The sequence below is a fragment of the Onychomys torridus genome, chromosome 6, assembly GCF_903995425.1.
Source record: "Onychomys torridus chromosome 6, mOncTor1.1, whole genome shotgun sequence".
In the NCBI taxonomy this organism is placed as follows: domain Eukaryota; kingdom Metazoa; phylum Chordata; class Mammalia; order Rodentia; family Cricetidae; genus Onychomys; species Onychomys torridus.
The window spans coordinates 84,366,739-84,429,867 of NC_050448.1; the positions used below are offsets into that span (position 1 = coordinate 84,366,739).

At 43.4% G+C, this 63,129-nt stretch overlaps 2 protein-coding genes across 3 annotated transcripts; both read right to left on the reverse strand.

Annotated features, from left to right (window-relative positions):
* Positions 1-3,543: 3,543 nt before the first annotated feature.
* Positions 3,544-43,004, reverse strand: Gnai3 (G protein subunit alpha i3). Its single transcript, XM_036190085.1, has 9 exons — positions 42,737-43,004; positions 21,735-21,777; positions 21,485-21,626; positions 16,414-16,571; positions 14,147-14,275; positions 10,643-10,772; positions 10,100-10,253; positions 5,679-5,889; positions 3,544-5,587 (listed from the first exon to the last, which is right to left on the reverse strand). The coding sequence occupies exons 1-8, from the start codon at positions 42,852-42,854 to the stop codon at positions 5,699-5,701; spliced, it is 1,065 nt and encodes a 354-aa protein (XP_036045978.1). The 5' UTR covers positions 42,855-43,004; the 3' UTR covers positions 3,544-5,587; positions 5,679-5,698.
* Positions 43,005-46,000: 2,996 nt separating this feature from the next.
* Positions 46,001-48,815, reverse strand: Gpr61 (G protein-coupled receptor 61). Of its 2 annotated transcripts, XR_004945205.1 has the most exons (2): positions 46,684-48,815; positions 46,001-46,062 (listed from the first exon to the last, which is right to left on the reverse strand). XR_004945205.1 is itself a non-coding variant. In XM_036190084.1 (1 exon), the coding sequence occupies exon 1, from the start codon at positions 48,272-48,274 to the stop codon at positions 46,925-46,927; it is 1,350 nt and encodes a 449-aa protein (XP_036045977.1). In that variant the 5' UTR covers positions 48,275-48,815; the 3' UTR covers positions 46,461-46,924. The 2 variants fall into 2 exon arrangements, 1 of the variants encoding a protein (XP_036045977.1); XM_036190084.1 differs by lacking the exon at positions 46,001-46,062 and having other exon boundaries at positions 46,461-48,815.
* Positions 48,816-63,129: the final 14,314 nt, after the last annotated feature.

A 63,129-nucleotide genomic window follows, 5' to 3' on the forward strand; every position in this document is an offset into this window, starting at 1 on the left:
TGCTCTCCTCAAGGTGCCACATGGCATTTCAACCCCACTCTCTACTTGGAGACCACCGCAGACCAAACTGTGCTGGTAACGCTGGGAGAAGTTGAAGGGTGAAGAGCGCTTACCCCGCACTGCCCTTTCTACCCAGCACAGCACCCCCCCCCGCCCCCCCCTCCAGGACTTCACTGTTGGCCAGCGACTGAGTGCTAGAGCCCCTGGGGGTGCTGCCTGCTAACAACATGAAGTTTCTGGGAGGTCAGACAGGCATACTGAGACAGCGACACACCAGTGTGAACAGCAAATAAAGATGGTTGAAATGAAAACAAAGGCCTTTACCCTGTTTCACACACACACAAAAAAACAACCAGAAATTCAGGATCAACAAAATGGAAGCAATGCTGTGCACCAGCTACTATAAACACGTGTTGTAGGACATCTTTTTTTTTTTTTTTTTTTGCAGTGTAGTATAATCCTGATTATCATAAAGCACATTACAATACATCTTCAAATGTTATTTCTAGCTGGTCAAAATGATACATTATCGCACAAGAGAAATGTTGGACTGAAAATGATCTGTTAAGAACAGAACCCAGTACTCAAGTAATTCCCAGTCTCTAAGAGGTCTCAGGACTTTTGTCCTACATGAGCAGAGATAAAAAGTACTTTGCATTCTATCTTTGGGGAATCTCATAGGTAAACAAACTTTTCAGTTAAAATGTCTGAGTAGCCCAACAAATATTGAGGTGGGCCTGGAGATAGGTAGAAGATATGATGACACAAAATCAATTTAGCTAATGTTAATACACTGCTAATCACTGATTACTTCTGCCGCCTTGTGATCCCCCAAGTGCTGCATATTCATCTGTTACTACATATAGTTACTTGTCATGGACTTTTAAACCTGTCACTGCATAAATATACTATAAACAAATGAAGTAGAAATAAATAAATGTTCGGATGTCCCAACTCTTTTGAAAATTTGTATAAAAATTAAATAATCTGCACCTAAGATGTAGGAATGTTGACACCAATTGTCTGTATGAAAGGCACTTTAAAGGCGTGTTTGAAAATAAGCTTACAAAAAATTTTAAGACACTTTTATTTCCTGTGTATAAGTGTTTTGCCTCTCTCTATATACATATGTACGTGTGTACACTTGCACCTGGTGCCAACAAAAGAGGGTCTTACAACCCCAGGAACTGGAGTTACAGATGCAATGAGCTGCCATGTGGGTGCTGGGAACTGAAACAAGTCCTCTGGAAGAACAGTCAGTGCTCTTAACTACTGAGTCATTCCCTAACACCCAGAAGTATTTCTAAGTTACTGATAAGATAAAAACCCTGTCATTCACTAGTGACTTTAAGATTATGCATGTTCTGTAATGAATACATGTGTTTTGGGGAATATTAGTCAGTTTTGTTCTTTTGGTGCAAGTTGCTCAAGGAATTTAGTATTTAAAAACAAAAACAACCCCACATTTTCCCAGGATGTCTTTTTGAGTTTTAATTTAGTTCAGTTTAGTCAGGGAATCTGCATAAATTAACCATGTACCCCAGGTGTCACCTCTTATTTCTGAGATTTGAGCTATGTCGGGCATGGTATTAGGTGGGGGGGGAAAACAACAACCACCCTATAACTGTACTCCCCTGACTCATTCTTTTTTTGTTTGTTTGTTTTTCGAGACAGGGTTTCTCTGCATAGCTTTGGAGCCTATCCTGGAACTCACTTTGTAGACCAGGCTGGCTTCGAACTCAGAGATCCACCTGCCTCTGCCTCCTGAGTGCTGGGATTAAAGGCATGTGCCACCACCACACCCAGCCTGACTCATTCTAAAGTATGTTGTCCTCCACAGAAGTAGGTCAAAAACAGTAACCGTGTTTGGTGTGCGCATTTGTGTGTGTGTGTGTGTGTGTGTGTGTGTGTGTATAAAACACAATGAAGGAACAGAGACCTTGACCATTCTGGAAATCAGTTTCCTAGCTTCTAATAATTCATATCAAAACCAAGTTTTCATATCGAAACCAAGTTTCCATGGCAAGCCTCCAGATGTCCTGTATTTTCTCTTGTGCTTATTAGAAACAATAATGTACAGTGGTCACAGAGTGACATGGAGAGCTGTGTCTGATCCAAGTCAGGTCTCTGGTTTGTACTATGGAGCCTGAGGAAGAACACAATAATTACCTGGCAGTAGAGGCAAAGAAACTAAGATAATATTTTCCTTACAGTTTAGTAGCTAGCATACAAGAAATGCACGATATCCAAGCACTAACATTAACCAACCTGAGTGCTATTTAGCTTCGACCAGAGGACTGTGATAAACATCCTCAACATCTGGAAGAGGGAAGGGTCAAAGGAAGGTCTTCAACCAGAACAAGACTGACTTTACTTTCTTTGTGACTTCAATACACCAAGGAGTCTGTAACAGTGCTACCCGCAGGGACAGAGACATGACTGTGACGAGTCAGCGCAAAGCAGTACTGTCTAAAGCCACAACCACAGCCAGGGACAGCAGCCAGGAAAGGGCACGTGCCAAATGAATGAGAAAAGCCAGCAGTGCCAGGTGGTGGGGCACATGTCTCTAACCCAGACCTCAGGAGGAAAGGGCTGGTGAAGATCTGTGAGTTCAAGGCCAGACTGGTCTACAAACCGCCAGGACTGTTACACAGAGAAACCCTATCTTGAAAAAGCAAAAAGAAGCCAGCAGTTATTTCTGGCTAAAAAGTCTATGTGTATATATAATACTATATTTGAGAATTTTAAAAAGAAACTTTTTTTAATTGGTCCACTTATTCTATGATTTCAGCACCATATAAATAGTAACAACCCATCAGTTAAATGATACTGTGAGTCAGAGCTGTACAATTTAGAATTCAAACTATCCAAGATGAAAATATTATGTCAAGATCCACTGATAAACATCCATAATAGTTTTGGGAATTTCATGGCAGAAGGTGTAGTATTACAAGCCAGAACTGATTAGGCAAGGAAAGACAGCCCATTGGGGAATGCCTCCTACCTGCCCACGCCTTCACTCAGGAGAAAATATGGCTGTCAACAACAAAGGCTATGGCTGCCATCCTCCCAACTGAGGTCCACTTAGTGCTTTTTATTAATTAGACATTAATCTTCTGGTTGACTTCTTAGATAGTCCAAAGGTCTGGCCACCTTAAAATAAACATTATCCATCACAAAACTCCAGCATTTTCCAGATGAAACCTTTGACTTCTTTCATTATAAATATCAATCTTTGTTCTTCCAGGCTCAAAGGATATTTAATTTCTACATTCTGACTCCACCTAAGAAATGTTCTTCAAAATACAAATTAGTGATTGAAAGTGTGGCTGGACAGCAACACTTTAAAATTTATAGACTGACAGCCCACAGCCAAGAAGTCAGTCTCTTCAGACTGTTTTTAGGTGATTTCCACATCCCTCCCTCCCTCCCCTGCCCAGGTCATCTCTGAAAACTCAAACTGCCTCCCTTCTGTTCTAAAGGAAGGTACCTGGATAGTAAGAATGATTTTGTGTAAACAGAAAGCAAATAAAAGTGAAATATAGAGGCAAAGAAGTGGAGAATTTCTATTTTTAATTAACAGAAAGGTTTAAAAAATAGATTAAAATGAAAATACAAAATGCATTCTATAGTAAAATTAAATTTGGATTATCTATTATTTTAATTATCAACACCATTTCATTAAACCCAAAGTATAGAAAAGTTATGAAAACATCATTTCACTAGTTCTCATTCCTGGATGTTTTTATATTACAGAATACAATAAAGGAAAGACAAATTCAGAGTAAGACTTATGAACCCCTTACACTGTGGAATTAAGTCAACTGCTGATTGAAATCAAGACTTCTCTTTCTTACAGATGATATTTTCCTAGCCCGACAGAAATGCTTGTCATGTAATAGTTGTATTGTCTGCATAATAATGATTTCCCACGATAATTAAAACATTTTAAAGCTGCCAGCAAGCGCACTGGTCATTGTGGCTTGCTCTCTGAAGCAGTTCTGACCACCAACCTTTTAAATGAGGAGGTAACATCAAAAGATGAAATGGATCCAACCTAAAAAGACTGGACCTCAAAAGGCACTGCTCAAACTACTGATCTGAAATGCTCAAAACGCATTTTCTCTGTCTGCCATGCTCAGTGGTCCACTCAGTGTTTAATGACATTTGCTATCTGCTGTACAAAAGGACTGTAGCTCTCAGCACAGGCATGATAAATCGGGTAGCTAGATTATGACTCACATCCCTTGTACACAGACTGGACATAAATAAAGCCCTCAGTCCTAGATTTTATAATACTATTACATTGAGGAACAGGGCTTTCAGAGACCTCCTTCTATTTAAACCCACTCTCAGACAAAGGCCAAAGCATCATATGCAGCAGGGGAAAGGAAACTGAAGACAGGATTTCCAGAAAGGACTAGCTACAAGGAGGAGCAATCCTGGACTCTTTACTCACCATTTTAATACTGCTGTCAACTGTATCAGATTAAAATCTGTGCACGTGACAAAGTGGAAAAAAGTCCCCAAATGCAAGTTTTAGAAAGAGAACATACTGACTAAGGATTATTACTACAACACGGTTACAGTAAAAAACGATGGCAAACAGGGATTTGGCACCACATTTACAAAGGAAAAGCATGCGCTGTTAATACATTTTAGATGTCTCCCAACAAAAAAGGCCACGAAGATGGAAAACAAGGGGCACCTTATACAAAATTCTCCAAGACTGAGACAAACAGGCAAAAATCAAAGTGGTCAGCTTAGTAGATCTGTAGCAGCAAGTCATTGGTTCTCAATTTAGCAGTTTGCATCTCTAATTGACAGTCATTCTGGGTGTGTCTGTCAAGAAGCGGAGTTTGCCATATTACGTCAGTACTCATCTAGTAATTTGGTAATCAGCATAACAAGATTAACCTTCCACCATAAGCTTAAAGAAACAAGAGCTAGAAGCAGACTGAAGAGCTCTCCAAAGTAACTGCTGTTTAGAAGCCATCATGGCACTGTAAACATGACAGTAACATAGATTTCATTCAGAAAAGCTGTATTAATGTAGTCCCAATAACCAGGAAGAATTTTAATTAGGGAAATATTACACTTGACTGTACCAAGAGTTAAAAACAAACAGTTCCTACTAAGAGGAATATTTTCAAGATGTCTGGTCACATCATGTGCATAGTTAAGACTGAGTTCTCAGAAGATTCTTTTGCAAACAAGGTTTTTTTAGTTTTTCTTCTCTTAATGAGAAAAATTTTAGAAATTAACTACTAGTGATTTGTTAAAAACAAGAAAAAAGTAAGCTACATATTTAAGTTCTGGAATGCAGCACCTCAACTTCAATATGCCCTAAACATTTGAGATTATAAAATCCAAGTGATGCCTTGATGAGTCACCCACACGTTACAGTTGTTCCAATTCCCATGTCTGACTTGAACATCTCATGCCAACTAAACATTCCTAATACAGAAACTGTGCTAAAGAGTGCTAAGAATCTGCATGCTGCTGCCATTCCCTGGTCCCGCCATGCTTGTAGCTGACTCAAGACACAGCAGATGATGTCTGGTCTCAACACTCCTCACTGTAGTAGCTAAAAAAGAAGAACATTGTTAATTAGAAAAACATTTACAAAGCCAAAACCCACCACTCTAGCACTGTAACTAAACTGTCCAACATTTTACCTTTTACTAATGCCATCTTCTCAATAAAGTCCACATTCCTTTAAGTTGTTTTTAATGATGACATCTGTAACAGCATCAAAAACAAACTGCACATTTTTGGTGTCTGTGGCACAGGTGAAATGAGTGTAGATCTCCTTGGTATCTTTTCTTCGGTTCAGATCTTCAAACTGGCACTGAATGTAAGCCGCTGCCTCTTCGTACGTATTGGAACCTGAAATAGACAAGCAACACTGTCACTCAAGTCCTAAAGCTGCCTGCACCCATGAGTGAGGCCATCGGTATCTACTTAAGAAAAGCAGCATAGCACAATCCAGTACAAACAGAGTTCTTCCTCTTTCTACTGTCATTAGGACTTTCTATAATCATTAGGTTCTTCATGAAAACAGACTACCACTGTACTAAAATGAAATCATCATACACAAGGATGAGGAAAATAACCAGTTTCACTTCCTCTTCATTTATATTTCAGCTGAAAAAGAAATATAGACAGTACACAAAGGAGGTAGAAGAGTAAGTAGATCGATTTCTATAGAAAACAGCTGTTGAAAACAGCACATTTTGCCCCTTAGAGTGATCCTGAAATAAGAATTCCAAAAAGGTAAAGCATTCATTTCAAAATCATTTCAAAGAGGCATATCCAAAGACAAACTAGCAGATGGGAAAGAAGTGGGACCCTAGTTACATACTTTGACACAGGGTCTCACTCTCACCCCCGACTGGCTTCAAACTCCTGACTTTCCTACCTCGTGCATTCTCTCAAGTGCTAAGAGTCAGGCATGACCACCATGCACAGCTAGCTAGTAACACACTTTAAAGAGTTCTATCTCGATGGAGCGGTTGCTGTTTAAGGAGTAGGGCAAGAGAAGGTCAACAGTAAGCCTTATTTTCAGTATTTATAACTAGCACTCGTCATGTACCTTCTATACCATCTTTTGGCCTTGGGAAGCCTTTCGTAGACAGACTTAGAAACTGCCTGTTAATGCCAGGTAAACTCTAAGGACGACGTGCAGCTGTTTCCATAGACCAGAGGCTATTTTCAGTGAGATGTAGCATGAGGACTGCGAAAGACAGAGGAGCTCATCAAAGAATACCAAAGAATACCACATATAGTAACGAACTAAAGGAAGAATACTTTGTAGGTGCCTAAAGCATGCTTCCTGAAATCAGAAAGCAAGCCTCTAAATTAGAAAGGGCAGGTAAGAACATAGACTGATGCCTGGTAAACCAGGACTGTAGGAATCCTCAAGTCTCAGAACAAAGTCAGTGGGAAACAGTCTTGAAGTTCACAACAAAATGGTGTGATATCGAAGGATCTTCCCTGTGTACAACATCAATGTCAACCTTTCTAATCAAGATTTCTTTCCCCATCCTCAACTTGTTCACTTTCTATAAACACATCTAATTCTCACCTCTCATTCCTTACTCTGAAAAGATGACATTCTTTTTTTAAAAAAGATTTATTTATTTATTATGTATACAGAAGAGGGCGCCAGATCTCATTACAGATGGTTGTGAGCCACCATGTGGTTGCTGGGAATTGAACTCAGGACCTCTGTAAGAGCAGTTGGTGCCCTTAACCTCTGAGCCACCTCTCCAACCCCAGATGCCATTCTTAACATTCCTAAAGCCAAACTTGAGTACCTCTCCTCTGGTCTAAGAGGGATCTTCTAAGCGGTTAAGGAAACCAAAGGCTCTGTGGTGAGGCCAGTGCTGAATCCTCAGAAATGGGGTTGGAGTGGGGGAAATAAAAGCCCTATATAAACATTTTTAAAATTGTAAAAGCTTTTTAAAATGCTAAAGTTTTGTTTGTAATTTTATGTGTAGGTATATGCACATGTACAGGTACCCATGGAATCCAGAGGAGGGCACTGGATCCCCTGGAACTGGAGTTATAGCCCACCATATGGGTTCTGGGAACCAAATATGAATCCCCTGTAAAAGCTGCACATAGTCTTTACCATTGAGCAAATCCAAACTATGTCCCCCATAATTATAAGGGAATTTCACCAAATAGATATTTAACCATTTTTAAGTATGTTACTCGAGAACACTTAGCATATTCATGACACTATACAACCACTACCACCCTGGTTCCAGTTATCATTCGAGAAAAATACTCTTTTTATCATTAAGTAACATGCCCACACCCCAAAAACATGCTTCCTTTTTCTAAGGATTTGCCTATTTTAGATACATTATATAAAAGGAGTCACACACTATGTGACTTTTGTGTTTGGATTCTTTTACTTAGCATAGTGTCTTTGAGGTTTATCCAATATATAGCACCTACCAGTATAGAACTACTAGTTCTTTTTATGACTAAGTTAATACTCTACACATATGCCACAATTTGCTTATTCCTTTATGCTAACTTGAATCTTAATTCTTTCTTTACCCACCTACTTGTAAATAGTTTCAATTACCTCTGCTTCTCTTTTGTATAAGATTTTACCATTTAACCTATGACGTTTTCTCTCTTTCCCTTTAGCCCTCTCTGGTCACAGGAGCCTAGGCTTTTCTTTAGTTCTCTTAGTTACCTGCCGTACTTAGCACTTCTCTCTCAATTCTACTTGCATACTCTTTAAGAACAGTCAGCTCACCGGGTAGTGGCGGCGCACGCCTGTAATCCCAGCACTCGGGAGGCAGAGGCAGGCGGATCTCTGAGAGTTCAAGACCAGTGTGGTCTACAGAGCAAGTTCCAGGACAGTTATCTGCACATGATACTGCTGACTACTCACTACTCCTCACTTTGAAAACATGTCCCCTGGGTTAGGGATTTAGCTCAGTGGTAGAGCGCTTGCTTAGCAAGCGCAAGGTCCTGGGTTCGATCCTCAGCTCAAAAAAAAAAAAAAAAAAGGAAAACATGTCCCTTGCTTTCTAAAAAAAAAAATTATTACACTTACTTATTTATGAGCAGTTATGGGTGTATGTATATGAGCTCATGCATGCCACAGTGTGCATGTGGTGGTCAGAGATCATTTTACAGGAGTGAGTTCTTTTCTTCTGTAATCTAAGTCCCAGGGTCTGAACGCGGGTCATCAAGCTTTGCAGCAAGCACCTTTACCTGCTGAGCCGCCTCACTGGCCCACTGCCTTACTTTTTAAGATTCTCTGATTCTTTTCTTTTCCATCCTTTACAGACCTTTATTTCTCTCCTGTCGGTAGCATTTTTCTCTCTCCTCATTTTATACTCCTCCCTCTGGTCACTTCCTCCCTCTCCACTATGCCAATTACTGATGTTCTCGTGTGTGTGTGTGTGTGTGTGTGTGTGTGTGTGTGTGTGTGTGTGTGTAATTCACCTCTCCCTATGTTCCTCACAACATATCACCACCTAAAAGCCATCTCCATCTCCCTGTGGTTCCTCCACAGATCCTGCTAAACCAGCACTCCTGGATATGAATACAGACCATCGCAAAAGCGTTCCCCGGAGACTTCCTCACGTGTCTCAGACAGTGAGAGCCTTCCATGGAAATAGCTAACTCGGACCCTTCACAGCTTTCATAGTGTAGAGTCTGCCATCCTTGTTTGTGATCCCTAATCTCAACTGACAGGCCTACAGCTTTTCCCCTTCTTTATCCATAACCGGAATCCTGCAACCCCAGTGCAGCCTCACTGTTTGCACGGAGGAGACACAGAAATGGTGGCAATGCCATCTTTCATCTTAGAACTGAACAGCCAAGAAGGTTGGTGAGTGGACAGAAAAGAGAGAATACACATGGACGGAGGAAAGAGGTAAAGACGAAGGGCACTCCCACTAGAGAGGCGCCTAGCAAGGATTTCAGCCTGAACTTCATCCTTAGAACCACCTGCATCCTCGCCCTTGGCTTCTAAGATGCAGATCCTGGTTCTTGCCAAACGTTGTATTTGTGTGCTGAGACGGCCCTTACTAAGCACCGTCCCTACAGTAGGCACCCACTGAGACTCTTCACTGGCTCCTCACTGACACAGGAAGAGACGGAAGGCTGGCCTCGTCCCTCTACCACTATTGCCATATTCCATTTGTTAGCCTCCATACTGTCTTACATGCAATTCCCCTCCTCGAAAGCTTTTATTCCACCTAGTGACTTCTTTTTAATAACTCACATAACTGTTATTGCCCCTAGAGAAAGAATACACTGGCTCCATCTACTACCTCTACTTCTGATAATATATATTTTACATTATAAAGCTATTTGTGGATTTCCTTCTGGAACTAATGTTAGTTTCTAAAGAAATTTTGTTTTTATATCTCTTTGAACATAACGCTAAAATTTAATCTTTATACTTTACTTTCCTCAAAAAATCGGGACACTGACCTCTGAAGTAATACTCTAAAGTTAAGGGAGCTTACTCAGATGCTTACTGATGAGCCCACTGTCAGTGAGTGTGTAAGTCATCAGTGCTGACCTAAGACACACCGGCAACAGACCCCTTGACCTTTACCTGTGTATTCTGGGTAACAGATCGTTAATGGGCTCCTCTTTATTTTCTCCTCAAAAAGGTCTTTCTTATTAAGAAAGAGGATGATTGACGTGTCTGTAAACCACTTGTTGTTACAGATGCTGTCAAACAATTTCATGCTTTCATGCATCCGGTTCTGAAAACAAACAGGGTTATGACGACAGGTCAGCAGCAAATGAGAAGCAGATTAATTTACATATACCAAGAGGTTTAAGACAGCAAAATGAATTCATGGAAGTTAGGCATTAACATAACCTGAAGCTGAGTCAATGCTGATTTATGTAATTCTTGGGAGTTAGGGGATGAAAAGGGGTGGCTAACAAGATGCAATCTATCCACATAATGTGGTTACCAAGAGCAAACAGGGAATGGAACAATTGGTTTTGGAAATCTAACCTCACTGACAAGAAAAAAAAGGGCATTAAGTTTTGGTTTCAGTGAGTAAATGGCGGCAACCCATCTTCCTAGGAGTTATGTTCATTTCCTAGATGTATCAGATGGATTTTATCCAAAGCTTCAACATACCATTTCTTCATCCTCGGCCAGAACAAGGTCATAGTCACTGAGGGCCACACAGAAGATAATTGCCGTCACTCCTTCAAAACAGTGAATCCATTTTTTCCGTTCTGATCTCTGGCCACCTACATCAAACATTCTGAGTAAAGAAAGACAGCACAGATTCAGCAAAGTCACATTTATATTTCTCTCTAGACTGTCACGGTTAAGAACTTCCCCATTATCACACATTCAAACCCCATTTATAACAGAAAAGACAAGGGTCAAATCAAATGTGTCTAAATAATTGTCAGTGGCTAAAAGTAGAGCCCACAGCTGAGCCTCCTCCCTTTCAAAACATGTACTGGATGTGCCAAATGTCAGCAGAGTTAAGAACTAAAAATGGATTAAAGGAAGGAAGGAAAGGAAAGGATAAAGAAGAGCTGACCAGTGCAGCTTAAGACAACTGCAACCATAACAACCAGTATTTGTTGGGTGTTTACCATGGTGCCAGGCACTACCGTAGACCACCTGGCACACTAACTCTAGTTTCCATAGACTCGCCTCAGCCCCGCTGTACTGCCTTCTCAAACAGGCTTGTCTCTGCACACCCAACTTGCATTCTGAGTCTCAAGTTTATTGCCTTGTGCTAATGAAAAGCATGTAAGGAAAATTATGGAAAAAATTAAATTTTATATTAGGATTCTAAGAATTTGATCAATAATTTTCTTAAAATCCTTGTGCCAAGTTTAGGGGCAATGACTATAATCTCAGCATTTTGGAGACTGAGGAAGAATAGCAAGTTCAAGGCCAGCCTGTGGTACACAGCAAGACTATCTCAAAAATAAATAAACTGAACCACTATTTCTCAACACCGTATCTTATTTGAACCTAATCAGCAGCAGCAAAGCCTCAACTGCTCACACACTATGTTCTAGTCCAGATTTGTTTTAGACTTCTAAGTGCTAAGTTTGTGTCAGCAGTGTCCGTTTTTAACTTCCTACAATGACGGGAACAGCTGCCCTACTTTGTCTTTTAGTCAATACCCAAGTCTGATGGGGTCAGCATCCAATTGCTCACACACTCTAAAATCTGTATGTGAAAGCAACGGAAGTTTTTAAAGGCTAGTGTCTGCTACACTGGTATAGGGAGTGAAAAGTTCAGTAACTCAGAGCCTAAATTTCCAGGGATTTTTCACCCCTACAGATTAAGAGAAGTAAGATACATGTCATTTCTCTAATTAGATTGATGTGAATGTTCATCCTATCACTTCCTGACCCAACTCTTCCTTTTGGAGGGCCTTGCAGTTCTTTGCAACCTTTGGTCTTGCATGACAGCTAAATGATTAATCACAAATTGGCCTTAATCCAGAGTCTTCTTGAAGGTTTTAGAAAGGCTAACATTTCATCATACAAATCTTTCTAAGAGAGGCATATTAGTACACCAATAATTCCAGTTTACATTTCATTTTCTATAAACTCCATAAAACAAGCAGAATGCTATAAATGCCCAATTCTGGCTTTTAGTACATAGTAACACGGTATTATTCACTAACAGATCAACATTTTATAAACATTACCTCATCACTGAGAGGCAAGTAAGCAATTACACAATGCCTTGCATATGGTAGATGCTCAATAAATGTTTGAGTAAATGGATAGTGGTTTTGCCTAGAGAGAAGAGGAAAAGGAAGAGGTGATAGATAGTATTCCATAATCAGATATCTACACGCCAATGATAATAAAGTGGATGCGGCACTTTACTCTGACTTGGCTACTGATCCCAAATAGAAAGAGAGTAATTTGACTTGGTACTGGTCCTTGCATAAGAAAGACAAGGTTACCTAACTAAAGATCAATCTATGACATCAACCAAAAATGTTTCCCACACTAAATATTGGTCTTGGTATTTAATTAGAACTGAATTATTCATTCTATAGTACACAAACATCTCATTCCTATGACTTCACAGGGCAATCCACATAGTTTCTTCTGATCTTGTTAATTAAGTTCATTAGAACTTAAGTAGCCAGTTCACCCTAAAACCATTCACCAGGTTTCAAATCCAGTTCAGTGTGTTAAGATTCCAATACCTTACCAGGCACTGGTGGCGCACATCTGTAATCCCAGCAGTCACGAGGCAGAGGCAAGTGGATCTCTGAGTTCAAGGCCAGTCTGGTCTACAGAGTGAGTGAGTTACAGGACAGCCAAGGTTACACAGAGAAACCCTGTCTCAAAAAAACCAACCAAACAAAAAGATTCCAATACCTTGCTGGATGATAGTGGTGCACACCTTTAATCTTTGATCCCAGCACTCAGGAGGCAAAGGTCAGTGAGTGTCTGAGTTCCAGGCCAGCCTGGACTACAGAGTGAGTTACAGGACAGCCAAGGATACACAGAGAAACCCTGTCTTAACAACGCCCCCCGCCCCTCCACACACACACAAAGATTCCAATACCTCAATTGGTACTAGTGTTTAAGTCCTGTGTGGACTTCTCAAATCCTGACTCTTCATTTGAGAATCTGAGGTAGGTTCCCTATGTATGCGATAATGCTGACCCTCATACATCACACATAATCATAACCAAGTAACTTCTTAAAAACTTATCATGCATTGAAGGAGAACAGGTTACTTCTAACCTCAAAGGTCACAAACACAGAAAAAAGGAACCAAAGACAGTTTTAGTATTTTTAAAAGACCATTAACAAAAGAGAACTGGAGACTTTTTCCTAGAATGACTGGTGCTATGAGAAAATTCTTTTAAAACACTAGAATGTCCTCTAAAACAATTACTGTTTATGTCCTCATTCCACCGTAAAGCACCCATTCCCAGGTCTATTTTGCACTGTACTGCGACTGAATCGAGCACTGTGCTATGCACAGCACCACAAAAGCCAAGTTTAGCTCCACCCCATTAAACCTAACAAGGAGGGACCCGTGGGAGGAGTGAAGCTGCTAGGCAAACAGTTCTATTTTAATGTCGCCATGTCAGGACAAAGCCATTTGTGGACGATATTTTCTACCTATTTAGTACTTCTGACAGCAGCCAATACCTATTTGGCAACTAAGAAAAACGTCTTGAAAATAAATGTGAACACAAATTGGCAATTACGTGATTGAATCTAACCACAGGTAAATTGTTACTTAATTTTACATTCAATTTCCTCTAAATAGATATAAATACTAAGGCTACCTGGAGGGAAAAAAACTGTGTGGGCTTCAATCAGATGCAACATTAAACTAATGGTCGATAAATATATTAAGTTTCTAAACCAAGGAACACTGCTTACAAAAACCTTACACCCCTATAGAGAAGCTAACTAAGACAGGTTAATAAGCCAGGTGTGGTGGTGTATGCCTGTAATCCCAGCACTCAGCAGGCAGAAGCAGAGGATGCAAGTTTGAGGCCAACTTGGTCTACACAGCAAGTACCAGGTCATCCAGGTCTATATCATGAGACTTTGTCTCAAAAACAAAAACAAATAAATGAGGCTCTTTGTGCCAGGTACAGGCAGGAAAAGGCGTGTTACTTACTTGAAGTATAACTCCTTGAAGGTGAAGTGTGTCTCCACAATGCCTGTAGTCTTCACTCTTGTCCGAAGAACATCTTGTTGAGTTGGAATGTAGTTGGTCTGGGATATTCTATCCAAATCATTTAGGTAACTAGATGAAATATACATTGGTTTTTAGTTGGTAAAGCCAATCACGGACATAACAGGTCAACAGACTAAACTATCTACTTAACAAAAAGCAGACCCTGGGACTAGCTAGGTACTAGTATATTTAAGGCCTAAGGTTCAATCCCAAGCACCAACAAACCACAAAAAAAGTAGACCCTGAAACTCACTGAAGGGGCAGAAAAATAGTAAATCTTCAGTATCATAGAATGAAGGGGAAAAGTAAATCTAGCACAGGGAAATGAATAGGTTCTACACAGAGTAACAAAAATGGTTTTAAATATACTGTGAAGGCAAATTTTAAAACATTTTTATGTTTTATTTTTTATGACAATTTTATTCCTGCTAAAGAAAAATTCCTGAAATCTAATATGAAATGAGTTATGTACTTATACAGAAAAAAACAAACTTATAGATGTCACAGACCTGTAACTCTGGACTCTAGAGTTCCAGGAAAGCCTGCACTACATAGTAAGACCATCTATGAAAATAAAAAGACAAAAGTCCTCAGATATTTAAACTTATGTCGGCTGCATACCTAACTATTTGACAGCTCACTAGAGAATGGCATTGGAATTATGAAAATCAGAAGAACTCCACTCAGTGAGGCTACAGGTGGACATGCTCATGTGGGCCTGTAAACCCAGCACTTGGCAGAGGCAAGAGGCCACAAGTCTGAGACCAATCGGGAGGATAAACACAGGAGTGTCAGGCCAGCCTGGGCTATATAACAAGATTCTGTTTCCAAAAAAGGGGAACAGAATAGAGAAAGAGACAAAAAGCTAAATCTTCACTGAGGAGCAGGTGGCACTACTTCAGGTACAAACCAAATACAAGAGGCAAGGTCAGATGAACAATTATGGAGGGTCACAACTCTGTAAACAACACATGACAGAAGAAGCAACAGAAATCTACCTTTGGTGACCACTGAATTACCTAAACTATCAGTGTGCACATAAAAACAATCTTATTTTTAAAAAGTGGACAAGAATCCTTTTACTGTTTGCCAAACCATTTCCACCAAAGTCAATAAGCGTTATAAATACCATTTAATTTCTTGTAACAATCTGTGATAGAATGAGGATGGGAGAATAATATACTAGAGAAAATCCTTAACACTCAAAAGTGCTTTACCTAGTTCGTAGAGGGTACAGATGACAAGGTCCCCCCAAAACTACATTTTTAAAACACACCGTGAATATAGGCCTTAAAAATAAAGGTGTAGGGGCCCAAACGGGTTCACATGCAATAATAAAAGTACTAGTTACCAATTCTCTAAAACTAATACTCACAAGACCTTCCTTGACAAGGAACTGATTCAACCCCATTCTATGGCACATGTTCTCATTCTATAGACGTCTACTTCCAGAGTCTGGCTCAAGACGTAAATGGTGCCGGGTTTGTGGTGCAGGCTTGTAATCTCAACTATTTAGAAGGCTGAAGCACAGTGATCACAAGTTCAGGCCTGCCTGGGCTATTGAATGAGTTCAATGCCAACAAGAGTGAGATTGTGTCTCAAAACAAAACTAAAAGGAGGGCTGAGGATGTGTAGCTCAGTGGTAGAGCATGTGCTTAACAAACACAAGACTTAGGTTCAATGCTTAGTACCCCCACCACACATGAAATTACGTGGTAATGACTACTACCAGAAAAACTCATAGTACAGCCAATAGAGAATGTATAAAAAGGGCTGTCATGCCAGATGTGGTGCTGCAAACCTTAATCCTAGCATGGTAGGCAGAGGCAGGTGGATCTCTGGGTGTTCAAAGCCAGCCAGGACTACACAGTGAGATCCTGTCTCAAATACAACAATAACAAACCAGGGGGGGGGGAGGTGTGTGTTATCGTGAGAGAAGAGAGACGTCCAATTTTAACTTCCCTCCAGCTAGCTATCAGTGCCTTGTCTTATACACAGGGACCTACCTCTACTAGATGTCTCACCTCCACCTGCTTACTATAAATGTTCCACAGAGATAGCCTTAAAGTAAGACAGCTGTAATACAGGATCCTATAGACTTCTGGACATTTCTAATACTTAAACATTTCCTTAAGGATAGGCACTGAACGTCTCTAGAGTCACCAAGTCATTTTCTATTACAGTTTCAAGGAAGAAAAATTTCTTACTATGAAGCAGAATCATTGAGCTGATATTCCCTGGACCTGCTGAAACACGCCTGCACCCCACCATCTCGCCACAGCCGTTTAATCACGCCTGCAAGTTCTGAAGTCATGACTCCTTCTTCAGCACTGCCAGCTAGAACAAACAACTGCCGGGCATCATCCTGAGGAAGACAGTTAAGAGAGGGACAGATGAGTCCCCACTTCTTTAAGACTAGATGGGTCTCATTTTACACACACTCATGCACTCATGCACATATACACATACTTTAGATGTCATACCACCATCCTTCTGATGGACTCACAATCCTCTATCCCGATGACTTATGATTAATGACAAGATGGGGTGGGGGATACTGGTCTCTGAGACAAGCATATGTAATAGATTTCCATTAGTGCTACAGTAAGCCCTTACTGAGGACTGGGAGCATGGCTCAGTGATAAAGTACATGCTGTGCAAGCAGAAGGACCTGAGTTCAGATCCATGTAAAAGATGGATACAACAGCAAGAGCCTGTGAACTCACTGCTGGGGGAGCAGAGAAAGAAGGTCACTGGCCTACCAGTCTGGCCCAAATGGCATGCACCACATTTGGAGAGACACTGTCTCCAAACCTAAGGTGGAAAATGGTAGAGAAAAATAACTGCAGTTAACCTCTAGCCTCCACACACTCTATGCCCACATACATGCATCCATGTATGTATGTCCCTGGACCTGCTGGGGGTGTAGCTCATTCAGTGGTAGAGCACTTGTCTACTACCACATAGGAAAGAAAAGATTTGCACATAAGAAGTAAAGTCTAAGCATGCACAGGGACTAAGACATTAATTAAGCTTAAGGCAAAAGTTGCTTGCTCCTTTCCCTTCACTGCAGACAGCAGACAGGAAGGATATAAAGCATGTAAGATGCTTAAAGCCCAGTAATGGGAATCAAGCCCTCGGGGAAAATGTTTAGCCTCTAGATTCTCCTAAGGAACACCATCAATTTTGATTGTTTTAATTTATCTTATCCATTCCTATGTGAAAATGTAGAACTGAACACGGCAGGGCAGTAGTGGTGTGTACCTTTAATCCCAGCACGCAGGGAGGCAGAGATAGACAGATCTCTAAATGTATTGTCTATAGATTAAGAGAGGACAGCCAGGGATACACAGAGAATCCCTGTCTCAAAACAACAAAACTGAACCCAGATCTCAAAGATTTATCTATATAAATCCAGTATTTAACCTTAAAATTTCCAAATAACTATAAAAATAAGCATTTTTTCCTAAATCACTAATACATAAATAAAAAGGGAGAAGAGAAGCAATCATTTTTGTCTTTTGTTTGTTTTGCTTTGTTTTTTTGAGACAGTTTATCTGTGTAACAGCTCTCTCATGGAACTCACTTTATAGACCAGGCTGGCCTAGGACTCGGAGATCTGCCTGCCTCCTGAGTGCTGGTATTAAAGGTGTGCTCCACCACCATGCAGCCATTTATATGGTAAGTAGTCATTAAGACAACAGAAACTAGCAAGCACAAAGCCCCGTGGACCACAGATGCAGTAACCTGCAATAAAACTACCTAATCATCCACAAAATCACCACATTGCACTTAAAACAACCTTGCCAAACTCTGCCATCAAGATCCTGTCCGATATTCACTCTGGTAATACTTGCTATGTGTACATCCTCTCTATAACAATTTCATGCACAATCTGCATTTCCTCTCTCGCTCTCATTTCTTTTTTCTTAAAATATATTTCATAGAAATTATCTTGAATTTTATTTTATTTACCTTTTTTTTCCAGTGCTGGAACGAACCCAGGGCCTTGTGGATGCCAGGCAAGCATTCTACCTCTGAGCTACATCTCCAGCCCTTCATTTCTTTATTCATGTGGTGTGGGAGTTGTATATATGCATACCCATGTCCATGTATGTGCATACAGGAGAGCCAGGGAAAGATGTCAGATGTCTCTATCACTCTTGGCCTTATTCCCTTGAGACACGGTCTCTCACCAAACCTCAAGCTTGCCATTTAGTTAGACTGGCTAGCCAACAAGCTTCCAGGATCTGTCTGTCTCTGCTCCCTAGTACAGGGGCTACACATATGTAGGACCATGCATGATTCCCTTTTAATGATGGGACTTAGGATTTGATTTCAGGCCCTCATTCTTACACAACAAGCACTCTTGGCCACTGAATTAAATCATCTCCCTAGCCTCCTTCTTTCTTTTAAAATAATAATAACAACAATAAATAAAAGAGCAAATGATTAAGAAATGTTTAAGCATTATACGAATTGCCAAACACACTAAATAACAAGTAAAATTTTTCCATATATGGTACACTGCTTTATATAACATCTGAAAATAGACAAGTCCTGAAAACTGACCTATACTCAAGCAGGTATACAAATAAGTTCCTGTATTTTTTTTTAATACCATGTTGTTCAAATTTTAGAAACTTCAAAATACTACACAGTGGTGCTGCCCTGACTCTGGGAACATTTTCCCTTTCTACTTAATTGCCCACCAGTCTACTCTAGCTCCCTCTCTAAAATGAAGCCCTCTCGGCAGGCTTACAGAGCCCCCTCTTTACAACAAACTCTTTACTTCTATCCTTAGACAGACAGGAGAGAAAACCATCTCATACTCGGCTCCATTCTTTTCTCTGCACTCTCTTAGCAAGCACTAAAAACTAGAGGCTAAAAGAGACAAATGCAAGTGTGACCCCAGCTAGGAGACCAGGAGAAACTATAGAAGATCCAAAGTTTACTTTGGAAGAACTTTTGATCAGGCTACACGGGTGCTGCAAACACAGGGCTCCTGAGTCCTAGAGAATGTCAGGTCCATCCAGTGACACAAGAGTATTACTGACCCCGCGGTGTCCGCGTGAGCACGAGCATGTGTGTGGAGCAAAGGACAATCTCAGGTACTGCTGCTAAGGAGCAGCTGCCTTGTGTGTGTTTGAGGCAGGGTCTCTTTTGGCCTGAGGCTCACTGACTCAGTAGGCTGGCTGGCCAGAGCCCCCAGGGTCCTTCCATCTGTGGCCCCAGCAAAGGGTTAAGTGCACACTGTTAACACCTGGCTTTTTTGTGAGTTCTGGGGATCAAACCCAGGTTGTCACAGAGAGCAAGGACTTTACTGACTGCGCTCTCTCCCCAGGCCCTGATGACAGCTGATAAAGGAAGTAAACGCGAGAGGGGAATAGAGGTGGACAGATGATGGGAAAGAAGGAAGGAGAGCAAAAGAAGACATCCGAGAATCTAAGAGGAGTAAATAAGAGGAGAAAAGGCCAACACAGAGAAGAATCGGTACTACTGACCAACTATCACATACAACCAATATTAGAGAGAACTCGTTAGATAACATGAAGGAGAGAGAAGAAGAACACAGGAGAATTCTAGTCCCAGGAAGAAAAGTCAATGAGAGACAAAGACTAGAAAGGGGCAGAGACAGAATAAAAACCTGACTTTATTGAACTCTCAAATTTCCCTGAGAAGAGAAAACTAGCCTGTGCAGGAAGACTACTGTGAGTTCAAATCCAGCCCAGACTATAGTGTAAGACACTGTCTCTAAAAACCAAACATGGGGGTCTGAAGAAAAGCTTAGTAGTCAAGAACATGTACTGCTCTTGCAGAGAACCAACCCCCACATAAAGCAGCTTCCAAGTGCCTATAATTCCAGCTCCAGAAAATCCAACCCCTCTGGCTTCCAAGGGGATCCACACAGATATGGACATATCCACATCTAGACACATACATACACATAATTTAAATAAAACTCGAAGAGAAAAAGAATAAAAGGCCAGAAAACAGCCTCTGGGCTAAATGCTGTTCACTTACTCATTCACTTAGCCTGGATGAGCTCTTAGTACAATGCCCGGGGGAAGAAGCCCTGAACTATATGTCACATGACAATGAAAGTCACTCACATTTTCCTTCCTCCTTTTTTTTTTCCACCATTCTTTTTTCCATATCCCTTAATCTACATCCTGTTCCCTTATTTCACCTCAAAGATATACTACTCAAGAACAAATCGAAGTCACAATGGCCCTTTTTAGTATTTTCCCCTTCAACTTCCCACTTATCAACTTGCACTCGATAAACTGAGTAGCTGATACGAGTCCCTAAGCTACTCACAAGCACAGTTTGGTCTCTCCAGGCAAAGCCCCCAAGTCCCTTTCATTTCTTTTCCCATGGCACTTAAGTATCGTGTCACTGACCACAGCTGGCATCCTTTGATGGGCTCTGTACCTCTCTAGCACTTTCCTGAAATTGAGTTGGTGATAATATAAAGGTCTCCTGTCTTCATTCTGGTCCTTTCTCCACTGGCATTAAATATCCTACTTCACAAAGTACCCTCAAAGTCTACTAAATATTATTATTAACTGACTTTTAAATTCTGATGTGTGTAAAGCATTAAAGAGTTATATTTAAAGCCGGGCGGTGGTGGCGCACGCCTTTAATCCCAGCACTCGGGAGGCAGAGCCAGGCGGATCTCTGTGAGTTCGAAGACAGCCTGGTCTACAGAGTGAGTTCCAGGAAAGGCGCAAAGCTACACTGAGAAACTCTGTCTCAAAAAAACCGAAGTGGGGGGGGGGGGGTTATAGTTAAGTAAGTAATAACCCAATTCTGTAACCCAGAGTTCAATGTAAGATAGTGATAAGATATTTTTGAATACCTAAAATCACTTCTAAATTGGGGAGTTTGTGTTATGTCCTTACAGAATTTATTTTGGGAAACTGTTTTTTCCCTTGACCTCTAGAGCTCTGAAAGCAGAGCTAGATATGCAATATGTCTTTTAGAGTATATATTTACTCTCATCAACTATCATAAAATATAAGTCAATGGTACTGTGAAGTAAGCCACTGAATAGAGCCATCACCAAAACCTACAGTCTATCTGCAGAATCCCATTTCCAGGGCTCTGCTTGCAGCGCTAACTTGCTAACTACTGAGTCAGATAGCCAGCACTTCAAAAACAAGCATACAGTATTTTGCACCATCTTATCTTCTTGTTCCCTAAAACATGACGCAAATTTGGCTTAACTGAATCTACAGAGGAGCAGCAAGTGAAGAGGAAATGAGAAATACTTACTGCTCTGGCAGCTTCCCCAAAATCAATCTTTAACCGTCCCATGGCTCTTATGATTGCAATGATGGACTGAATAGTATTGCTGTAGACAACTACTTTATACTGTTTACATTCATCCTCTGAATAGCCATCCTCATGAATGATTCTTTAAAAGACAAAAGCCACAAGTCAATACCATGAACGGAAAATAAAAACATTATGAACTTTTTATGAAGAGGGGGAAATTCAGCCTTGTAGGCCTATGTGAACTTACTTCATCTGTTTCACAATGGTACTTTTACCAGATTCTCCAGCACCTGAAAAAAAAATAGATTTTGAATTTCTTTGTAGTCAAACAAAAGTACAGAGTAATATGAGTGGTTAAGTCTAGGTTAATGGAAAACAAGGTCCTATGAAATTTTGGTGAGCTTTCATGTTTATCAGGACAACTGTGAGTTTCTCAATTAGAGCAGTCTGCCTTCTTTGTATTAGTATCATTTGTGCAAAATAGACATTACTCAAAGATAGCAACACAAATAGTTCTGGTAACAACATAAAACATAATATATGTACACTCAATGAGCACAGGCAAAAGAACACTTGTGAATTTGTGGCCTATGGCCTATTCATAGTTATTAATTCTGTGACCTGAAAATGGAACTGAGGAATGTTCCAGAAGCAATAATTTCAGTCACAGGGCTAGAAAGGTTCCAAACAGCAGAACCCACACCACCTCTACCTTTCATGATACAGTTCTTCTGGGAGGATTGTGCAGATTGCACAGCCCTCCTGGACAACTGGAATCACTTAGTCTAAAAACCAAGGTCAAGTAAACTGAGTCTGCCTGCTAGAGCTTCCCTGGTCAGTAATTCTCCAAAATGCCTCCTGAAATGCTATCACCTCTCTCCAACATCGATGCTACATCTCACTCATAAATGACAACCCTGCCCCCTCCTTTTTAGAAAAAGGCAACCAGAGAACATTACTCATTTTCCCACAACCAAATCTACTAATCTACTTGTTTCTCCACTAATATTCTCTAGCTCCATCAATGGATGAGCTGTCTCTCCAATGTCCTTACTGCTCTGCTTATTACATACTTATCTCCTTCATTTCACTATCACTGGAATATCACCATTTTCACTTCTTACTACGTCAGTCTTAGCACACAAACTGTTGTACTGCAGCTTTTATACACACCCACCCCTACTTTTCTGACACGCCCCCCACACTCATTTTCCTGAGCTACTACTCCATTTTCCCTGTGCCTCTTTTTAAAAGATCTATTACATTTACTCATTTATGGGCTGGGGAGAGAGGGCGACAACCCACAGGAGTTAGTTCTCTCCTTCCACGTGAGGGTCCCGGGGATCAGCTCAGGTTTTCAGACTTAAAGGCAGGCAACTCTACCCACTAAGCAGCTATCGTGGCTGCCCTCTCTGTGTCTCTTTAGAGCCAAGTTTCCCTAGTGTGTCATCTACACAAAATCTCCAATTAAGTTCTTCCCATTCACCCCACCACTCTACTGAAACCATTTCTCCAGGTCTCCAAGCCACTTGCACTTTTGACAAGCTGAGTGGTCATTTCGAGGACTTACTCTGCCTTTCCAACCTGCTTTTTCCAAGTTGATCCTTGTCTTTTTCTCTATTTATATTAATTTTCTGACACACCTGATTTGACTGTTTAAAGCACTGTTCATGAATAAAAGTTAACCTCCACCCAGGATGTTCTATGTACTTTGCTAATATTAACTCATCCAACGTTCACATCTCTGTAAGGCAGATACTATCCTTATTTTCTAATGGGATAAATGAAGTAGAAAGGTCAGGGAAATTGCCCACAGTTATATAGCAGATGGCAAAATAGACATTTCCACTCCGTTTCTCTTCAAAGCTGGAATGTGCTAGATTCCCAAAGACCTCCAATATTACTCTCCAAACTTGGCTTTAAATTCATTACCTTATAGATCATAGCAGATGTCCTGTAAGCATCACAAACTCAATGCCCAATACTGACCGAGTTACTCATTTCCACATCCATCTCAAACAAAGCCGCTCTTCCTTTAGCCTTTTCATCCAGTAAATGGCACTGACATTTAACTAGCCTGCTCAAAACTGGCAGGTGCATAGAAGGAACACAGAGGTGGAAAGGGGTTCCAATGTTAATACATTAGTAAACGCTAAATTCCAGTGTTAAGTATTAGTAAGATTTGCTGTGTTGTTCTTGGTTTGGGTTTTTTTGTGTGGTCTTTCAAGATAGGGTTTCTCTGTGTAACAGTCCTGTCTGGAACTCTCTCTATAGCCCAGGCTGTCTCTAAACTCACAGAGATCTACCTGCCTCTGCCTCCGGAGTGAGTAAAGGTGTGCGCCACCAACAATGTAAAAAAAAATAGTTTTAAAAATACAAATATAAGACAAGTGTGGTGGTGTATGTCTTTAATCCCAGCACTCAGGAGGCAGAGGCATATGGATCTCTGTGAGTTTGAGATCAGCCTGGTCTACAGAGTGAGTTCCACAACAGCCAGGGATGTTCCACTGAGAAATATTGTCTCAAAAGACAAAACAACAATTTTAAAAAACCCCAAACCAGATATAATTTTAACAGTTTGGTCCTTGTACACTCGAAACCACAGCCTACCTAATTCATAGCAAAGCTTCCATATTTTTTTTTCCCATTTTTAAGCTAGGGTCTAGCATCTGGGCAGTGGTGGTGCACGCCTTTAATCCCAGCATTTGGGAGACAGAGGTAGGTCGATCTGTGAGGCCAGCCTGGTTTACAAATACAGAGTGAGTTTCAGGACTGTTACACAGAGAAACTCTGTCTCAAAAAAAAAAAAAAAATGAAAACAAACAAATAACAACAAAAAAGATAGGGTCTAGCTATGTAGCCTTGAAGTCTGAGAATTCTATGTATACCAGGCTGGCCTTGTACTTCTAAGGATCCTCTTTCTGCTACCTAGCAGCCCAGTGGCTGGGATCCCAAGTGTATAAACGGCTGTCTGGATCATGTCACAACACTGGCTAGAGTTGCCTCATGGCCTCTATTTACACCCAAATTATAATGTGTGGGCACTAAGGTCCAACAGACTCTGACCGCTGCCTACCTCCTCACCCTCACTGCTTGTCCGTCTCCACTCTATCCTCAACGCTCTTGTCAGGCCAGCTCCTGCGTGTTGCCTCTAACATGCCAAACTGGTTCTTACCAGGCTAGATTGTGACTCACGGTTTTTCACATTTGCTCTTCCATCTGACTGAAGTAATTTTTGTAACATTTTCTTCTTCACTCACATTTCTGCGGCCCTCAGAACATTCCTGATGAAATTACCTTTGACCCCCACGCTGTGTCATTTCTTCACAGCATATATCTTCATAACAGTCTTACTTTTCCTATCTCTCCACTAAAACAAAAGCTCTGTATTCCCAGGAGCCCCAACTGGGCCTGCTAGCAATTAGTCAAATAATTAATCAAATAAACATTGAACAAATGTGCCTTTGTTGTTGTTATTTTTCGAGACAGGGTTTCTCCCTGTAACAACTCTGGATGTCCAGGAACTCGCTTTGTAGACCAGGCTGGATTTGAACTCACAGAGATTTGCCTGCCTCTGCCTCCTGAGTGCTGGGATTAAAGGCATGTGTCACCATGCCCAGCACAAATGTGCACTTAATATGCATGATAATGCACTAAGTATTTCTTCACTTTACCAACAAAAAATTTAAGTTAAAATAGCATCTGAATACAAAAACCCAAAATAACTACAGTCTTACAGAATCAAGAAGTTTTTGTATAAGGCAGAGAAATGGTTCAGAGCACTAGCCCCTCTTCCAAATGACACAGGTTCAATCCCCAGCACCCACATGGCAGCTCACAACTATCTATAACTATAGTTCCAAGGGATCTGGCATTCCCACACAGACATACATGCAAACAAAACCCCAATGTACATAAAAAGATGAATAAATCTTCAAAGAAAGGGATGGTTTTTTGTTGTTGTTGTTTTTGGTTTTTCAAGACAGGGTTTCTGTGTGTAGTTTGGGTACCTGTCCTGGATCTCGCTCTGTAGACCAGGCTGGCCTCGAACTCACAGAGATCCATCTGGCTCTGCCTCCCAAGTGCTGGGATTAAAGGCATGCGTGTGTTACCACTGCCCAGCCAGAGGAAGTGTTTGTATATATGACTTTATCTGCTATTACTACAATATTCAAGTAGCACAGTGTCTTTCTTATGATAATGTTAAAAATATGAACTTCACTATTCATACATAGAAAACCTTTTCAGTTTTGGGGAAAAAAACAGAAATGCATGCTAAATGTTTTTTAAATTGTTAAATTCAGAATTCCAGACCATCCCATGTGAGCATTGTGTAACGAGGCACTGACTGCTCTCCTTCCAATCCTGAAAACAGTGTTCCTACTGCTCATGTCAGATTATTCTGAAAGGCATTATAAATAAATCTCGTAATATCACCACTAATTTCTACCCACCTCACTAAATTCTGCTCTATTAAAGTGTTATATTACACACACACACACACACATTTGGGGAGCTGGAAACACAACTCAGTGTCAGAACACTTGCCCGACATGTGCAAGGCTCTGGGCTCCCACCCCTGGATTGCGAAAAGAAAAAAGAAATGTCTGCTTGCCCTTCCTTTTATTGTTACTCTGCATATTTCTCTCTCAGCCTTTATTAGGCGCTCAGTCCATCTCATGAATGAAGACAACTCTTATGCCTACCAGGTTGTTTTCAGTGTGTGTTACAGGCATCTGCTATACACAAAGAGTGAGTCAAAAGGCCCTAGCCCATTCAACTTATAGACTCTCATGAAAAGTGCTACCATTCTGTCCATCTTCCAAGTACATTCTGAAATGTGAGTCATTTGGAATCCACTCATTATTCTAGATGTCTTAGTTAGGGGTTCCTATTGCTGTGATAAAACATCATGACCCAAAGCAAATTGGGAAGGAAAGGGTCACACGCCATCACTGAGCGAATCAAACAGGGCAGGAACCTGGAGGCAGGAGCTGACAGACATGGAGGGGTACTACTTACTGGCCTGTTCTTCCTGGCTTGCTCAGTCTGCTTTTTTTAATAGAACCCAGGACCACCAGCCCAGGGGTGGTACCACCCACAATGGACTGGGCCCTTCCCCATGATCATTAATTAAGAAAATGTCCTGCTGGGCAGTGGTGGTGCACACCTTTAATCCCAGCACTCGGGAGGCAAAGGCAGATGGATCTCTGTGAGTTCAAGGCCAACCTGGTCTACAGAATGAGTTCCAGGAGAGCCAGAACTGTTATAGAGAGAAACCCTGTCTCAGAAAACCAAAAAAGTTGTCTGACATGTCAATTCCCATAGCCATATTGAAGGTGCCCCATCTAGCAGTGCATTCAAGTTTATACTGCCGTTAGGACAGAATGGGTGGGGGCTGGAGTAGGGCAGCACAGAGCAGAGAGGGAGGGAAGGAGGGAGGTGGATTAGGAATCCCCACTACTGTAGATCAAAAGAGCACAAACCATGCTACTTCCAACAGGGACAGCTAACTATTGCGTCCACTGGTTCTCTCCTTCTACCATGTGGGTCCTGGGAAATAACACAGGTCCTTAGGCTGGCAACAAGCACCATCTTGTTGGCTCCATGACTCATTTGTTTAAGATGTATGCGTGAGTCTCTCTTTCTCTCTCTCTCTCTCTCTCTCTCTCTCTCTCTCTCTCTCTCTGTGTGTGTGTGTGTGTGTGTGTGTGTGTGTGTGTGTGTGTGTGTGTCTGTGGGGATGTTATATGTACATGCACGCAGGTGCCCTGAGAGCAGAATAGGACTTGAGGCCCCTTAGAGCCATGGTTCCAGGTGGATGAACCACCTGACATGGACACTAAGAACCAAACTGTGGTCCTCTATAAGAAGCAGTAAACACTCTTACAGGGTGAGTAATCTCTCAGGCCACCCTCCACTCCCCGCCCTCATCTCATTATTTCTTTTTTAATAACATAGTACAAATTTAGATCAATGTTAAGAATATTTCAAATAAAATGCTTTTCAATACATTATACTTATTACAAAATCCAGTTACTCTTTTTGGTTTTGTTTTGGTTTTTTGTTTTTTGTTTTTTTTTCTCGAGAAAGGGTCTTACCATATAGCTCAGTCCTCAATTTATGATCCTCCTACCTCAGGGTCTCAAGTACTGGAACTGCTTAACTAATCGGAAGGTTAGAAGACAGGGCTGGAGAGACTGCTCAGTGGTTAGGAGTGAGCACTTGCTGCCCTTGTAAAGGGGTGGTTCCCAACACCTATATTGGGTGGATCATAACCATCTGTAACTCCAGTGCCAAGGGATCCAATGTCCTCTTCTGATTTCCACAGGTACCTACACATATGTGGTAGACAAACATATACCCAAAGACATACAGATACACAAAAAAATAACCTTTTTCAGTAGAGGGTCAGAAAGGTGGATCAGTGAGCAGAGGCAATGACCTCCAAGCTGAACACAGTTCAATCTCCACGACCTATCTGATGGAAGGAGACAATCTCAATTTGTCCTCTAACTTCCACATGAGCACTGTCAAACACTCAAACAAATAAATTAAGGACACAAGTGAATGAATGAATGAATAGGACACAATAAAAACTGGCTGGACAAATGACTCAATGGTTAAGAGCACAGACTGCTCTTCCAGAGAACCCAGGTTCGATTAGCAGCACCCACATGACAGCTCACAACTGTCTGCATCTCCAGTCCCAAAGGACCTGACACCCTCTTTTGGCCTTCAGGCACTGTATGAATGTGGTACACCTATATACATTCAGGTAAAACATCCATACATATAAAATAAAGATAAATCTTTTTTAATGTCATAAAAGTGAAAAATAAATAAACAAAAGGTCAGAAGAATTACAAAGGAAAAATGTCTCTGCACACACACAAAATAGTTCTTCCTTTCTCTTCAACAGATGCCTCCTGCATGCCTGGAACTGATGGACACTCAAGTTTCTCATGCAATCCAGTTCAGGAATATGGTCTGGTGGAGACATCAGAGGGTCGAGTTTCCTTGTGAAACTAGAAAGTTTCCTGGTCTAAAGCACGGACATAATTTTCACCCAGTCTACTAGACCTCTAAGCACGCCAAGCCTCTGCATCACCTATCAAAGGCAATCTTCAGTCCTCGCCAAGGCCTTCCTGGATTTCTGCCAGGCACAGCAATGACTTCCGTGGTGGCTGGCAAAGGTTCCTCCCTGCCAGCATCAATCCGCGGGCTGATGTCTGAAATTAACTCAGGCTGGTTCCTCGAACCACTCACATCATTCACCTCTGGCTGCTGCACTGCTCTCAAGTACGTATGTGACTATTGTCCTTTCTCCTAATCTGGCTCGTCATAATCTGTTCACTGGTTTTCTTGATTTTGAATGATATAGTTATAAAACCCTTTTCAGCACAATCTGAAAACTCTTCCATGCTTGTGTACCTAACCAGGCTTAACCTGGCCCTACAGAACACTGTCCCACAAGTACTTGATCAAATTTTTTCAAGGATCTGAGTCTGTGCCTGTTTAGAACTCTACCAGCCCTAAACTTAAAAGTAAAATCCTTGAAAGTACAAGCAGTGCCTTCTTTCTGTGGCCCACTCCTCCAAACCCAGAGCACCAGCTAGGACAGAGGAGGCACTAAGCAATTAGCTGTGGGGTCAACGACTTAAGCTTCTATGATACCCAGTGGTTGCCCAATCACATTTCGTAAATGCTACCTGCAACGGCTGGAATTCTCAATGTGGGCAGTTAACAGAGATTTCCACTCCCCTGCTCTCTTTACTTGGCCCCACACCCACTCCTGATTACGCTTTCAACTCTTATCCTATGACCAAAACGACCATAAATTTGGACTCAGCCCTTGCCTCATGTCCCTCTAACATTCTCTCCCGGTTCCTTCCGCACTCACTCGTGTTCCAATGGAATAGACGGCTGTGAATCTGTCCGTCTACTGCAGTCCTAACTGTGAAGCAGTCAACACTCACAAGCACCTGTCCGGTGGACGAGTGAGTGTGCTACGGTAGAATAGGGCAGCAAGCTGCAATTGAGGCAGAGGTCACGGGTCTCTTTTTGAAAAAGTTATCCATCACAAAAGACTTACAGGGTATTACGAGAAAAAATTTATAACACATTAATGGACGTCTAATTTTTGACCAGTTTCACAAATATACATTGGAAAAGAAAGCCTTTCCAACAAATGGTGCTTAGAAAACTGGATAGTCACATGTAAAAAACTGCAACTTTTTTTCCCCACCCTGAATAAAAACCAGTCAAAAATAGATCAAAGCCTTAACGTAAGATCTGAAACTCCAAAACTGCTATATGAAAGTGTAAGGATGTCACTTGAACACCCAGGCTTAAAGAACTTGGAAGGACACCAATCACTCAGGACTGTAAAAATGACAAATGGGAGGGTGTCTGCCACCTGTATACCTAACAGGATATTAGTATGTACAATCTATAAAGAACTCAGAAAATTAGATGCCCCAAAGCTGATCTATGAATATGCAAATGAATTGAACAAACAGTTCTCAAAAGAAGAAATACAAATAGCCAGTAAGTATATGAAAAATGTCTCCTTAGCCATTAGGAACATGCAAATTGATACTACATTGAGATTCACATCTCGCTCCATAGTCAGAATGGCTATGATGAAGAAAACACAACAAAAAAAAATACTAGGAAGAATGTGGGGGAAGAGGAAGCCTTCTATAATGCTGGTGGGAATATAAAGTAGTGTAACTACTATGGAAATCAGTGGGGCAGTTTCTCAAACAACTGAAAATAGAACTATCATGATCCAGCTTTACCACTCCTGTGTATATAAGCAAGGAATCTAAATCAGCATGCCACAGAGATACTTGCACATCAATGTTTACTGCTGTATTATCCACAAGAACCAAGGTATGGAAGTACCCTCAATGCCCATCAAAAAATGAATGGATAAAGAAAATTGTATAAATGCACAATGATGTTTTATTCTCAGCCATAAGGAGTGTGAAATTACATCATCAGCTAGAAAATGAATGGAATTAGAGATCAACATGTTGAATGCAATAAGCCAGACTTGGAAGGACTAATATGTGTGTATACATATATACAGATGTAGGCCACTGCCAATTTTGGGGTAGGTAGGTATTTCAAGTACATGGATATGATCCTACAAAAACCATAAAACAGAATACTACTCAAAGCTCAGCTGGTAAAGCACTTGCCTAGCACATGCAAGGTCTTAGGTTTGATCACCAGCACTGTAAATAAAATAAAACAAATAAATAAGTAAATAAAAATAAAGGGGATTGGAGATGCAGCTCAGCTGGTATCGTACTTGCCTAGCAGGCCAAGCCCTGCATTTGATCCCTGGTTTTGTATAAACTGGGTATGGCAGCACCCACTTAAAATCCCAGTGCAAAAAACAAAAACAAAAACAAAAACAAAAAAAGGGTGGTGGTGGCGCATGCCTTTAATCCCAGCACTTGGGAGGCAGAGCCAGGCGGATCTCTGTGATTTCGAGGCCAGCCTGGGCTACCAAGTGAGTTCCAGGAAAGGCGCAAAGCTACACAGAGAAACCTTGTGTCAAAAAACCAAAAACAAAAAACAAACAAACAAACAAACAAAAATCCCAGTGCTTGGGAGGTCAAGGATCAGAAGTTCAAGGTCATCTTTAGCTACACAGGAAAGTCAAGGCCAGCCTAGGATAGATATAGATATAGAGAGAGAGAGAGAGACAGAGACAGACAGACAATAGGGTAGATTTTTAAAAACTAGGAAGATCCGGGCTGGAGAGATGGCTCAGAAGTTAAGAGCACTGGCTGTTCTTCCAAAAGGTCCTGAGTTCAATTCCCAGCAACCACATGGTGGCTCACAACCATCTGTAATGAGATCTGGTGCCCTCTTCTGGCCTGCAGGCATACATAAAAATAAATAAATAAATCTTTAAAAAAAATTAGGAAGATCAATTAACTTACACTCATAAATCACTGAAGGAAGACACTAGTGATTCGTTTTGTTTGTTTGTTTGTTTTTAAAAGGGAAGCTCACTCAGCTCCCCAAATGTCATCACTTAAGACCATGTGCAATACAGCCAGAGTGCTGGTGACTGCTGGTGAAGTGCGGACTGGTCTGCTCCCCCTCGCAGAACGTAAGACTGTTTGGGAAGGAGTCCCTGTGAGCAGGGAGTCAATTATGCCGACTGCCTCCTCCGAGTTCTAATTTTGGCCTATGGTGAGTAAGTTTCCTTTTTCTTCTTTGAAAGCAAGGCAACAAAAAGCCATTTTGGTGCTAAATTATATGGCAATTATGTATGCCATGACTTAAAACTATTTTTTATTTGGAATTAAAGGAAATAGAAATGCCACAAACAACTGTAATGCATCAGTAGTCCAAATACCTCATTTTAATTCATAAAAATAATTCATTACAGTGGGAAATGTTCTCTGAAGCTAATAGCAATGCTAAATTCATTCATTAAACCCATATATTTTAAAATGTTAGAATCATATCCTAACTCAGACCCTCAAATAATGATGGCAACATAGAGTACTTCTACATTCTTATTTAATCAAATGTAAATAGCATAAAGAGTCACTAACATGAAAACATTACCAAAGAGTCTTCAATTTCAATTTCCTTTACTATATAAACACTTGGCAAAGCTCAATGAAGTCTGGGTTTCATAGATGCATGTACTACCTCTGTTTTATCTTTGTGACAGTATTAACTGCGGTGGCACCTCAAGAAAAAAGTTGGTAATAAGAACAATGCAAAGTCTCTAGACTCTGAGAAACATGCACTTGTGTGTGTAATAAAATAGAGCTTAAAAGAGCTACTAAAAATTTCAATGAAAGACCAGGAAGATGGCTCAGCAGGTCAAAGCACTTCCTGTGCTGGGGACTGAGCTGGATCCCTGGAACCCAGGTAGCAGGAGAACCAGTCCTGTAAGCTGTAAGCTGTCCTCCGACTTCCACAAGCGCAATGAAAGCCCTGCACTCAAATTCTCCCTGGGACTCACCCGTACAATTACAAATTTTAAATGTTTTTAATATTTCAAGTATGGGCGGGAGAGAAGGTCCAGAGTTAAAAAGCACTTGATGCTCTTGCAGGTCAGAGTTTGGTTCTCATTACCCATGTCGGGCAGCTCACAACTGCCTTTAACAACTGCAACACACACACACACACACACACACACACACACACACACTCGTAATTTAAAAAATAATCTTAAAATGTTTCAAATAAAGTGAGATGTGGTGGTCCACAGCTATGATCCCAACCCCCAGATGGCATCATCTCCTGCATCCTGGTCTACACCAATCACTGAGTCAAATCTACCTGCTCACTCATGTTAGGAGCCTTTGTGCACACTTCTTAGAGCTGGCAGGCAGTTCGGTGGTAGAATATTCCCTAGTGTGGGTTCCATTTCCAGCACCATAAACCACATCAAAAGGAGTTCCTTGATCTCTTTCAAGGACCATCTCAAATGTCATGTCTTCTAGGACTTCCTTTCAAAACCAACTCCGGTAATCAAATGCATTCCAAACCTATCACCACTGAGAAGCTGAGACAGGAGGATTACAAGTTCATAGTCACCCTGGCTACATAAACTGTCTCAAAAAAATTTTTAAGGAGAACGACAGAAGAAAGGAGAGGATCTTCGTCTATGAAAGATAATCAGAAATGCATAATCATAAATAATACATGAGTTTTCTGCTAGGTGGTACAGTATTGGAAACCACAAAGCTCAATAAAACCTTAATTAAATACAACGTAGCAGACTAGACTGACCGTAGGCCAGAAAAAGAACATTAGTGGAAAAGCTGTTAAAATTTAAATACTGTACTACAGTCAACATTTATATAACAAAATTAATTTCTTGGCAATGATAAATGTACCATGGTTATTATTTAGGAAGTCAGCACTAAAGAAAACTAGTAGAAGAGTACACAGGAACTCCTTGTAATTTTTCTGTAAAATTTACTTTTATTCCAAAATAAAAAGCTTATTAAAATGTTTTATTCTAAAATGTTTCTTCATTTACTTATTCTATGTGTATGACTGTTTTGTCTGAATGTATGTCTGTGTACCACCTGTTTGTCTAGTACCAGAGATCAGAAGAGGGCATCAGATGCCCTGGAACTAGAGTTACATCTGTTAGTTATTAGCTGCCATGTGGGTGCTAGGACTCAAACCTGGATCCTCAGGAAGAACAGCCAGTGTTCTTAACCACTGAGCCATCTCTCCAGCCCCACATTATAAACACTTTAAACAGAAGTATTTTGCTCTGTGTGTGTGTGTGTGTGTGTGTGTGTGTGTGTGTTTTGTTTTGTTTTGTTTTGTTTTGAAGATTTATTTATTATGTATCTGCTCTGCCTTCATGTATGCCTGCAGGTCAGAAGAGGGCACCAGATCTCATTACAGATGGTTGTGAGCCACCATGTGGTTGCTGGGAATTGAACTTAACAGCTATCTCTCAACCTCATCATTTTGCTGTTTCTTAATGATTTTTTGGGGGGATGGGGGTGGGGGAAGACAGGGTCTCTATTATGTAGCTCTGGCTGTCCTGGAACTTACTATGCATAGACCAGGCTGGCCTAGAACTTCCAGAGATCTGCCTGCCTCTGTCTCCAGAGTGCTGGGATTGCATGTGTGACCACCCGCGCCTGCCTTTTCTCAGCGATTTTAAAATACTTTTAATCTAATAATTCTAAAGCCAAGGTCATATCATAGTATACTTAGTTTCTTTTTTAAAATAAATATACTAGGGAAGCTGAGGCTTAGTGAGTAAACACCTTTGCCATACAATTCTGATGACCTTAGTTCAGATCCCAGAATCCACATAGAAGCTGGATATGGAAATACACACAACTTACTCCTGGCACTCCTATGGGGAAATGGAAGGTAGAGACAGGAGAATCATGGAAGTCTGCAGGCAAACTAGCCTGGAGTATGTAGCACAATGGCAGAAACAAAAGAGATTGTTTCAAGCATGACAGAAAGCAAAAATTGGCTCCTGAAGCAGTCCTCCACGTGTGTGCCTTAGCACATGTAACCCCACCCCCACGCATCAATATATCACAAAAACAAATCAAATACAGCCCCGTGTAGCACCATCACCGCTCTTGGGATTTAGTGTGATACTAGTTAAGTTTTAAAATCAAATTTGAAAAGGGTAGTTTTTGTTATTTGACCCACTATAAACAGGCTACGCAATCACTAGAGGATGATTAGTTACAAGATGACAGAAATCAAGCAACCTTGCTAAGTTTAAATAGTCCTGATTTAAATGGTCTCTATAATGACCAGTGTCATGTTAACAACAAACTAGATGAACCAAAGATGTGAGCACAGCTTAAACATGCAAATAGACTCACGGCGAGACATTAGGGTCAACAGCAAGAAATGTACATGAGCAAACAGGAAAAATCTCATGGGCCGGAGAGAAGGCTCAGTGGGTAAAGGCACTTGCTGCCAAGCCTGATGACTCAAGTTTCATCTCTAGCCCCCACAGGGTAGAAGGAGAAAACCAACTCCCGCCAAGTTATCTTCAGATTCCCACACGTGTACTGTGGTGTATACACCTATCCACATTCACACTCTTACCCCTCCAAAAAACAATAAACAAATAAATAAATAAGTAAATAAATGGAAAGGGGGGTCAAGAAACTACTTTTCTTTTTCTTTTTGAGACAGGGCTTCTCTATGCAATCCTGGATGGCCAGGAATTCACTATGAAGTAACAAGCTGGCCTTGAACTCAGAGCTCTGCCTGCCTTTGCCTCCCAAGTGTTAGGATGGAACTAAAGCATGCACCACCACTTCTGGCAGAAAATTACTTTTAAGTTAACAAGAATTTTCTGAGATGTAAAATACCAGCATCATTCAAAAAACTTAGGCCAGGTGGTAGTGGTGCACGCCTTTAATCCCAGCACTTGGGAGGCAGAGCCAGGCGGATTTCTGTGAGTTTGAGGACAGCCTGGTCTCCAAAGTGAGTTCCAGGAAAGGTGCAAAGCTACTCAGAGAAACCCTGTCTCGAAAAAAAAAAAAAACAAAAAAACTAACCAAAAAAAAAAAAAAAAACTTATATATGAATATTAAAACTGTCCACTTGAAAATAAGACTTAGTAATAAAAAGAAAATGCCCATAGTGTACAATAGTGATGTATCAATAACATAAGCATAATACTATTTCAGCTAATTCTTAATAATCTTTCTTTCTTAAGATTTTTATTTTATGCTCCTCCTCAAATGTATTTCTACACTCTGAACAATTATTCAGGTATAATCAAATGAGGATTTTCAAGCATCCTCCTCCTTTACTTCGTTCACATCAAATATACTAATTTCTATTACAGCCAAAGAACAGAAGAAAATTCACTTACACAGAGTAATATGTCCAACTAGAACAACTGAACCGTGTCCCTAACAGTGTTATTCAGTTCAAACAGTTTGAATTACAGCAATGATACAGCTGATCACTAATCAGGTAACAGGATAACCTAGATAGATTAAAAAAATAAATAAATAAAGCTTAAAGATAAACACCAACTTGCTAGAGCCTACATAAGAGCTATATTAAAATGAAGACAACACAGAAAAATCAAATACTGAAATAACTTATTTTCCCTGTGTTCTGCTGAACATTTACACCGTGGGAAATTTATGATGCATGTCTTTAGTTTTTCACTGTCTTCCTAAGCAGGTCTGGGATGTTAAACTAATTTCAACCACTGAATAAGAAAAATGACACAAAAACAGTCCTCTTTGTAACTTGTTAAATTATATGATTTTCACAATCAAGGGACTCCCTAAGACCCAACTCAAATGCCTCACTGGTTCAGAGAAGGGAAAAAAAGCCTAGAGATTAGACTCACCCTCGAAATGTTCAGGCTCTATGCCCATATTATATGGTGTCTCCACTGCTGAATTGAGTTACCAGTTCTAAGAGGTTCACAAACACTGGTGTACTAAATTCTGCTGGCTAGAAAACACATTTTAAAACGAATAATCGGGACAAATAGTGTCCATGGCTCTGCATCCTTCATAGTACAGACCCCATGTTAAGTTGGTCTTTACTATGCTAACTCCTGAGAATTTAAAGCATCTCTCTCCTCACTTCCCCTGAAGCTTCACCTGAGGAAAAAAACTAAGCCCAACCTAACACCTTAAGAAAAGGACAGTTTGGATCCTCCACCCCCACCCCCACCCCAGTACTCTTTCTTAAAAGCAGTAGACAGAAACATTAGCTAGAGAGAAACCAGAAGTAATGAAGCACGGTCCCTGAAAAAAACAAGAAACAAAACCAAAACAAAACACACTGCTTGTCTGTGTGTTTAACTGTTGAATTTAAATTAAAGATAATTAAATCCAGGTGACACTAACTATTCTGAGTTAGATGTGTCACTAACAGGACATCCTACCTCGTGGTGAATAAACCCATCTGCCAGCTACACGAAAGGATAACTTAACACTGAGAGTGCTCAAGAGAAGAGAGAGGAAGCGACGTGCTCCTGGGTTCTGCAGTGTTTCCACCTCATTCTACTCTGTCCAAATCAGATTTAATGAACATCTACTAGACACAGGCACTGTCACTCATTAGTCACTACTTCTCTAGCCATAGCTTTTCACTAGAGAACTTGACCTACTTTGACACTTGAAAAGATCAGCCTTGTAAACTCGAGATACTCCATCAACTCTATCACACACCCACCACCAACTCTGGTGGGTACCTGCACGGTTGGACCAATCTGATACTTTCCCAGGAATCTGGGTTAGGGATCCTGGAAGTCTGTGCTAGATACCAAGACTTAACCAGAAAAGGTGCAGGTAAGTCAAAGTTGTAGGCTGGTGTGTGGTGGAGGACGAGGAGTGTTAGAGGAAGCAGAGAAAGATGACAGGAAGAAGTGACTTAGCTAGAAAGCAGTGAGAGCGGGCATTCTGCTCTAGAAGTGAGGAGGGTACTGCAATTCTTGAGCATGCAACCTGCTTGTATTTCATCTCCCACCTATCCTTGAATGCTGTCTATGAAGCTGCCTAGTTACTTATGTCTTTTCTATAAACCCCTCCTTTACTTGTACTAGGGTGACTGTTTCCTGTTCCTCACAGACCTGTAGATTGTATTAGGTCCTGCAACAAAAGATATAGAGAAATTCCTAGTCCTCCTGCCTCAAGGACCAATAGAAGCAAGCTCTGTGTGTGTGTGTGTGTGTGTGTGTGTGTGTGTGTGTGTGTGTGTTCATTAAGGATGACATCAAAACAGCACAAGGTTTCCAAAAGACAGGGACAGAGCATGTCGACTTCACAATGTCAGTGAGAGCAGAGCTGCTTTCACTAATCTCTGAAACAGATCTCTCCATCAAGAACCATTCTCAGCAGAAACAACAGCCCCCAAACTAAAAGACTGTTTTATAAGTGTAATCGACTGAAATTGTTTTGAAAAGCATAGTCACAGCCTCAATTCAGAAGTCACATGCCCTGTAAATCTCCTAAGTACTGAACACCTACTCCACATTTATCACTGTCTGCAACAGTGCAGCCAGAGAAAATCGTGACAGGATACAGAAAGGTGCTGTATTTCCATGCTGCCAAAGTGATGAGACGCCCACACAAAGACACCAACAGGGGCTGGAGAGACAGCTCAGTGGTTAAGAGCACCTGCTGCTCTTGCAGAGGACTCAGCACCCACACAGTGGCCACAGCCATCCTTAACTCCAATTCCAGGGAATATAAAACCCTCTTCTGACTTCTGTGGGCATGAGGCTCACATGCGGAGCACCTACCTACATGCATGCAAAACACTCAAACACAGAAAAAGTTAATCTAAACATTTTTGTTGTTTTGTTTTTTCCAGATAGGGTTTCTCTTTGTAGCCCTGGCTATCCTGAAACTAGCTCTGTAGGTCAGACTAACCTCGAACTCACAGAGGTCCACCAGCCTCTGCCTCCTGAGTGCTGGGATTAAAGGTATGTGCCACCACTGCCCGGCTTCTAAAAAATTTTTTTTAAAGACACAAAGATAAGATTATTAAAAAGAATCTTTTTTTTCAATGCTTATCCCTACTTTTTATTCATTTCTTTTTGTTTTCCTCCAGGTGTGATAAATCCTCACTAGAAATTTAGCTTCTACAAACCTTACCATAAATGGGTTGCAAAAATCATGACTACCACCCTACAGAGGAATCAAAGGAGAATCTTATTTTCAATAACCACATTCCATCAGTAATTTGCAAACTAAATATGAATAACCAATTGTGTAATATAAAATTTAAATACAGTATTCCAATTCTCTGAATGCAACTTAGGTTTGCCATAAATTATTATCAGCACAAGATTAGGAATTGAAGATCTTTGCATACTAACATGAGGACTGTCAGTGTCTGTCTGAAACACCCCTCAAAAATAGAAACTAAAATGATAGCTCTCACAAGCACTATAACAGAGGTTGCTATTTACTGATTCTTATCTTCTGACACTAAGTATTCTACGTACATTATGTCATTTCATATTATGAAACAGGAAGAATCAGCCCTACTTACATATGGGAACATAATTCACATGGTTAAGTGATTTGTTCTGAGTTTCAAAACCAGCAGATGGAGGTGAGAACTTAATTTGGTTTTGCTGGAATCCAAAAGCAGTGTCTTTACTCATTACACTAGCACCTCCCAACACTTGAGACATCATGACATATACTGGAGGCTTTGGTAGAAGAGATCTTCCTTTACATTACAAGATTATGCCATGAAAATGAAATGTAAAGTATTACAGGTTATTAAATAATGAACTAGTATAAACTTTGCAAATAATTTTTCTCTTCAAATTATCAAACTGAAGAAGTTTACAGAAAGAGTCACACCAAAATCAGTCTAAACACTATTTCAGCTGCTGTCAATTTAGAAGCTGTAAAATGCTTTCAGAGCTAGGTGTGGTGTGACATACTTACAATCCTGTACGGAGAATCACGGGCTAATCTGGGCTACACACACAATATAAGCACCGTCTCAAAACAAGACTTAAAATCTGAACATACAATTCCAAGTAGCACACCTACACACCACCCTATACACACTGGTTGGGGATATCTATACAACTCAGTAGCAAACTCTGGTTAAACAGCAGTGTGGCATAACAAGATCTTCCCAATAGCATCCACAGGAAATTCAAGCCAAAGGAGGAACTGCAATACTGAAGTCTTCCTTAGTTAGTAATGAAGCCTATACTAACTTATTAATTCAAACTTCTATAGTACTTTTAATCTATAACACTGACTTTTAACATTATAAACAGTTAATATTCTCTGGATATGTTTGGATTTATATTACCATATTTAATCCTGCCAGCAATTCTCTCCAGTAGGATCTCTACTTTCCATACTTTAAAAGTAAAGAGATTGAGGCAAATGGAAATTACTTTCCTAAGGTTACAGCTTGTAACATGAATTAGAATTTGAAGCATTCTGACTTCAAATTCCATGCTGCAAACACTACACATAATTATGGTCACATAAGAAAGAAAATATTCAAACCAGGAAAGACAAGAGAAGTAGATTTCAATTTAAACTGAACTGAATAGTCTCACAGTGTTGAAGTAAAAATGGCTTACATATACCAAAGGAAAACTTTCTGTAGCCCAAAAAATGGGGGGTGGGGGAGAGAGATAACTGGAATACCATATAGGTGATTTTTATACACAATACAGGCAAATTTTACTTAGAGAAATATCATGAAAGATCTTTTTTTAGGTTTTTAGATTTGTCAATTTTATGTCTAAGTATTTAATCTGCATGTATGTAATTTGTACCATGTACATGCCTATAGACAGTTGTGAGCTGCCATGTGGGTACTGAGACCTAATCCGGGTCCTCGGTAAGAACAGCAAGTGTTCTTAACTGTTGAGCCATCTCTCCAGCCCCATGAAAGATCATTTTAACCTCACATATGCATTATGACACAAGTCAGGTTAAGACCAGATGCTTCTCAGCCTACTTCAACTTACTGGTTTAATTTGCTCAAGATACTGCTGTTAAAAAAAAAAAAAAAAAAAAAAAAAAAAAATCCTGAAAGAAAAATAAATTTCATGATGTGGTACACGTCTTAGCTACAGGATCTCATGAATGTCGAGACCAAGATTCTGTCTCAAAATAAAACATGCTAAATAAATAAATAAAAAGCTGACTGTTACTTAAACTTTTCAAATCCTCTAAGCTATGGTGTGTTTAATAATTTTAATTAAAGGCCCTGAATAAAGATTTTTACAGATGCTTGGATAGTTCTGCTTGCCCAAGTTTTTCAATGGTCAATAGAAACCAAATCACAGGATTAGGGATTTGGCTCAGTGGTAGAGCAAGGCAAGCGCAAGGCTTTGGGTTCGTTCTTCAGCGCCCCCCACCTCCAAAGAAACAAAGTCACAGAAGATCTTTAAGATCAATACAGAAAATGCTAACATCGAGGGCTGAAGAGATGGTTGAGTGGTTAAGACCGTTGACTGTTCTTCCAAAGAACCGGAGTTCAAGTCCAAGCACCCACATGGCAGCTGACAACTGTCTGTAACTCCAGTTCCGGAGGATGACACCCTCATACTGACATACACGCAGGCCAAACATCAATGCATATGAGATAAAAATAAGTAAATCATTTTTTAAAAAGGGAAAAATGCTAATGTCACTGGTACAGTGATACAAGCTGTAATCCCAGCACTGGGGAAGTTGATGCAGGAGGATGGAGAACTGGAGACCCACCAAGGCTACGTAGTAATATTGTCACAAAACACAAAAATTAAGGCAAGGGAGAAAGCTAGCAAGGGTGGTGTTTTATATCACACTTCTGAAAGGTCCCCGTGAACCAACGTTCACCATGAGCTTGAGGGAGCTGGCCGGTTAACAGTAAATACTTAGGTATCTGTTACATAGACACTGGCCGTCTAGAGCTATGATTTGACTTCCTATCTTCTGAAGCTCAAGTTCCATTGCTTACCCTTTTCTTTATAGCCGGGCTGTCACTTAGAGCTTCCACAACATAGAAACAAGCACCCAGCACATCTTAAAGCACCAAGGAAGTCTGAGATTATGGTGGTTGTGTCTGTCCTCTGGCGCTTCACAAAGTGAAATCAGTACTCTACTGTGACTCCTCAGAACTCAATTTATCTAAAAGTTCTGCTGCTGACTGAACCTGTGACTTGTACACAGTCTCATCTAACAGATTCCTCAAAAATATGAATAATGAATGTGGCTGGATTTATTGGTAAGCTAATACCAGAGAATTTTATGTGATTTATTGGGCCTATCAAAGTTTACAACTAAATTATCCTAACTAAAACATGTCTGGTTATATATAAAAACCACTTGAGTATAAAGCAGCATGCTGTAGTCTGGAATCTAATATTTTTATTTTTAAAAACCCCAATAAAAAACAACTCCCCTCAATTTACCACAATTTTTATAGTAAATATGCCCCCATCCCATACATTATCCTATTCTAATTCCCAACGCACATCATTCCTAGAACGTCCCCACTGTAATCTACTGCCCATTAGTCCTCTTATCACAAACCTCAAGACTGCATCCTTTCAATTTTTTCAGCTTACACCATTCCTATCCCTTTAATAAAAACAGGAGTTACAAAACCTCATGAGGAAAAAAAAAAAAAAAAAAGATAGGAAAAGTTGAAAAAGTACAGCCGGCCTCTGCACCCAAGTTCTTTTCGTTTATACCTAAGAACTTCTCACTTACTTCACCCGCCTCCCCCTTGACGTGCCCGGACCATCCACCTAACAGGACAAAAAAATACGTGCGCTCTTTTACAAACAGCAGGTTCTTTATGTGACCCCTCTGTCCCAGCTTCTCCAATCACACAATCCTTCCGGCTTTATCCTGCCATCAAGTACCAAACTCACACAAACCCCGGACAGGCCCACCTGACACCATACACTATCCTCCTCAACTCGTTCCAACCCGATGTGAAATCTTCCCTAATATCGGTCCCTCCCTTTACGGGCCTTTCCCGGATTCTCAACACAGCCTCCAACTCCCAAACTCTGCTAAGCACCATCCCAGTCCGGTTACACCCTCTCCAACCTGAAATCCCCACGCCTTCCGGGGCCTCAATCACCGAGCCCAGACCCCGCCCCGCGCCGGGCATCCCCCTTCCCGGTCCCTCTGGGGTCCTTGCCGCCGGCCTAGCCAGACCCCCACCGGCTCAGCCTGCTCCCGGGGCCCGGCTCTCGCTCGGGAATCTAGCACTCCAGCTCCGCCCCCAGCCCCTCACCGAGAAGCAGCAGCTTCACTTCTTTGGCCGCTTTCTCCCCGTCCTCCCGCAAGTTGCGGTCAATCATCTTGCTCCGTTCCACCGCCGCCTTGTCCTCGGCGCTCAACGTGCAGCCCATGGCGGCGGCGGGAGAGGGGGACCGGGCCCGGGCTCACTCACACACCGCGGGAACCACGACTACGCCGGCTGAGACGCGTCTTCGGCTGGGCGGTGGCCTTCTCCGTCAGCTCCCCGAGCGCCCGGAAGAACCGGATATCTGCTGTTTACGACACTTCCGGCGACGCCCAGCGGCCGTTACCACTTAGAGCGCTGTGGCGGTGGGAAGCGAAAGGGGTGCGGACAGCGGAAGTCTCCGAGACTGGCTGTTCCCGTGGAGTGGTGGAGATCCGTCGCTCCGCACCTCCCAGCCTTAATAGTCGTTTACTTCTTGGGCTCTTGGGCTTAGATAAGTGTAGAAAAGAGGGACTTCCAGCTCGCGGTGTCCTCTTGAGGTCGCCCAGAAGGTTTGGTGGTGAGGACCGGATTCCTAAATAAGAGCGTACAGCCCTCTGGAAATGTAACCTGGGAAAAGTCTCCCTGGCCAGAAAAACCCTTTCGATCTGTGATTGCAGAGCCCGAATTTCTGCCCAAAGCCGAGTGGTGGATACTTTAGCCAAAGTTGTCCCGGTCTGATCTTTGAAATGGGACACACTGCCCAGCCTGGGTTCCATCAGTGCCTGAACCTACACCCATGATGCCTAGGAGTAGGCTTCCTCCTGCTCTTAAGTAGATCTTAGTCCTTCTGCTACAACGCATGAATTTCTGTGAGCTGTACATTTGCCTGGCACTCCTATGTTGGCAAAGGATCACTCGACTTCTGGCAAATAATAGAACATGGAAAACATGTAATTCACTCAACATTTCCAGGCTTCCCTTTCTCCAATATAAACCAAGGGCTCTACTTAGTCCCATGCCCAGAAGCAAACCAGTGCATCCTTCTTTAACGAGAGTTCCTATATGATGACCACAGAAAAAGGGAAGTTTAGTAAAAGTTGTCTCTCTAGTATAGCCTGAAGATTTGTAAATAAATCATAACCTTGTAAAGGTAATCCTAAAATATCTTTGCTGCCAAATAGTCCCACAGTGACTCTCACCACTTTTAGGAAAGGACACATTTTTTGCAGCCATTGAAGCCTTTCCCTGGAATTTAAAATGTATTTCTCTAGTAGAAGCTAAACTTTAAGTACAAATCCCCAACAGAAAGGTCTATACAGTGAAAATTAATTAGAACCATTTAATTAGGAGATTAACCTCATCCACTTCACCATAATGCTTATCAATCCAAGTCTGGAAACTCTCCCAATCATTTCCAAATGACCATCAGAAAGAAAGAGGCTGCTTTTCCCCTATGCCCACTTGGGGCGGAGGGCAGAAGGAAAGGGGAAACACAGCAGTTATTGAATACCGATTTGCCAGGTATGACTAGGCGCTGCCATGTCTCATCGCTTAATCCTCACAACAACCCTGTGAGGTAGGTAATATTGATCCCCATTGTCACAGATGAGGAAATAGGCTCAGAGAAATTAAGCAGCTTTCCCGCATCCACACAGTAAGTACATTTACCTGATTTTAACTTTATCTACCAGGCCTCTAGAAGGTATTGCTTGGGGACACCTGACAACAGAAAGTCTAAGGTTTTGGGTTTTGTTTTTGTTTTAATCTAGGATGGCCATCACCTCAATACCAACCAGGATGTAGGCAACAGTAACTGACAGGATGATGGTCTCATCCTGTTGCTCCAGGAACACCTTTCAAGAGCTAAGGATTGTATATTGGACTTTACCAATACATCTTGGTGACTGGAAAATTCCTGGAAAGTAGTTATAGCAAAAGTTGTGGAGAAAGTTATCTGCATAATAAAAAGGAAAGTTTTATTTCCTTTATTATCTGTTCCATACAGCCAGTGGGGGGGAAAGGCAAGCAAATAATTATATGCCTAACTTACTAGTTAATGGCAGCAAGATCTCAGTGTCAGGTTATTTCAGTATGAATTAGAACTATCATTGCACTTAAATCTTCCTTTTATGTGAAGGATTGGAAAGCAAAGTAAAAAAAAAAAAAAAAAAAAAAAAGTTAACAAAATGGCTGCCAAGCAATGTTCAACACACACACACACACACACACACACACACACACACACACACCACACACACATACACACGCCCATTCAGGCCTTTCCTATTTCTACTGGGCTCACACTGCCATCTTCTGGCAGTTTCTGGGTCTACTAGCTGATTGGTGGATTAATAGTATATGAAAATTTTCCCTTAGGATACAATAGGAAGGAGATTTCTCAGCATAAGTTTATTTCAGGAAAGAGGGGGAAATGGTTTTCAGGATGAAAGGACTCTCCTTGCTGTGTATACCTTCTAAGGGGTTTCCTCAGTGTAATAGGCACTAGACTAGAAGAATACACAAAAGATAGGAAGACAGAAACCTGGAAATTTACCTAATCCAAAAGGGGAAAAAGCTGTTGGCCATGTTTTATTTAGCAGGTTATTTTCTTCACTAGAGAGTTTTGTTTACACCCCCACACTTGTCACAATCCGCAAGGAGGCTTTATGCATCACTTCAGTGAACTCTCAGGAGATAGAACCATGGATCTAGTCTCCATACTGTATTACTTAATCAGCCCTACATGCTCTACAAAAATACAAATATCTGATCAAGTTAGACTATGAGCTCCTTGAAGGCAGAGACCACACATCATCTGTATGTGTCCCAGAAAGTGTTGGCATTCAACTATTTATGCATTGAATAGAACTGAAGGAATCAGTGTTAATATCAATATAACTTTTATCATAAAATGTATTAGTTGTCCAAAGGGGAAACTACTCCACCCCAATACACTTCCCCCCTGTGTTGTTCAATGAACCAGAAATTTGTTCAGGTATAGATCACATCACCCCCGGTTCTGCCTTGACGCTTTGGTAGTCAACTCAGTGGAATGGACAGGAGGTCCCAGATAGGTAACCTGTCCAGCTTGTAATGAATCCCTCTCCATTGAAAATACCATTGCTGATACTAACCAATATGGTTGCAATAGTCTTAATCAATAAACACCAAAGCCCAACTCTCTGCCCTCTCTCCAACCTAGAGCTACAGGTATTAAGTCTTTATCACAGAAGCTGATTTTGAGAGCAATGAACGAGAACAGGGAGGCATTTCACGGACTATGGAAGCCCCACCCTTCCCCTTGCCCGACCTTAGTCTCCTTCCTGTACCCGATTGTCCAGGGGGCTGGAAGTGGGTCACTGCCATGAGGAGAGAGATCGGGGAGGCCAGTCCTGGAAAGAAAAGATTGGCAGTATTATTGATCAGAGTAACTTACCTGGCCTTTCTGTATCCAGCCATGTTACCAATTCAAAGGCTAACCCCCACCCTCAGCTCTCTGACCCCCACTTATTCTGTTAGTTACTCAAGAGACAGGGAGGAAAGGGGCAGCCTGTCTCATGTTTGTCTCTGCTGAGATCTCCGCACTTGACCTCCTACATGCAGAGGAGAGAGAGCTGCAGAGTGTTCCTGTCTTCTCCTCCACTACCCTTCCTGCAGTTTTTCCTTGCTGCTGGCCCAATCCCAGGAAGACTTCACCCCACTGGTCTACTCACTTTAAGAGAAATCGTAGACATTAACTTTTAAAAAGGAATCTATGAACTCATGGTAACACTTGGCTACAGTTTTGTCCTTTTTTTTTTTTTTTAACCTAGTAAGCAAATGAGAAGATGTGGGCTATTTCCTTACCTTGTTTCAATGTAAATGTTACCCTGGACTATTACACCAGAAAGAAGTAAACCTCAGTGGTCCCCAGAATAGCCCTGCTCCTGGCCTGCTGCCCCATGCCTACCCTGAGGGAGTTTCCCTGTTTCCTGAGGCATGAAAAGTTCACTGGTAGAAAGGCTCCGCCTCACCTTTGTGACCCTTTTCTCTCATCGTGGCCTCACCATACCCAGGTTCCCTCCCCCAATAGTCAAAGATCATAGCCAAGTCCAAGGCTTTTGCCACATGTCCATCCTGTTGACTCCGGTCCTGACCCAGGAAACACCAAGCAAAAGCTAAGTCCAGAGACCCCAGCCCAAACCCCAGCAGCTGGAAAAGACAGTCTTTAAGATCATAAACCAGCCCCAAGCTTTATCTCCCTCCAAGTGTCCATCATGACTCCCCCTTCTGTGAGGCGGCAGGACGGAGGTAGCTGTCGGACATGATGATGTCGCTGGTGAGTTGCTGCTCCAGGAACTCCGAGGTCTCCTCAGCAATCTGGCCTGGGATTCGAAAGTCAACAGCAGGTGGTGGCTCCTGCTTGGGGCTGGGTAGGGGCCTGGACACCCAGTTCTCAGAAGTCCCCTGGAGGAACTGCAGGAAATTCTCCTCAATGGAGCCCTCCCGGCTAGGCAGCCTCAGCTCCTCCTCTGGAGCTGCCTTGAAGAAGCAGACGAACTGTTTGCTCAGCTCGCCCCGGATCTGCCGGTTGAGACATCCATAGAAAAAAGGATTGGACGTGAAGCAGAAGTAACCAATCCAGGTCACCACGTTCTCCACCTGTCCCGTGGAAATGGGCTGAGCGCTCAGGGCAACGTAGAGATGGAAAGAGAAGTAGGGTAACCAACAGAGCAGGAACTGTCCCCCTACAGCCAGGAGGACCACTGCTGCCTTCCCACCCCCAAACGTCCGATGTGGAGTAGTCTGGTGAGCCCCGGAGCTGGTGACCATAGTGGACCGGCTGCTGAGAGACTCGGAGCGCTGCCGGGGGGTCTCCATCCACGTGGGCAGTGGCCCGTGTTGCATGGCAGCCACACGAGCCACTCGGAACATGCTGCAATAGACCACGAAGATCAGGATCAAGGGCAGCAAGAAGTAAAGGACGGCAAAGACCACCACGAAAAGCTGGCAGTAGGCACTATGGCTCCATTGGAGAGAACAGCCTGGGTTGACACTGGGAGCTCCTTCCTCCCAGGAGACCCTCCCCAGCACCGGCACAGAAGCCATGGCCAGGGCCTTTATCCACACGCCCACCAGCACGGAGGCCACCAGGCCCAGGGTCATGCGTACCTCGTAGCGCATGGGGTGGACCACATAATAGTAGCGTTCCACGTTAATGGCAGACACCGAAAGGATGGCCAGGCTAACAAAGCAAACGCTCAGGAACAAGTAGAGGCGGCAGGCCACCTCCCCAAAGAGCGCGTGGTCAAAGAGGGCGGAGCTGGACAGCATGGCCAAGGGCATGAGGGTCAGAGCAGCCAGCAGGTCCACCAGACAGAGATGGAAGACAAAAACAAATTTTCGGAGGGCAGGTGTTTTGGCAATCACAGCCATCACCGCAGCATTGCCGGCCACAGCAGTAAGGTCCAACAGGAGCATGAAGAAGAGGGCCACAGATTCTGAAGCCACGTCCTGAAGTCCCAACTCTGGGACCCCGCTGGCAGTAGAGGGACCTGGGGTTTGAAGGGCTCTTCCCAAAGTAGACAAGTTTCCTGATGACTGGGGAACGGGTGAGGACTCCATGGGGCCGAAAGAGGACACCCAGGGCACTTCCTGTTACAGGCCCATCCCCCATCCTACTCCACAGCCCTGGGATGTAAAGCCCAGGCCTAGGCTTCCCGATTTCGTTGGGGGCCTTCCACAGGAGCCTGTAGGCAGGCCCTTATCACCAGCCTTCCAAGCTGGGCTCCTCTGTGGTAGTGCCGGGCCAGGCAGCTCTGAACTCAGGAGCTCATGTCCAGTTTCTGTCGGGAGGTAGCCCCAGAGTCAGCCCTGGTGATGCCGACAGGCAAGGGACTGATCCTCACATACTTGCTGTATGCCACCTTCCAAGTGGTCTCTGGCACCTCTGTTCCCACTCCTTTTCTAGTTCTCCATGCTTTTCTTCCCTTTTGAGGGCAATTCTAAATCCTTTGTCTCCCTTCTCCAGGGTCCTGCTGAGCTCTAGGACAGTGCCCTGGCTTTAGGGTAGCTTGTGTGAATTTTCTGATTTTTCATCAGAATGGGGAGTAGGAGAATAAGATTCAGCTTCTAGTTCCAGGTCTGGGCATTACTCACTCTGCAACTCTTCTGGACTCCAGTTTTCCTCATGAAGGCATCTGTTAAAGGAAGGAATAACACCTATTTCATAACTGTTCACTGGGTCTGGTTTGGTTGCTTAATAGCAACACTAATCACATGGAATAATGTTTACATGGTGCTCTGCCCATGCCAGGCCCTGTCCTATGCACTCCCTGCTCATCAACTCATTTTCATCCTCACACAATCCTCTGAGAGAGAATGATCTCCACAGATAGACCCGCAGCCTAGAGAACCCAAAGCCACACAACACAGGAGAGACAAGTTAAGGCAGTCTGGCTCCAGGGACAGTTCTTTTGCCTACTCTGCTTTTCTTTGCAGGAAAGTAGCCTCCACAGGGACTAGAATCTAGGTGTTCAGTACATCATTGTTGAAGGTGAACAGACCCTCATGTCCCTCGTCACTCAAAGGCTATCACCTATAAGGGACAACGGTGCTGTCGTCAAAGAGCTGCCGGTCTGGGAATAATGAGAAGGCTGCAGTGAAGGCAGAGTGCCCAGGTGCAAGGTACGCCAGCTCATCTGCTCCTGAGCGCCCAAGGCCAGAGGGCACATGCCATTTGAAAGCTGTCCTTCCCTACCTACTCTTTCGTTTGTGTGTTCGTTTGTTCTGTTTTTGAGACAGGGTTTCTCTGTGTAGCCCTGGCTGTCCTGGAACTCACTCTGTAGACCAGCCTGGCCTCGAACTCAGAGATTTGCCTTCCTCTGCCTCTTAAGTGCTGGGATTAAAGGAGTGCTCCACCACAGCCCTGGTTCAACTACCTGCTCTTCGGCTTCGTGGGATGGCTGCTGCTGTGTCCTGGCTGGTGGAAGAAGAGCAGCGAACCCTGAAGCCCTTTTGGTTCTGGCCTCCTCCCATGGCCACAGAACAAAGGGTGAGAGAGTGAATGCCCACGGGAAAAAGTGTTGGGGGCAGGTAGAGGACTTTGATTATAGAATTAGGTACACATAGAAGAGAGAAGATCAGACTAAATCAGCACCTCCCATATCTCCTGAGCAAGTGACAGGTTGCATCTGTTTTATGTATCATTATTCACATTAAGTTTGTACATAATTGAAATAGGTTGTCCGCAGGGGATATATATATATAAAGTACACTGAGTTACACGGCCTTAAGACAAGCCGCAGAGATGGGAAATCTGATGGCCATTCTGTAAACAAGTTAAAAGTTTTCTGGGCCACACTTTCTGCAACTGTAAAATGGGAGGATTAGACTAGAAAACCATCCAGCTCCCTACATAGAGCATTTTACTACTCTGTGAGTTCCTGGGATGGGGAGCACCTGGCGGTTGCTCCACATAAAACCAAACTTATTAGTTCTATAATTGCAGTGAGGAGAACCCACAGCCTGCCAGAGCCTCACTTCTCTCAAAGTTACTTTACAATCACCATAGGTCTGGGGTGGTACCATAAACCTCACACTAATCCAACTTCTCACGTGCCATTCATGCATTAGGTGTTCAGTGCAATCCTTGTGAGTTGAGTCAGACTCAAATTGGTTCATTGAATCCTGGCCCCAGAGTACAAATTCCCGAAATATTCAGTCAGTCATCTGTGTGCCAGCCAGGGGATTCTCTTCTGAAGAGGATAGCCCAGGCTCCTGGATTTTCGGCTTCCCTAACTTTGGACAACTGCCTAGAGATTTGCCTCTCTCCAGGGAGATGTCAGATTCTCATAAGGCAGTCTACCAGCGGGGGAAAAAGCCTGAAAGAAACCCTAGAGGATGCTTCTTTGCCCTTTACTCCCCATATCCATTCTACCTGGGAGTGGGGTCTAAAAGATGTGTTACCTAAAGGAGAAAGAATCCACTATTTGTAGATGGATAGCAGGATATACCAATCCAGCAAGACCTAGCTACAGTCCCTGACTGATAAGAGCGGACATGGTTTTCCTGTGGACACATGGACACGTCGGGATGCTCTGCAGCCATGATGAAGCCTTGGGCAAGAAAGCACTGGGCATTTTTCTTTCTTAAGCCCCCTCCCCTCCAGGCTTGTCAACATTTCTACAGTGACTTCTGTAGAAATTCCAGGATTCCAATTTACCTCATAACAGACAGACCAATATACTTGGCTACTTGGTACTCTTTCATTGATAGGAGGTTATGGAAGGGAGGGCGGTGGTGTAATGGCTTCACAGGGGAATCCAAGGAGTCTGACTCCACTCCTAACTCATGTCAGCACGCTTTCTACCTCAACAGATGCTCGCATCCTCCCACTTCTTCCTTCAGCATCACCTCCAAGACCTTTCAGGACCTGGAAGGCTCTGCCACTCGAGGGTCTGAGGTCTGTCTGGTCTCTGGCAGGCCCATGATCAAATGACAGAGATCCTCATTTCAGGATGTAGGATATGCACACATGCCTAGCCCAAGGCCACAGAGGTGTTGTTGGGATTCATATGTACCTGTTTCTCACATCCAGAGCTTCTGTGCCAAGGATCAGCACTGGGCCTGCCTTCAGGAGAGAATATGGCCCTCTTAGGCCAGGGGAGATTTCCAGGGACCTTCAACACCTCTCCCTAGCCGAGCTGCCCACGCCCAGGACTCAGATGCCCATCATCCTGGAATGCTGAAGGGCCTATTCCTAGGATGTGGGGACCTGCCTCTATGACACAGAGCAAGGCAGACAGAATGCTGTCTGTTGCAGGCTGTAGTTACTCTTACCAGTAGGAGATGATCAATCTCCCATTTCTAGGCTTTCAAGATGCCCACACCCCAGTACTACCTTTGGGACACCTGGGAGCCCATCCTCTGACAGAACTGCCCACCATACAACAGGGTAGGCTGCCCCTAGGAATGCTACCCTTCAGTAAGGTGAGGCCCTGGGTCTGGCCCCCATTCCTGGTCTAGTCGGCAACTCCTACCTTTGCTGAGCATCTCCCAGCTCCTATGTGATAGCTCCTCTCAGCTGATGCTTTTCCAAGGCTGCTGAAGCCTGAACCACTGCAGTGAGCGGAGAGAGGCAGCCAGCAGAGCAGGATGCTCAGAGAGCTTCTGGGTCCTAGTGACCTCCTGCTTTCCACCAGCCCCTTAGAGCCACTTTCTGGAGCAAACAGCTGGGCCTCAGGGCTCCCAGGCAGAGTGCTCAGGAAGCTCCATCCCCTCATATTTCTCTCAGGATTCTGGAATGCATCTCAAAAGCTTCCAGGAGCCAGCTCATGGCAAACAGGAAGGGGAAACCCTCCCAATCGTCCTGATAAAGAAAAAGTCCTGGGCAATTACTAGCTGAGTTACCTTGGGCAAGTCATTTCCATTTGGCCTTTGTTTCTTATCTGTTCAATAGGTTTATAGGGTAGATGATCCTTGAGGTTTCTGACAGCCTTATTTATTGCATGGTTCTGTATGATACCAGAACCAAGGTGCTTCTGTAGTGGGCAGGTAGGTCCATGTACAGTCGGAACTGCAAGGCTAGGCCTTTGGAGAGCTGAGATTCCTGAGGCAGATTCATGGTTTGACTCGTTCAGAACGTGACAAATTTGTATAGCAGACAGATTAAGGGGTAGCAGTGGGATTTGAGGAGGAGTCAAAGAGCCTATCGTGACGTTGTACGTCCCCATCCAAAGCACTCTATTATTTTCTTACACTGTATGTTTATTTGGAACAACGCTGTGAGAGTTAATGGAGATGAGAATCTAGTATCTCCTGAAACTTCCTTCCACACATCCACACCTCTGCTCTGTGAAGGCAGACTCTCAGGACAGCTCAGGTTGGTCTGCATTGGACACTCCCAGACTGTCACCTTGTCTGACAAACCCTAAGAAAGGAGACATGGGGTCTGGCCCCCTGCCAGCTCTGAAGAACATTGCCAGTGACTGATAGCAAGGTCAGGTGCTTTGCTTAATGGCTGGCAGCTTGTGATGTCCACAGAATATGAACTCAGTATTTTCTCTCTTTTAGCTTTGTTTTGGGTGTATGGTGGTTTTGCCTGCTTATATGTATATGTACCGCCTGTGTGCTGCCCACGGCGGTCAGAAGAGGATGTTGGATCCTCTGAAACTGGAATTATGGATGGTTGTGAGCCACCATGTGGATGCTGGGAACTAAGAGCAACAAGTGCTCTTAACTGCTGAGCCAACCCTCGGGCCCCAAGGCATCCATACTCTGGAGGTGAGGACATTGCTCCAAGTCTACACCTCACTTAGCAAGCCTGGAGAGGAAATTCGGATCAGATCAGGAGCTGCCCCCAGAGCCTCATGGGGGGGTCACTTGCATATTCAACACCTCCTTCTGGCTCCAAGGGAATTCTAGAATTGTTTATTAGATCTAGACAACACATAAAACCAGTGACTTACCCACCTAAGAGACTCAGAAGGACAGGCTGACTTGTTTTCTTCTTTCTTTCTTTCTTTTCTTTTTCTTTTTTTTTCTGATACAGAGTTTCTCTGTGTAACACCCTGGAACTTGCTCTGTAGACCAGGCTGGCCTCTAACTCGGAGATCCTCCTACCTCTGCCTCTCAAAATGCTGGGATTAAAGGTGTGCCCCCCCTCTCCTCCCCCAGCCAGGCTGCCCAAGAGAACTGACTCCCTAAAGCTGGTAAACAATCTCGGCTACCACCAGTCTCTATCTCTGAATTCTTAATGAGTGGCAGACTTATGACCTCTAACACCTTCAGTCCTCACACCACTGTTTAAGGCACAAATTACCTCTGAGGAGAACAGGGCACGAGGTGAAGTGACTTTCTCCAGGCTAAATACAGCCAGAACCAATATTGGAACCCTAGCCTGTGTGAAGATAAAATGTTTTCTCAGTCTTCCCCAGTCTCATGGTCTCTCTGGAACCCCATTCGACATTCAAGGCAAAAAGCACAGATCGACACAGGGCGCAGAATCCCTTCCGGGGATCCAGAGCAGACAGGATCTGCTAGAGCAGACAGGATCTGCTAGAGCAGACAGGATCTGCTAGAGCAGACAGACAGGATCTGCTAGAGCAGACAGGATCTCTGTAACAGAAATATAGAAAAGGCACTAGACAGGCCAGGAAACTGTGGTTCATCTTTGCTTGTACACTGCTGATCAGAAGTAAGACCTCAGCTTCCAAATTGGCTATGCATTAGTTTTTCCATATGTAAAAAAGGCAAAACTCCTCACTCCCCGGTGTCCCTCCCTAAGGGGATACAGAGGCTATAATACAGATAGAGTATGTTTCCCAGGGAGCTAGTACAGTTATTATGGCTGGCCAATAAGCTGTTGTGGGGTCAAGGGCAAGGTCATGAGCCTCTACTAAAAAGCAACTGGGGAGAGGAGTATGAAGGAGATGGTAGGTTCTAGCTCATCTTCCCAGATGCTGGAAGCCATCTTGGCTCCGGGGAGAGGGAAAAGGACCGGAGGGCAGGGGAAGAAACTGCCTAAGCTGGAGCAACAGACATCAACAAGGCTAGTAACAGTTAAGAGGCTGCTGTTACCTCTTGAGGTCTAGTCAGTGAGGGTCAGAGTAGCTTGACCTGACACCCTTACTCTCATCCATTCATTTCGGGTTGTTTGTTTGTTTTTATATTTGTTTTTGAGAAAATGCCTGGCACTGTAGCTTAGGCTAACCTTCCATGTGTGATCTCCCTGCCTCAGCCTTCTGGATGTTGAGATTACAGGTCTAAGCCGCTACAGCCAGCTCGATCCCTCCAGCACAATGGAGGAGGAGAGAAGACCAAGGCAGGGAAACTGGACATGGTCCTCTGAACCCTACCAGCAGCCTTTGTTCCAGTGGGCACACCTGGGACCCCTGTCACAGGATGGGGAAGACCCCTCCCCATAGTGCCGTGTCTCTTGTGAGGGTCAGGTGGGACCTTGGGAACTCAACAGAGCCCTACCCCGTCTTTGCCCACCCTCATCTCTTGAGAGGGTCTGTCCATCCCGTCCACCCTTTTCTGCCCAGGATGAAACCTTGAAGCTGAGCAGATTTATCTCTTAGCTGTGCATCCTTTCTCAGTAAATGTTAAGTGGTTTTCTGGACCTCCTTGAAGTGCCTTTCCTGCTCAGTGGTATCCTCTCGTCCTTCCCGGCCCCCCTGCCTTCTACCAAAATCTGCTCAGGAAAGAGCTTGATCAATCCATTCACACAGAGCTTCATGTGTTCTCTCTCTCTCTAAGGAATATTAACAATTTAACAGGAAATAAAGGGAGGGAGCAAAATGCTGGGGGGCCACAGCAAGGACCAGGAGTGTCCCTGAGATCTCATTACTATATACAGAGTGCCTCTTAAGCCACCCATGCTCCTGTCTGGCCTCACCCCAGCATGCCAGCACTGTGTCCTCTCTGTGTCCATCTCCATCCACTGGACACCCAATCAGACATCCCAACACAGACACCCAAAGAGCAGGCTTTCAGCTGGGGCCTCTCCACTGTGGCTCAGGCCTTAGCTGTCCAGAGACCCAGAAGCATCAGCACCAAGGTATTCGTTCCCTAGGCATCCAACTCCCCCTACCCCCATTTGAGAGGGCTGGGCAGAGGTGAGAGCCTTCCCATTCCTTTTGTTCCCCCACAGTCTGGCCCACACCCCCTGCCAGGAGCTGAGATCCAACAGTATATTCAGCCTGCAGCTGCCACTGGTCATGTGAGCCCATTGCTAGGTTACAAGGACCCAAAAATAAATCCTTCCCAACCAGATTAGAAACTGAGGGCCTCGGATGAACCAGGCTCAAAAGAGTGGCAGGAACATCCACTGTGAATGAAGAGGCCTGGTCATGCTGTCTGCTTCCTAACCAGCAGCCAGTCTCAATCCTGGACCCCCCCACCAAGAAAAACTGCAGACAGCTCTGATTCCATAACAACACAATAAACAGGTTTATGGGCCCAGCGGCCATCTCAGTGGCAATCAAGAACACCTCGAGCCTTGCTTCTCTATCAGCAGCTCCCAACCAACACCTGCATCAGCCTGTCCCTCCATAGACCTCACCCCACACTAGAGCCCCGTGCAAAGCACCATTGACCATTTCCCTGGGACCTGGGGGACAATGAGTACCAGCTGTTCTTTTCCAGCCTGAAAGCGGGCACTATGCTGGTGGACCTTTCATACAAGCAGTTTCCTCACCCAGTCTTCTGGGTCAGTTTTAATATCTCCAAATGCAGAGATGGAGGCTCAGAGAGGTTCTGTGACATCCTCCAAGGAGCAGAGCTGAGTTACTAGGATTCAGCATCACTCGATGGGAACAGGTATGGGAGAGGACAGGAAGCACGAAAGAGGAAAGGGAGAGGGTCACTCAAAACCCTTCCCTGGGGCCTGGCTAATTGCTCCTTTTTGCTCTGAATCACGGTGTTGTCTTCACCTGCACTACTTCAAGTGAAATCACAGCTTATGGAGGACACACAACACACACAGAGCCCCACTTGGCCCCCACCCTGGCCCCTGCCCCTGTGGCCACAAGCTCTGGTCCTTTTGGGGAGATTAGCTTTGCTGTTGAGACCTGGGGAGCAAGCTGACAGAGTGAGAATACTAGGAGTCTAGCGCGATCTTATGGATGAATAGACCCAGAGGTGGACATATTTGCCCCAGGCTGCACAGCTGGAGAGTGAAGGAGGGGTCAACCAGACCCCAAGCTTCTAGGTTCTATCCCCTCCCCGCAGTTCTAGTCTGTCACTAAGAATGTGTAGACCTGGCTCAGGGCAACCTGGAGTCCTTCCCAAGACCCTGGCACCCTCCATCAACCCACCTCATTTCCAAGACCCTTCTTCCAATTGCTGTACTCTTCAACAAAGGACTTCTTTTTTTCTGATCAGGTTAAGAAGGCCAAGACTGCCCCTCCTCCTCATTGTACAGGCTCTGGCTCCCCATTCTGCATACTCCTATCATCACCTGAAGTACCATAGCACCCCTTCCTCACCCTGTTTCTGCTCCCAACAGCCCAAACTGCAGGTTCCAATTGACCCAACATATGTGTATTGTGCCCCTGCCCTATGGGGAATGGGATCCAAGACAGAGCAAACCTGGCCTCTTGCTGCAAAAAGGGCGGTTATAAACTGTAAGGGAGAGGTAAAGTGATGTGCAGAGCCAAAGGAGGAGGAGGGGGGAGAGGAAGAGGAGGGGGAGGAGGAGGAGGAAGAAGAGGAAGAGGAGGAAGAAGAAAAAGAAGAAGGGGAGGAGGAGGAGGACTCCATGAGGAAACAAAGATTTTCATGAAGTGGCATGACCTCTAAAGGGGGGATAGGATTTGATTTGATTTTTTTTCTAAACATTGGGAAACTATCATTATTGGACTAGAAAGGTATTCAATTGGAAGAATGCTTGCCTAGCATGCACAAAAGCCTGGGTTCAATCCCTACTACGGAGACTGCATAAACTGAGCACATTAGCGCGCGCGCACCACACACACACCTGGTATCCCAGTGTTGAGATGATGGAGGCAGGAGAATCAGAAGTTCAAGGTCATCCTTGACTACATAACAAGTTCTAGGCCAGTCTGTACTATATGAGCCCCTGTGTCACAAATTTTAAATTATTATTAATTTATATTTCATGTGTGTGTGTGTGTGTGTGTGTGTGTGTGTGTGTGTGAGAGAGAGAGAGAGAGAGAGAGAGAGAGAGAGAGAGAGAGAAGCGGAGGGAGGGAGGGATGTGTGGGCACTTGTGGAGATTAGAAGACTGTCTGTGGAGTTGGCTCTCCCCGTCTCCTTCCCTGTACATGGGTTCCGGGACCAAAGCAAAGTTGTCAGGTCTGGGTGGCAGGTGCTTTCTTTACCCATTGAGCTGTTGGACACCACTTCGTTTGGGTTGTTTTCAACACTTCTTTATTTTCTTTGCGTTTGTATATTGAGAAAGAGAGAGAGAGAGATCAGAGGACAAGTCTTGAGTGGTTCTCTCTTCCTACTATGTGGATCCCGCGGACTGGCCTGAGTTCAGTCCTACTTTGTTTGTTTGTTTATTTGTTTGTTTTGTTGTTATTTGTTTGGAGACATATCTTTCTTTCACTGGGAATTAGGGCTTGCTGCTGGGTGGGCTGTACCATAAGCCACCAGGGATCTACCTGTCTCTACCTCCCACGTGCTGAGATTACAAGCGCACAGGACAAGCCTGGATATTTTGTTTTTTGACACAGTGTCTCACTATTTAGCTCTAACTGTCCTGTAACTCATTATTCAGACCAGGCTGGCCTTGGACTCACAGAGAGAGCCACCTACCTCTGCCTACCAAGTGTTGTGATTAAAGGTGTACTCTAACAGCCTCAGCTTAGCCTGTTTTTAAAAAAACAAACAAAAAAACAAAACAGAACAAAAAAACAAAGGATACTAGGAGTCAGACTTAGCCCTTATACACAGCAAGTGTTTTACCACCTGAGCTACCTCCCCAGCCTCAATTCACACAGCAGTACATAGAAATTGTATGTTTTTACAGGGCACAAACCTGACATTTTGACAATTGCATACAATGTGTTAATAGTCAAGTGAGAGTAATTAACATCACTTCAGACACTTGTCATTTCATTCTTTTAAAGATCTACTTATTTTTATTTTGTGTACGTGAGTGTTCCTTTTGTTTTGGTTGTTGTTATTGTTGTTTTCCTGAGACAGGGTTTCTCTGTGTAGCCCTGGCTGTCCTGCCCTTGAACTCAGAGATCTGCCTGCCTCTGCCTTGGGAGTGCTGGGACTAAAGATTATGTATGAGTGTTTTGCCTGTGTTTATTTATATATGTGTAGTACATGTATGCTTAGTGCCTGTGGAGACCAGAAGAATGCATCTGATCACCTGGAACTGGAGATTAGGACAATTGCAAGCTACCCTGTGGGTGCTGGCAGCTGAACCCAGGTCCTCTGCAATAACAATACAGGTCTTCTGCAAGAACAGTAAGTGCTCTTAACCACTGAGCCTTTGCTCCAGGCCCCTTTAAAAATTATATGTGTATGGATGTTTGCCTGAATGTGCATGCAGTGCCTTCGAGGGTAGAAGAAGGCGTCAGATCCTCTGGGACTGGAGTTACAGACAGCTGTTAGCTGCCCAGTGGGTGAGCTCAGGTCCTCTGAAAGAGCACCCCTTGCTCTTACTCTCTGGGCCGTCTCTCCAGCGCCTGTCCCATTTATCACTTATTTATGCTCAAACATTCCACCCACTTTCTAGGAGCTACTTTATGCATGTTTTGTTTTATATTTGAGACAGGTTCTTACCCAGCTCAGGCTGACTTTAACTCCCAATCCTCATACCTCAGCTTCCACAGTGCTGGGATTACAGACATGTGCCTCCAGGCCCAATTCTAGGAGCTATTTCGAAAGAGTCTGTTACTCAATGACCACAGTTAGCTTGCTGAGCTATAGGCTATTAGGAGCTACTTCTGGGTGGGATGTTAACTGTGAGTGATGGAAGGAAGCTGAGGAGGAAGGCCCAGGCTTAGCAAGTCATGGAGAATGGAGAGTTAAAAATATATATCAGGACCTGTGCCTGCCTGCTGCCTCATTCTCTGTGAGTTCATATGTGCTTTGATCCTGCTGTGTCTAGATCTTGATTCCTCGGTGTCCTCCATCCCCTCTGGCCCGCCCGTACATCCCAGAGCCCTGAGAGGAGGGATTTGATAGAGACACGCTGTTTAGTATTTTGAGGACCCCCACTCTCCGCCTATTGTCTGGCCGTGGGCCTCTGTATTTGTTCCCATCAGCTTCTCTGTTGACGGCTGAGCAAGGCACTGATCTGTGTGTACAGAAGAATGTCATCAGGAGTCATTTTGCTGCTATGTCCCTTTAACAGAACAGTAGTATTTGGTTTTACCCTAGAGCCCTGGGCTATCTAGTCTCAGGTTCTAGCAGTGTCAGGTATGGGTTAGCTCTCTCCAATTGATAATCAGTTGCAAACGAAAATTTAGTTTTCTCCAAGGGAGTCTCACTGGGGAAAGAGGCGCTGTGAAGGGTAGGCTGCATGTCCAGCAGTAGATGGCCAGCAGAAAACAGACTCAGCAGCGTCTTTGGAGGCTCCTGGTCTCATAACGTTGGGTCAGAGCCAAGTCCTTTGTGTATATATCATGACTCTCAGTTTTGTGGGGTTTTGTTTGTTTGTTTGTTTGTTTGTTTTGTTTTGTTTTGTTGGTTTTTTTCTAGATAGGGTTTCTCTTTGTATTTTTGATGCTTGTCTTGGATCTCACTCTGTAGACCAGGCTGGCCTTGAACTCACAGAGATCAGCCTGACTCTGTCTCCTGAGCGCTGGGATTAAAGGGGTGTGCCACCGCCGCTGCCACCCGGCTTCAGCTTTGTGTTTTTATGAGATTCCTGAGTGTGTGAACAAGTGGGTCCTGCATCTATATCATCTGTTCATGTATCTATATCTGTTTCTTATGGGTTCTCTTGGGCTCTTTTCCTTTTGTTTGATTGTTTTGTCCTATTCTGAAATGTTTTATCTTATCATATTATTATTTTTGTTTGTTTCCTAATGACAGACAGAAAGGGGGTGGATCCAGACAAGGAGAGGCTGGGATGAACTGGGAGGGAGGAGTTGAAGAAGGGGATGCTGTAATCAGGAAGTATTATATGGAAAAAAAATCTATTTTTAATAAAAGGAAAAAAAAAACTATCAGGAGCCCTGAATGGAGGTACACCCTTGTAAATCTAGCACTCGGGAGGCTGAGGCAGGAGGATCATGAATTCAAGGTGAGTTTAAGCTACACAGTGAGACTGTCTCAAAAAAAAAAAAAAAAAAAAAAAAAAGACATCAGAGAGGATGGCTCAGGCGTTAAAGTGCCAGCGGTGCAAGAATGAGGATCTGAGGTTGGTCCCCAGAATTCACGTAAAAATAGCAGGAGTGGTAGCAGGTGCATGTAACCCCAGTACTGGGGAGGCAGGAGCAGGAGGATACCTGAGGCCTTTGGAAGAGCCGGTCTAGCCTAAAGGGTGAGCTCCTAGCCAATGAGAGACCCTGTCGCAAAAGAGATGTAAGGCATTTCTGAGACTGACAACCCCCAGGTTGTCCTTGGCCCCCATATGCATGCACATACATGTGCACATGCACTCATTACACATGGCCACTGACACATACAGGGACGTGTACACACCTATGCATACACACATACACAAAGAAAGACAGAGAGCAGAAAGCAGGGAAGGAAGAAGGAAGGCAGACGAAAAAGAGAAAAGGAACTATCAGGACGTCTTCGGTTGTTCACTTGATGGGAAATACTTTGCACATAGGAAAGAAGAGAGAATAGAGAAGCAGTTCTACACGGTTGCAGGGCGTCTTGAGAGCCAGCCTGGGAGGCCAGACTTGGAAATCAACACATCCAAGAGTTGTGAGCAGGGCAACGTGAGGCTATCACCGCTGGTTTTTGTGAGTCAATGGTTAAGTGTTGCTGAGCCTACAAGTTCCAGAGAAAAGGGGGCTAAACTCGACACTTGGAACTTTCCTCGTGTCTGGGGACCGGAGAGGGGAGCATAAAGTGCCCGTGTCACAAAGGAGCTAGGGCCTGGGAACCGCAGGCCAAAGGTCAGAGTGAACACTGGGAAAGGAAGGTCAGAGGGGAGGAGACATGGAGATCAGTGATCCTTGGGTTTCCAAGGGAGCTCTGAAAGCTTTGGCCCAGGTAACTGTGTGCAAGCTGCAGGTCCGCTCTTTGCGGAGGAGGTAAAGAGGGGCAGAGCGGCTATTTGAGTACTTGGAAATCACCCCTCTAGATTGCTGATGTTGTAAGAAGCCGCGCAGCCTGATCTGCAGACATGTGGTACCCTAGGCCACTCAGAAGGGCATCTCAGCTTGGGATGCCCAATGCAAGACTGAACTTCTTTAGCTTTGGCCTGAGAACAAGGAGCTGGGCTGGGAACCCACTGGAGGGAACCAGAATGTTCCCAGGTGTCTGGTCTCTTGCTCTCAGGGTCACCTCTGCTCTATGCCTCTGGGGCAACTGCCCCAAGTGTCTCATGGTTAGCCAAACCCAACCAGGCCCTACTGGGCCCTAGGGAAACCTAACTCTTCCTCTCCAGGCTGGCCAACCACCTTATGATCTTTCCCCCAGCAACTCTCCTTTGCTCATCGTTCTCTCCCTGTTCTTCTGGACTACCTGAAAACAGAACCACACCTTATTTGGCTCTCATTCCCATCTGACCACATTCCAAGTGCTAGAATCTCAAAAGCTCTTTAATTATAGAGAGATAGCTTGTGAATAGCCCCTCAGAGATGACTAACCCACGGGGATAATCTTAAGAGGGTCTAAATCCACCTTACACTGAGGTCAGGGTCCTTGGATGAGAAGGAGCTAGATGAGAAAAAGAGAACCCAGCTGCGAGATTTCAGGGCCCTCAGCCTGCACTGGTAGATTTTAGGCACAAGAGGGCAGTGTTGGCCACAGAGCTCTGAAAAGTTACTGCAGTGTCTCGGTACACAGCTCTTGGCCAAATCCACACCTGCTTTCTTTATCCTGGGAACGTGTGTTCCTACGCACACCTCTTCACACTTGTGCAGTCTCAGCTGTGAAGGCTGGACTTCCCAAGAGAAAAGGCTGTTAGGTGAATTTGATGAACTGAGGTCCCCGTAGCAGCCCTGTATGACTGTACAGAGGCCCCTCTGCACTTGGTGACCCTCTCCTAGCTTCTCTAAGCCTCAGCTGCTAACGACTACTTGACCCGGGAGTGTTGGCGGCGAAGGTCATTGGTGGTGTGTGTTTTGAGTCTGAGTCAGCAGCTAGGGGTCTTGGGTGGCTCCTCATGGCGGGCAGCTTCAGAGGCTCACTGCCTAGGCAGGTGGGGTGGAAAATGAAAGACAGGAGTCACTTTTGATCACTCCAAATGGGTCGTTCTTCTCGGAATCAAGCCAGGCAGAGATCGGGCCCAAGAACTGCAGATGGGCCAAGAAAGGAATAGCCATATTCAACTGGGTCTGACTGGTTTATATTTGAAAATGTAAATGGTACAAGAGCTGGGGCCTGGCTGAAGAATGTACCCCTTTTCAACCCAGGCTACCCCTAAACACCATAGGGGCCATACTGAGCTGCTCTGAATTAGAGGCTATAAAAAGCCTAGAGCCCCGCCCCCAGCCTCCTTCCAGATCCCTACAATAACGCCTTCTCTAGTCTTCTGACTTTTGCCCCCAGCTCCCCTCTGAACCCTCATCCTACAGTGCACAGCTCGCTGGCTTGCTCATCCCTCAAGCCAGCCCCTCCCCACACACCCATGGTTCTTGCCTTGTGTCCTTCTGACCCCAACCATTCTCTCCCTGGTCCTGAAATTACACACCAGGCCCATGGATAGTCTGTGCCGCACCTCAGCTTCCCTGGCGGGGCATCTGATCCGGCACTTGGGGCTTGACCCTCCAAGCACAAGGTGTTTCCTGTTTCTATTCTCTGAGCTCCTATTTCTTCCTCGGTGTCCCATTTTCTCACTTTTTCTGTCTCTCTTGTTTGGTTTTTGC

Excerpts from the sequence above, each read along its gene's own strand:
- Gnai3 (XM_036190085.1), bottom strand. The coding sequence starts at position 42,854 with ATGGGCTGCACGTTGAGCGCCGAGGACAAGGCGGCGGTGGAACGGAGC. Across the intron at positions 16,572-21,484 it reads TTGGGGAAGCTGCCAGAGCA|GATGATGCCCGGCAGTTGTT; the intron begins GTAAGTATTTCT and ends TGTCTTCCTCAG. Across the intron at positions 5,890-10,099 it reads CTGTTACCCAGAATACACAG|GTTCCAATACGTACGAAGAG; the intron begins GTAAAGGTCAAG and ends TGTCTATTTCAG.
- Gpr61 (XM_036190084.1), bottom strand. The coding sequence starts at position 48,274 with ATGGAGTCCTCACCCGTTCCCCAGTCATCAGGAAACTTGTCTACTTTG.